The 72,089-nt window shown below is 37.4% G+C and overlaps 2 protein-coding genes across 3 annotated transcripts; one reads left to right on the top strand and one right to left on the bottom strand.

Moving 5' to 3' along the window:
* The first annotated feature begins 38,961 nt into the window (after nt 1-38,961).
* On the top strand, nt 38,962-41,915 carry LOC110917684 (B-box zinc finger protein 20). Of its 2 annotated transcripts, XM_022162154.2 has the most exons (3): nt 38,964-39,274; nt 39,590-39,974; nt 41,636-41,915. In XM_022162154.2, the coding sequence occupies exons 1-3, from the start codon at nt 39,089-39,091 to the stop codon at nt 41,641-41,643; spliced, it is 579 nt and encodes a 192-aa protein (XP_022017846.1). In that variant the 5' UTR covers nt 38,964-39,088; the 3' UTR covers nt 41,644-41,915. The 2 variants fall into 2 exon arrangements, with proteins under 2 accessions (XP_035841995.1, XP_022017846.1); XM_035986102.1 differs by lacking the exon at nt 41,636-41,915 and having other exon boundaries at nt 38,962-39,274; nt 39,590-40,012.
* A 9,238-nt stretch (nt 41,916-51,153) lies between these two features.
* On the bottom strand, nt 51,154-66,491 carry LOC110915872 (kinesin-like protein KIN-7D, mitochondrial). The gene is made up of 25 exons (XM_022160613.2): nt 65,811-66,491; nt 65,335-65,432; nt 65,149-65,238; nt 65,012-65,064; nt 64,161-64,226; nt 63,904-63,957; nt 63,681-63,740; nt 62,848-62,926; nt 62,669-62,736; nt 62,429-62,485; nt 62,237-62,341; nt 61,421-61,525; nt 61,220-61,327; nt 60,983-61,114; nt 59,818-59,997; nt 57,944-58,117; nt 56,636-56,773; nt 56,338-56,457; nt 55,753-55,803; nt 55,560-55,607; nt 55,243-55,389; nt 53,989-54,636; nt 52,642-52,747; nt 52,414-52,528; nt 51,154-51,365 (listed from the first exon to the last, which is right to left on the bottom strand). The coding sequence occupies exons 1-24, from the start codon at nt 66,152-66,154 to the stop codon at nt 52,443-52,445; spliced, it is 3,117 nt and encodes a 1,038-aa protein (XP_022016305.1). The 5' UTR covers nt 66,155-66,491; the 3' UTR covers nt 51,154-51,365; nt 52,414-52,442.
* Nucleotides 66,492-72,089: the final 5,598 nt, after the last annotated feature.

Genomic DNA, 72,089 nt, shown 5'->3' with positions numbered 1-72,089 from the left:
TGGAGTACGTGTCTGCTAGCAGTTGCTGCTCTCAGATCCTGTGGATACAGCAACAGATGCGCGACTACGGTTTGCAGTTTCATAACACACCTCTTTTTCTTGATAATGAGGCCGCAATAAATATAACAAAAAATCCAGTACATCACGCTAAAACTAAACATATAGAAACTCGACATCACTTCATCCGAGATTGCTTCGAGAAGAAGTTGATTCGAATCTAGAAAATCCACACTGACGAACAGAAAGCTGATTTACATACCAAAGCTTTTGATAAAACACGTTTTAAATATCTTTTAAAACTGAATGGTATGAAGCTTCTTTCGGTGTTGGATGGCATTATTGGCGTTGATGAAGGTACTGTTGCGGATGAAAATGAGACACAATCTGCAATGGTTTGTCAATTTTTTACTTGTTTTGGTATTTAGGGGGAGTAGATATAAATTCAAAAATACAAAAACAGTAAAAAATTCAAAAATACAAAAACATGATAAAATTTCAAAATCCAAAAACAATAGAAAATTGAAAAAGAGCTTGTGTAAAAAGGGAAAATGATAGTACATCGGTTTGACAGTTACAGTACGCTAAAGATTTGTAAAGTTTAAAGGAGTTTAAACAGTCTCACTGATGATGTGTCGATAGGTTTTCGCACATTTAGTAGATTTGTTCGGGATATAAACCTAAAATTTCAAAACGAAACTTATTTCGTGGGGAACACTACTTGGATATATAGGTAACCCCTGAAATCTCGTTTGAAAGGTCCCTCATTCTGAGATACTAGGTCTTTATACTCAGTGATATCTGGGGTATTATTCCGAGACTTCTGCTGAATGGAAGTTCTGACCTAGTCCCCGAATAATACTTTCTGCATTGCTTGAAACACCGCATCACCCTCAGCAAATTGATTAAACAATAAAATTGATAATCATTGCTGTTGAAACAAAAGATCCTCTAAAGGGGACACACCGAAAAGTCGAAGCCGTCATCTCTCTGCGTATACGGAAGTATCGACCTGAGCTCTCACAGCCCTCGCATCTAACCCCTTACATATATCATCTGTGGTATACTCACTTGTAAGACTGAATATTGGGATTCTGGATACGGGAGTATATTCAAGAGGTGGGACACATGAATGAGTTAAGTTCCTAAAACATCTAAATCGTATCCTGAGTAAATTGAAATTTGTGTGAGAATTTAAAGTGGATCAGTATATCGACAATCTACGTGAATTGTTTAATTCTGAATATGAAATTAAGCTTAACGGTACTAGTAACTTGTTTGCTAGCTGATATGATTCCCTGACACGCTCACCAAAAATATGTTTGTAAATAGTTTACTTTCTTTACATTCTGCAATTTAAGTTTCTGTATTTCATTTCCTAGTTCAGAAACTTTATTAAAATCCAAAAAGATTTTATTTCTGCTTTATTTTCCGACAAACCAAAGTGGAGAGTTGATTGTTGGATTCTCGAGGATTGAAGCAGATGCAGGAAAAGTTCTGGACTGGAGAATGAGGAGAGCTTATCTTGTTGAAGATTGGGTTGTTGAAAAAGTAAAAACAAGTTCATTAACTTGATGCTTGTTATTTTCAGGAAAATGTTTTGAAAATGTTAAACAACAATCAGTTTGTTTTGTCACAAGATCAACCAAGGTCATTAAGTTGAACTTGGTAGATTAATTGAGTAATCAGGGTCATTAACTTGGACCTGAATACTTGAGTGGATTTCTAAACTAATAAACATTGTGATTTATTGTTGAAAATAAATAGTTTATAATATTATTTGGTTGAGTAACAGGTTGTGGATTTCATTATCCCCATGGCTCATAAAGTCATAGTTTGAACCAGACCAAGACCCTAGATCCCAGCATACCGAGAGGGGGAGTCTGTGAAAGGGGGAGTCTAGAGTTCTGGATCAACTATTAAAGGGGAGATTGAAGACTGAGCCAAATCAAGGTCTTGAACCTGTGTGAAGAGAGAGTTGTTTACAGTGAGAAGACAGAGTTGGAGAAAAGACCAAGACTGAAGACTCGACACCGAAGACCTCGTCAACATCCAAGGGGGAGTCTGTTGGTGCACTAAATGTCTGTTTACTGCGTCTTAATCGAGTCTTAGGTCTAGATAGGTTAGACTAGAGTTTGGAAATGAAAATTGGATCTTAGAGTGTAATTCCGCTCCAAATGACACTTGTGTCATTTGAAGCGAAATCAGGAAATGTTGTAATTCCGCTCCTAGATGTTAAGGTTGTGATTCCGCTCCAAACGGTAACATGTGATTCCGCTCGTAAATGAACTTGTTAATTCCGCTCGAGATGATCACATGGTGATTCCGCTCGAACCATTTGAAGCGGAATCAGCTGCCCTATAAATACTTGATGTGTGATCTCATTCAGAATCGGTTGGAGCGGAATTAGAGTCGAGGTGTTGCCGGATTTTGTTCAGAAATCATTGTAATTGACTCAGAAAGCATTAATAGAGAGGAAATTAAGAGGATATAGCTGTTGTGACTTTGTTTACTTTGATTCTGCCTCTGTATTCAAAGATGAACTGCCTCATACTGACTATTTAGGGTCGCACACGATCCGATAGCTGATATGCGAGACTGTCAAAGTGCCAGTCATTTCCACATAAGCCCTCCAATTCGAAACGAGCTCAGCAAACAACTCTAACCTCGGACACGCGAACGAAAGCGGCTATTACAATCAACCTATCAATCATCAACACAAACTACCAAAACATAGTAATATATATATACAAAATAACATCAGATCATCAGTTCCAACATCAACCAACCCAACCTCCCTAACCAACCTGTTCAAAGTGTATAAATATCAGTACAGACCAAAAGTATGAGGATCAAAAACAGCATAAAAGTAAAATAATCAACAAAAGATATAATAGTCAGCTGCTACTCCTGCATCCTCATGCTATCCCCACACTAATCCTCGTCATGCTCGCTATCAAACTCATGATTGCTCTCCTCTCGACCACCTGCACCTGAACTGCCCTCTCCAAATACACGAATCATGGGAATCGGATCAAACCTCTCAGCAGTACCAGCCGAGCTACCCTGCAGCCATGACTGGAAGAAATCTGGGATCCCCATACTGTGCCTGCTCATAATGTATCGAAGGGCATCCTCCTTCCTATCCTGATCTGTCAAAATAAGGTGCTCCAGCCTGTCGAACCTCTGCTCCACATACACAGAGAACGACTCCAAAGTAAGAGGTGTAGGTGGTGGCTGTCTGCGTGGGTACTGGTGTGCTGGCAACTCGTGTCTCTGAGGTGGCCGCTGCCTATGTGTAGGATCAATCTGAAGCATAACATCCTCAGCTGGATGTCCCTGTGGCGGCTGTACCTGTGGACCCTGCCTGATCGGCTCCCAGCCGTAGGGCTCCATCCAAGACACTATCCCCGCTTGCTGCAACTCCTTCAACCCAAAAGTCACCGTCTGGGGCCCCTCATGTAGAAATTCGGGAAGATAATTGTCAAGCACCCCCAAATTTGTTGCAATCCTAGTAATGTAGGGGCCCATATCCAAACCAGCTCGAGGACTACCTCGACGACTCCTACTAAAAGAATCTGCTAAGACCGTAGCCAGATTCATCTCCCTGTTCTGCACTCTACACATCAAGATAAACAACTCTATCCAGTTCGCTTTGTTCTCTCCCGACTTCCGACCCACAAGTGTAGTAGACAAAATCTTCAGCACATACCTGTAAACCGGATTACAAACCGAAGTGATCAGGTTCGTAGTCGTAAACGGGTGATCAGAAATCGTACTCCAGAACTCTCGCAACTCAGTCGAACCAACCCCAAGATCCCTAGGCTTAGAATAAGCACCCCTCAAGCAAGTAACAAACTCCGTCCTCTTCACTTCTTCTTCAGTATACAACCCCGAAGCTATGGCAAACCTCGCCATATTCATCTCATACACCTACCTACCTAAACTAAACGACACAACTGTGCCCTACTCGAACTTTCCCTCCTTATGCGCCCAAGTGCAATGAAACTCTAGCACCAATTCCTCATACTGCGGCTGTATACACTCCATCGCCTTTGCCAACCTCGGACCCAAAAGGTCTGTCACCTCCTGTTTCGAGCCTATCTCACTCAACCATAACCAGTCTATCACCCTGTGCTGGAGTAGATCAGTGTCTTTCAATTTGTCATATTTGTTCCATTCTGATGTACTCGGCTCAAATTTCAGTATCGGGTGACCAGCTCTATGCATTTTCTGATCCGGAATAAAGTTATAAGACGATTGATATACAATTTTTCTCAGCTTAGGATCATCGGCAGCTATCTGAATGATTGGTGTTTCCTGAGGGACCGGGTCCTGCTGAGGCGGATCCTGTTGCGGTGCCGATTGACCCGCTCTGGTCTTTCTCGCCCTACCTCGGCGGGAACTACTAGCCATGCCTGCAAAACAAATAAAATCAAGACTAAACAGGCAGATAGTCAGTCATAACAACTATTTTTGGTATTTTTAACTTTTATAATTTTTTGAATTTTTTTATATTTTTTTCGGATTTTTATATTTTTTTTCGAAAAAGACAGAATAGTCATGTAGCATTCCATTCGCGGCTAATTCTAAAACAAACGGGTTACTTTTTTACAATTGCTAAGTGATAGTTAAACTCGCCCGAATGGAGATTGAGTACGGGCGAATTTAAACCACTTGTATGTGCAAGTAAACCCAAACACAACTAAAACGACTAAACTATGCTAAAACGACACTAAAACGACGCAAAAACACATACTAGACTCAATGTACACTACCCCCCATCGGCACTTTTAATTGTCCCAATTAAGAGCCAAAGTGCCGAACAATGACATTGAAGTCCAATCCGCGCTTAAAAATCATTTGCTTTTTAGTTGTTTTTAAAACAAATTTAGTGTCGAAAAATTCCGCCTAGTTAAAGGAGGTTTCTTTCGAATGCGAAAATTCAGTTTTAATGCGCAATATCGGAACTTCAAGTGTCAACGTACCATACAAATCAAAATTCAACAAAGCAATTGTATTTTTTCCCAACCCGACACCATCCCCACCCACGCACAAATGCAAGTACTTGTGTATTTCACCATACGCAACAAACAATCAAGATGGCAATGTCCTCATAAGATAATATACTAACACAAACAAGGACTCCCAAACCAAAACCATCCGCACCCCATTGGACTATTCAAACGACAATTAAGCTAAGGTACTGACCACAAGAATTACCCAACTAAACTGACTCAACTCAACCGACCTAACATGCCAAACACAAGACCAATTCGACACATAAGATGTCAACTGGACCAACTAACATGGACTCGACTCAAACCAAGACTCGACAAGACTGACTTGACTGGTCTGATGGACCAACGTGACTACTCGACTAACCCAACAATAGAACACACAAAATTTACTCGAAACCCACTCAACAAAGATGACTCGACTGGGACTGACCATCGACTCGACACCACTGAACTGACCAGCACCGACTTGGCTGCCTAGACTCCGCTAAAACAAAAGAAACAGACTCAACATCAACTCAGCTGACTCGAAACTAACCAACATCAAGACTCACCAACTGACTCGACACCCTAAAACAAGACCGACTCGAACCACGACTCGACCCAGCTGATTTGACATATTTGTGACTCAAATAATGACTCTAATCAGCAAATATAAGAGAATAAGGCGAAGAAAAGTACATGAATCGTTGATTTTGGAAGAAAAACTTAAACTTTTTCGTGAATGGTTCGTCCCGATTCGAAGGTATGTGGCGGATGGATGGTGAATATGTTATGGGGGTTTTGTTCGGTGAGGAAAATCGGTCACAAAGGTGGTGGAATCGTTGAAAACGGTGGTGATTTGGTGTATTTATGGTGGTTTAATGGAGGAATTAGGGTGGGTGGGGGTATAATCGACGATGGGGCTGTGAGAATGGGACTTGGGGGGTTTTGGGGGTATCTGGTGAAAAGAAAGTCATTTATGCGACCCTTTTTATGGTCGCGTCGCGCCAAGCCAAACGGAATAAGCTGTGGCGTAGCGCCATGGCCCGGTTCAGTGAAAAGGGTCATTTTTTAAAGGTTCAAATGGTTTTTGTTGACCTTGGTGGTGGCGTAGCGCCAGCAGATGTTGGTTTTTCTATGGCGTGACGCGACGGTCGATTTTGTACAGAAGGTTTCGTCCATTTTTTAGTTTTGGGACTTAGAAAAAATTCTAACTTTCTCCAAACCTTCCCCAAACCATCACAAAGTTTTTTCTAAGTATGGGACTTACCTGGAATATCGTTTTCCTTGCAAATTCAGCTCTTCAACGGTATGTTTCCTGCAAAATTACTCAAACACACAAAACACAAACACGAAAAACTACGAAAAATACGAAAAATAACGAGATTTACAAACGGTACATACTCTACAAACGAAGCTTTTCACAACTCACTGTTCGGTGAAGGTGGGTGGGTCTTCTAGAGGAATTTCTTCCTCCTCGGTAGTATCAATGGGACCTCCCAAGTAGTGCTTCAAGCGATGACCATTTACCTTCCACACACCTTTATCAATTTCGTCATATAACTCTACGGTACCGTATGGAAACACCTCCTTTTCCACGTACGGTCCAGTCCATCTTGATTTCAACTTCCCCGCTATCAATTTCAATCTTGAATTGAATAAGAGCACTCTATCACCTACCTTAAAATCTTTCAACCCTCGCAACCTCCTATCATGCAACGCCTTAGTCTTTTCCTTGATACTCCAAGATCGTTCATAGGCGGCATCCCTTAAAGCTTCCAATTCATGGATTTGGAAGAACCTCCTTCTTGCGGCTTCGGTAAGGTCAAGGTTAACGGTTTTCAATGCCCACAAAGCTCTATGTTCTAACTCTACCGGAAGATGGCACGCCTTGCCATACACAATCATGTTTTATAGGCGGTGCGGAATGCCCATAATGCGTCGTCGAGCTTTTCCGACCAATCCTTTCTACTTTTTCCTACCGTTTTTCTAAGATTCTCTTCACCCCTCGATTTGCATTCTCTACTTGGCCATTAGTTTGTGGGTGATATGCGGTGGAAAGTCGATGAGTGACACCGTCACGTGCAAGTGCCTTTTCCGTGGTGGAATTGCAAAACTATGTACCACGGTCACTTATAATAGCTTTGGGAACTCCGAAACGTGTGAATAACTTCTTAAGGAATCTCACCACCACTCGGGCATCATTAGTGGGCAAAGCTTGAGCTTCCACCCACTTTGAGACATAGTCAATGGCCACGAGGATGTACCTATTCCCACTCGATGAGGGGAAAGGTCCCATGAAATCAATACCCCAAACGTCAAATACTTCAAGAACTTGGATGGGATTTTGGGGCATTTCATCCTTGGATGAGATGTTGCCGGTACGTTGGCAACGGTCACATGTCCTAACAAACTCTATGGCATCTTTAACTACCGTTGGCCAATAGAAGCCACTATCAAAAAAGGAAACCTTTTGTGCCGTTACATTTGGCCCGTGATGGCCTCCTGTTAAACCCTCGTGCACGTGTCTAAGGATGTCCAACCCATCCTCTTTTGAAACACATCTCCTAAGCACTCGATCACCACCTATCCTAAATAGGTACGGGTCATCCCAAATGTACTTCCTAGCATCCCTAAGAAGCTTTTTCTTTTGTTGGTAGGACATACCCCTCACAAGATCATCGGTCGCTAAATAATTTGCCAAATCCGAAAACTATGGCAAACCCTCTACCTCGGCACTAACAAAGTCTAGGGTTTCATGAGGAAAAGTGTCTCCTATGGAATCCTCACGAACTTCTTCTCTCTTAGGATCCTCTAAGCGTGACAAATGGTCGGCGGCTACGTTTTCTGCTCCCTTTTTATCCTTAATTTCGATATCGAACTCGGAGAGCAAAAGAATCCATCTAATGAGGCGTGGCTTTGCGTCCTTCTTTTGGAAAAGAAAGCGCAAAGCGGCATGGTCGGTGAACACGGTGGTTTTGCAAAGCACAAGATATGAGGCAAAACTTATCAAACGCAAACACTACGGCTAAGAGCTCTTTTTCCGTGGTGGTATAGTTCTCTTGAGCATCATTCAAAGTTTTGCTCGCGTAGTAGATTGGATGAAAGTGTTTATCGACTCTTTGACCAAAAACCGCACCTACGACATAATCACTTGCATCGCACATGAGCTCGAAAGGCAAGCTCCAATCGGGTGAAACAAGGATAGGGGCACTAACGAGTTTCTCCTTCAAGAAATCAAAAGCCTTTATGCACTCTTCGTCGAAGACGAAAGGTACATCTTTCTCTAAAAGTCGGGTCATGGGGCGCGTAATCTTAGAAAAATCCTTAATGAAACGCCTATAAAAACCCGCATGCCCTAGGAAGCTTCGAATGGACTTGACACTAGTAGGTGGAGGCAATCTACTTATGGTATCTATCTTGGCTCTATCCACCTCTATCCCCTCTCTAGACACCTTGTGACCTAGCACTATCCCCTCCGTTACCATAAAGTGACATTTCTCCCAATTCAACATAAGGTTTGTCTCTATACATCTCTTAAGCATCCTATCAAGATTTAAAAGACATTGATCAAAAGTGGTACCATAAACCGAGAAGTCATCCATGAAAACCTCCATAGAAGTCTCAAGCATGTCCTGGAATATAGCAACCATGCATCTTTGGGAAGTAGTCGGAGCGTTGCATAACCCGAAAGGCATGCGGCGATAGGCATAAGTGCCGTAAGGGCATGTGAATGTCATTTTATCTTGATCCTCCAGGGCGATTGGGGTCTGAAAATAACCCGAAAATCCATCGAGAAAACAATAGAATTGTTGACCCGCTAGACGCTCCAACATTTGGTCAATGAATGGCAAGGGGAAATGGTCTTTTTGGGTGGCGTCATTTAACTTTCGGTAGTCTATGCATACACGCCAACCGGTAACGGTACGAGAATGGATTAATTCGTTCTTTTCATTCATGATCACCGTCATCCCACCCTTCTTCGGGACAACTTGGGTCGGGCTAACCCATGGTGAATCGGAGATAGGGTATATTACCCCGGCATCTAACAACTTGAGCACTTCCTTCTTAACAACCTCTTGCATGTTCGGATTTAGGCGCCGTTGAGGTTGCACCGCCGGCTTATAATCATCCTCCATGAGTATCCGGTGGGTACAATAGGCGGGGCTTATGCCCTTGATATCCGAAAGTCGCCATGCAATGGCTTCCCTATTCTCTCTCAACACCTCTAACAACCTACCCTTCTCTCCCACCTCTAACTTAGACGAAATAATGACGGGAAAATCGGACCCCTCACCTAAGAACGCATACTCTAAGTGGGATGGGAGAACTTTGAGTTCTAATGGGGCGGGTTTCTCTAAGGGTGTACTCTCAACTTCACTTTTTACCTCACTCAACTCTAGCACTTCGGGGACCCACTCGGTCTCTTCTACTTCCTCACTCTCACTCACAACCTCCTCTACCTTCTCAACTACCTCATCTAACTTACTCTCAACTAAATCGGCTCCACTAATATAGTCAAAGCAATGGTCGACACATGATAGGAAAGACTCTATGAAATAGACCGAATGACAAGTACTACTAAGCTCATCGGAACCACTAGGTGTCACACCCCCAAAATCCACCTGCGGAGTATCACCGCTTGGGAGCGTGACTGACCAGGATCAAGCCACCAATCATATTGAACATGTAATTAATATTAAGTAAAATAAATGTAAACCATCCATCCAATACGATAGGTGTTCAAAACATAACCATAGTTTCAAAGTGTAGCGGAAGCATAGTAAATAATCCAACAATAGTTAATAGTTTTAAATGTCATAATAGTTCAACGTAGAAACCACGATCCTTGTCCACAACGACCCGCTTCTTCAGTGCAAGCTCCAAGTACCTAACGATCTGCAAGGCATGTAACAGAATGATCAACAAACTAGTTGAGCGAGTTCACAGTAAGTAAGTGCGTAACAGTAAGTAACGGGTGGCTCTACTGGGCCAATAGTAAGTTATACAGGTGGGGGCTTCCCATGTTATGTGACCACTAGACTATTCGTATCAACTACTCGTATCATCCCTGTTCTTCATCCGAGAACAGTAGCGCGTATGGGGTGTACGTAGGTTTTACGTACGTATCCTTCATAACCGAGGATAGGAGACGCGGGGGTGTACGTGGATTTCACGTACGTATCCTTTGTACCGAGGATAGAAGTAATGCGTACACGTAGGTTTTACGTGCGTGCCTGACATCCGAGGCAGTAATTGGCATGTGACCACGTAGGTGTTATCCCAACCTACGGAACCGTCCTGACATCCGAGGACCATGATAGGTGATAGTCTAGGAAAAGCATATATACGTTCTTAGTCAATGATAACCTTTAACCCATTCCCACGACCCGGGAATCCCATGCCTTAGTAGGAGTGTGAACTCACCTTGGTTTGCTCGGTATGCTAGGTTATGCACTCACAAGTAATTAATCACGTCCTATTGTATGCACGTATAACAAATCAGTTCATGTTCGCAATGATACGCATGCAATCTAATGTCACATAGTGCTTGATAGCCAATATCATGCATCAATCATGTATCACATAACAGTCAGTTTGCATATCGGCACAACACGTATCATTTCACATTTAATCATCAGCTAGTGTACACGAATACAAATGTTAACATTCATCACCAAGCATGGCATGCCAAATAAATCAAGCATACATTCCATCATTCAAAGTATGTTTATAACCCCCCCATTATCTTTCGACCCAACTGTTATCTTTCGACACAACAGTTATCTTTCGACATATTAGTTATCACAGTTATCTTTCGGACCAATTGTTATGTTTCGAACCAAATGTCATCTTTCGACCAAATGTCATCTTTCGACCACGCTGTTATCTTTCGGTCAACATAACTATGTTTCGGTCAATGCTATCCTTCGGTCAACACTACTATGGTTCGAAGGACAAGTATCTTTCGGTCACAACAACTATGTTTCGACTAACAAGTATCTTTCGGTCACAACTATGTTTCGAATAACTAATATCTTTCGATAAATATCAGTTACGTTTACTCAAAGTTCCAAGTTTATCCGTGATTATCAATTAACACAAATTCAAGTATTCGGTTACCTCATAATCGATCAAACAGGGAGTTTCATATTAAACCTCATGAACCCTAATTTAACCACATGAACAATAATAACACTTAATCATATTATGTTCCGGTTCCATGAACAATAAAAATTCCGAATTGCATAATATCACAGCCGATCCACAAAACATTATCATTAAACATCATCACAACAGATCCGATTAACATACACATCCGATTAACATCCATATCCGATTAACGTACATATCCGATTAACATCCATATCCGATTAACATACATATCCGGTTAACATCCATATCCGATTAACATACATATCCGGTTAACATACAAACAACATATTGCAAGACAATTGATAAATCATGAAATCATATACACTCAAAGCATCATCTATTAACATAAACAACATCACACACTAACCGGAAAATCTGGATTACGGAACGAGATCTTCGAACAGAGAATGGGTCTGCTATGCCGTCACACACACAATGGAACTAGGGTTTTTGAAATAACTGTCGACTTACATGCATTCACGTATATAAAACGTATCACAGGAATGGGCCAAGCCCATTAGAAAGACTGGGCCGAAAGATGTCGAAGGATCCTATCTTTGTTCGAAGGATAGAGTCCTTGGTCGAAGGATATGTTTCGTGATCCTTCGAACCGAAAGTTGATCCTTCGAATCGAAGGTTATCTTTCGTGATCCTTCGATCTGTAAGTCATGTTTCGTGATCCTTCGAAGGTTGGACCTATCCTTCGAAGGATCTTTGTGTTTCACACTAACAAGTTCACACATATGACAAGTTTCACAAATACAACCAAACAATCAAACCATAAATAACTTCATGGTAATCAATACATGATCGTGCAATAAATACGAAATAGAAATTTTGGAAATTTGAGTTGTCACATTATCCCCAACTTAAAAGAAATTTCGTCCCGAAATTTGGTACGCACTCACTGAGGAAGCTGGGTCGTTCACTGGTTTTCCTGGGGTGTCACATCATCCCCCCGTTGATTTGGAATTTCGTCCCGAAATTCAGTAGTAGTAGCTTCAGCCTCAGAAGTGGATGCATTGGTTTCGAATAGCTGGGGGTACTTTTCTTTCATCTGGTCTTCGCGTTCCCAGGTATACTCTGGGCCACGCTGGGAGTTCCAACGAACTCGAACAAGAGGGATTCTCTTGTGTTTGAGGACCTTAACATCCCGGTCCGTGATTTCAACTGGTTCCTCGACGAACTGCAACCGCTCGTCGATAGTGAGTTCCTTAAAAGGAACTATAAGGGTCTCATCTGATAGGCATTTCTTCAGATTCGACACGTGAAATACATTGTGAACTCCACCGAGTTCAGCTGGTAGGTTTAATTTGTAGGCTACTTTGCCAATCTTTTCTAAGATTTCGAATGGTCCGACGTACCGCGGATTCAGTTTGCCTCGTTTACCAAATCGAACCACACCCTTCCAGGGTGAAACTTTCAATAAAACCCGGTCCCCGACCTCAAATTCCAATGGCTTTCTACGCTTGTCCGCGTAGGCTTTCTGACGGTCGCGTGCTGCCGCCATGCGTTGTCGTATCTGCGCAATCTTTTCTGTGGCGTCCACTACAATCTCTGGACCCGTAATTTGACTATCCCCCACCTCTGCCCAACAGAGAGATGACCGGCATTTACGTCCGTACAATGCCTCAAATGGAGCGGCTTGAATGCTGGTGTGGTAACTGTTATTGTATGAAAACTCCACTAAAGGGAGGTGCTTTTCCCAGCCGTTGCCGAAATCGATAACGCATGCCCTAAGCATGTCTTCAAGTGTTTGAATCGTTCGCTCAGACTGTCCATCCGTCTGAGGATGATATGCTGTGCTCATGTCTAATCGTGAGCCGAAAGATTTATGCATTGCTTGCCATAGCTCTGACGTGAATCGTGCATCGCGATCCGAAATAATAGAGGTGGGCACTCCGTGCCTCGAAACAACTTCTTTAAGATAGACGTATGCGAGAGTGGAGAACTTGTCCGTTTCCTTAATCGGCAGGAAGTGTGCAGACTTGGTGAGTCGATCAACTATGACCCATATTGTATCGTTCCCACGCTGAGATCTAGGTAAGCCTGTAACAAAATCCATGGAAATTTCTCCCCATTTCCATTGAGGTATCTTAGGTTGTTGCAGTAGACCTGCGGGTTTCTGATATTCAACCTTGACTTTCGCACAGGTCAAGCACTTGCCAACATAGGTGGCGATGTGGGCCTTCATACCAGGCCACCAATATGTAGTTTTGAGATCGTGGTACATTTTACCCGACCCTGGATGTACCGAGTAGCGAGACTTGTGTGCTTCATCCATCACAAGTTCTCGTAAATCGCCATGGAGTGGGACCCAAATACGCCCCGTTACATAGTAGGCGCCGTCTTCCTTTTGTTCCATACGTTGCTTTGAGCCGCGTAAAGCTTCAGCCTTGACGTTTTCGGGTTTCAATGCTTCTATCTGAGCAACTCGTATCTGTGCAGGAAGACTGGACTGAATAGTAAGCTGTAGCGCTCGCACGCGCTTAGGTAGGGTGTCCTTTCGACTGAGGGCGTCGGCCACAACATTGACCTTGCCTGGATGATACTTGATAGCGCATTCGTAGTCGTTCAGTAGTTCAACCCATCTCCGTTGACGCATATTCAAATCATTTTGCTTAAGAATATGCTCGAGACTCCTGTGATCGGTGTAAATTGTGCACCTGGTACCGTACAGGTAGTGTCGCCATATCTTAAACGCGAAAACAACAGCTCCCAGCTCTAAATCGTGCGTCGTGTAGTTCCGTTCATGAACCTTGAGTTGACGAGAGGCGTAGGCAATAACTTTATCCCGCTGCATCAATACACAACCAAGCCCCTGTATCGATGCGTCACAATAAACCACGAAGTCATCCGTGCCCTCGGGCAGTGAGAGGATAGGTGCGCTGCATAGTCTGTCCTTCAGGTACTGAAAAGCCGTTTCTTGTGTATTACCCCAACGATAGGTAACACCTTTCTGTGTCAACATAGTAAGCGACTGTGCGATCTTGGAGAAGTCTTCGATGAATCGCCTGTAATACCCCGCCAAACCCATGAATTGGCGTATTTCTGTTGGTGTACGCGGTGCTGGCCAGTTCTTGATCGAATCCACCTTGGATGGATCAACATGAATCCCATCCCTGTTCACCACATGGCCTAAGAAGTGGACTTCACGAAGCCAGAAGTCGCATTTAGAAAACTTGGCGTACAGCTGTTCCTTTCGAAGAAGTTCCAGAATCAATCGTAGGTGTTGCTCGTGTTCCTCCTGACTCTTGGAGTAGATCAGAATGTCGTCGATGAAGACAATGACAAACTTGTCAAGATAAGGTTTGCACACCCTGTTCATAAGATCCATGAAGACTGCAGGCGCGTTCGTAAGCCCGAATGGCATGACCAGAAACTCGTAATGGCCGTAGCGAGTTCTGAATGCTGTCTTGGAGACGTCCTCATCCCGGACTCTCAGCTGATGGTAACCTGACCTTAGATCAATCTTAGAGTAGTAACTCGACCCTTGCAACTGGTCGAATAAGTCGTCAATGAGAGGAAGAGGATAGCGGTTCTTCACCGTGACCTTGTTCAGTTCGCGATAATCAATGCACATTCTGAAAGCGCCATCCTTCTTTTTCACGAATAGTACTGGAGCTCCCCAAGGCGAAAGATAGGTCGGATAAATCCCTTATCCAAGAGTTCTTGTAGCTGCGTCGATCGTTCTTCCAATTCGGATGGAGCTAAGCGATACGGTGCGCGAGGTGTAGGTGCTGTCCAGAACTATAGGAATGAAGTCGATAGGGAACGTCTACCCAGCGAGGATAATATTACAACCCTGAACTATGTGTGGCCTCTAGGCTTGTACCATAAGCTAACACTACGACAGGTTTGGTGTTCAAGGGAGTTGGTGTACGTTTTAACATTCGACTAACTTTCAAAGACATATAATTGGTATTCACACTCGAATCAGACAATATAGTAACATAGAAGTCGACAAGAAGAAACTTACCCATTATTATGATAAGATCGTTCCTTGCGTCACCCTGACCAATCACGTACGCGCGGTTCCGGCGTCATTGTTTCCTCTGTTTTCCGCAACGCTATCACCATTGTCGTCCCTGTTTCCATGGTCGTGGTTCTGAGTCTGGTCCTGGTTCATATGCGGACAATGCCTCTTGTAGTGATCTTTAGCATCACACTGAAAACATCCTTTAAAACTTTGTTGTTGCTGTTGATTCTGTGAAGATTGAGGCGGTCGTTGTTGTTCTTGAGTTACAGGACGTGAGTTTCGACAATCCTTAGCTTCATGACCAATCTTGAGACACCGCTGGCAACGACCCCTGTTGCACTGGCCACCGTGGTGTCTGTTACATTTGTTGCACCATGGGTGAGTTCCTCGATATCTTTTCTGCCCATGACTACTAGAAAACTGCTGTTTGGGGCTCTGGTAGTCATCTATCTCTTGCTGCTGCGTCAGAGGCTGGACCAAAATTAATCCCGTGCTCAGGTTTTCATCCCACTTGCGTTTGTTATCTCTAGAAGCACATGCAGTATCAGTCTTAGCTCGTTTCGGTAGTTTGTTCTGTTCTACAGCCTGGTCTGTGAGACGATGAGCCAATCGAGTGGCTTGCTGGATAGTGCCAAGGTTAGCTGTGGTCATATGATTCTGAATTTCGGGCACCAGACCCTTGAGATACAGTTCGATGCGTTTGGTGGGAGGGTCTACCATAGTAGGACAAAATGTGGCTAACTCGTTTGATCTCCTCGTATAAACTTCAATTTCAGACCCCACCATCTGTAGGTTGAGGAACTCTTCCTCAAGTTTGTGGATGTCCTCTCGACTGCAAAACTCTTCCTTAATTAAGTCCTTGAACTCGTTCCAGGGGGTGGCATTAGCAGCTGCCAGCCCTAACATCTGAACCTGTGCTTTCCACCAGGTTAATGCAGCACCTTCGAGTGTTCTAGTAGCAAACTTTACCCTACGTGACTCAGGGCAATCATGCACCTCGAAGTCAGTTTCGAGTCTCTCGAACCAATGAAGGAGACCTTCAACCCCCTCAGTTCCACTGAAGGTACTAGGTTGACAATCCTTGAGATTTTTGAAGGTGCAAGCAGGTGACTGAACGTGTTGACCTCCTGCTTGTATGGCTGCCAGTGCCGCAGCAATTCGTTCGTTAATGAGAGCCGTCAACTGGGCTTGTGTCATGTTGATATGTCCGGCCATTGATCTTCACATCAAAGGCAACATAAGTGAGAAAGGTTCGCGAATAGTGCAATGACAGGAGAGTGTAAGCACGTAAGTGTTCTCAAGCAATAACAAGTTGTGAGCAAAGTAATGTAAGCATACTACGAGCAAAGTTCTATGCAAATTCTAGCATGTAGGCAATAAACATAAACCTTATTACCTAGGATGTCGAGTCTTGCACGTGGAGCGAAGCGTCGTTGTGGATCGTTGAGAGCACTGTTCTGGTTATAGTCTGGTTTTAATAAAAACGTTTTCCCCATATTAAAACCAAGTTCTCTATAACCAATGGCTCTGATACCAATCTGTCACACCCCCAAAATCCACCTGCGGAGTATCACCGCTTGGGAGCGTGACTGACCAGGATCAAGCCACCAATCATATTGAACATGTAATTAATATTAAGTAAAATAAATGTAAACCATCCATCCAATACGATAGGTGTTCAAAACATAACCATAGTTTCAAAGTGTAGCGGAAGCATAGTAAATAATCCAACAATAGTTAATAGTTTTAAATGTCATAATAGTTCAACGTAGAAACCACGATCCTTGTCCACAACGACCCGCTTCTTCAGTGCAAGCTCCAAGTACCTAACGATCTGCAAGGCATGTAACAGAATGATCAACAAACTAGTTGAGCGAGTTCACAGTAAGTAAGTGCGTAACAGTAAGTAACGGGTGGCTCTACTGGGCCAATAGTAAGTTATACAGGTGGGGGCTTCCCATGTTATGTGACCACTAGACTATTCGTATCAACTACTCGTATCATCCCTGTTCTTCATCCGAGAACAGTAGCGCGTATGGGGTGTACGTAGGTTTTACGTACGTATCCTTCATAACCGAGGATAGGAGACGCGGGGGTGTACGTGGATTTCACGTACGTATCCTTTGTACCGAGGATAGAAGTAATGCGTACACGTAGGTTTTACGTGCGTGCCTGACATCCGAGGCAGTAATTGGCATGTGACCACGTAGGTGTTATCCCAACCTACGGAACCGTCCTGACATCCGAGGACCATGATAGGTGATAGTCTAGGAAAAGCATATATACGTTCTTAGTCAATGATAACCTTTAACCCATTCCCACGACCCGGGAATCCCATGCCTTAGTAGGAGTGTGAACTCACCTTGGTTTGCTCGGTATGCTAGGTTATGCACTCACAAGTAATTAATCACGTCCTATTGTATGCACGTATAACAAATCAGTTCATGTTCGCAATGATACGCATGCAATCTAATGTCACATAGTGCTTGATAGCCAATATCATGCATCAATCATGTATCACATAACAGTCAGTTTGCATATCGGCACAACACGTATCATTTCACATTTAATCATCAGCTAGTGTACACGAATACAAATGTTAACATTCATCACCAAGCATGGCATGCCAAATAAATCAAGCATACATTCCATCATTCAAAGTATGTTTATAACCCCCCCATTATCTTTCGACCCAACTGTTATCTTTCGACACAACAGTTATCTTTCGACATATTAGTTATCACAGTTATCTTTCGGACCAATTGTTATGTTTCGAACCAAATGTCATCTTTCGACCAAATGTCATCTTTCGACCACGCTGTTATCTTTCGGTCAACATAACTATGTTTCGGTCAATGCTATCCTTCGGTCAACACTACTATGGTTCGAAGGACAAGTATCTTTCGGTCACAACAACTATGTTTCGACTAACAAGTATCTTTCGGTCACAACTATGTTTCGAATAACTAATATCTTTCGATAAATATCAGTTACGTTTACTCAAAGTTTCCAAGTTTATCCGTGATTATCAATTAACACAAATTCAAGTATTCGGTTACCTCAGAATCGATCAAACAGGGAGTTTCATATTAAACCTCATGAACCCTAATTTAACCACATGAACAATAATAACACTTAATCATATTATGTTCCGGTTCCATGAACAATAAAAATTCCGAATTGCATAATATCACAGCCGATCCACAAAACATTATCATTAAACATCATCACAACAGATCCGATTAACATACACATCCGATTAACATCCATATCCGATTAACATACATATCCGATTAACATCCATATCCGATTAACATACATATCCGGTTAACATCCATATCCGATTAACATACATATCCGGTTAACATACAAACAACATATTGCAAGACAATTGATAAATCATGAAATCATATACACTCAAAGCATCATCTATTAACATAAACAACATCACACACTAACCGGAAAATCTGGATTACGGAACGAGATCTTCGAACAGAGAATGGGTCTGCTATGCCGTCACACACACAATGGAACTAGGGTTTTTGAAATAACTGTCGACTTACATGCATTCACGTATATAAAACGTATCACAGGAATGGGCCAAGCCCATTAGAAAGACTGGGCCGAAAGATGTCGAAGGATCCTATCTTTGTTCGAAGGATAGAGTCCTTGGTCGAAGGATATGTTTCGTGATCCTTTGAACCGAAAGTTGATCCTTCGAATCGAAGGTTATCTTTCGTGATCCTTCGATCTGTAAGTCATGTTTCGTGATCCTTCGAAGGTTGGACCTATCCTTCGAAGGATCTTTGTGTTTCACACTAACAAGTTCACACATATGACAAGTTTCACAAATACAACCAAACAATCAAACCATAAATAACTTCATGGTAATCAATACATGATCGTGCAATAAATACGAAATAGAAATTTTGGAAATTTGAGTTGTCACACTAGGGTGTTCCATGGAGCGTGCTATCTCGAAAGTAACTCTCTCCTCACCGACTTGGAGTGTGATTTTACCATCGAAGACATCGATGATAGCCTTGGCGGTACACAAGAATGGGCGTCCTAGAATGATAGGAACCTTTTCATCGGCTTCCATATCAAGAACGACAAAGTCTACGGGAAAGACGAATTTATCCACTTTAACTAGAAGGTTTTCGATTATGCCACGTGGATACTTCACTGATCTATCGGCTAGAGACAAAGACATACGTGTAGGGGATAACTCTCCTAGACCTAACCTCTCATACATGGAATATGGCATTAGGTTTATACTTGCTCCTAAATCGGCTAGGGCCCTACACTTGGTATCACTCCCAAACAAACAAGGAATGGTAAAAAGGCCAGGATCCGTCAATTTTTCTGGGACCTTGTTCAAGACTACGGCGGAACACCCTCCACTAAGAGGAATGTTAGAAACCTCTCCTAACCTATCCTTACGTTTTAGAAGGTCCTTTAAAATTTTTGCAAATTTAGGCATCGATTGAAGGGCTTCTATGAAAGGAAGCTTGATTCTAAGCTGCTTAAAGATTTCTAAAAATTTCCTGTACTCTTTGGAATAAGTTTGATTTTTACGACGGGAAGGAAATGGAGCACGGGAAAGATCAACAGTGGGTGATGGAACAACGTGTATGGGCCTTTTTCCTATACTTTTCTCACTTGAAGCCCCCCGGTGTATGTGGTACTTGCTGGGATGAACCTAGGTTGCACTTTACCGGGCGCCTCCATTTGAACCTCTTCATCTACGGGCTCCTCATCTTCTATTTCAACACTCTCGGGTCTCACTACCTCTCCTAAAGTCCTACCACTACGGGTCAAAATTGCCTTCAAAGTACCAGATGGGTTGGGCTTTGTATTTCCCGAAAATTGACCTGGAGGTCGTTCTTGCAACTGGCGTGCAATATCCCCTACTTGCCTTTGAAGGTCTAAGAAATTTGAATGGTTATTCTTTAGGAATGTAGCGTGTTCTTCTAAGGTATGTTGGGTAGCCTGATCCTTAACCACTAGCTGGGTAAGAAGGTCCTCTATCCTAGATAGACTACTATTTGACCCCTCATTCCTAGGTTGAACCTCTTGGTTTAACCCCTCACCTCTGAACTGTGCACCTGAACCTGAACTAGCAAATTGACCTGTTTGACCCGAACCCCTGCAAGAATAGAAACCTGGCCCCCTGCTTTGATATTGACCTGATGGAAAACCAGGGGGTTACCTGAAGAGCGATAATTATTAGAACGCCAATTAGAGTTACTATTGTTGAACAGATTAGTTGGACCCCTATTTTGACCTACTATATACTCTACCTGTTCTAGGGTGAGTGTTGGGCAATCTTCGGTGTCATGTCCACCTCTACAAACTTCACACCTATCGACTTTCTTCTTAATTTCTAACTACTCTTTGGTGATATAGTCAAGCTGAGATGCTACCTTTGAGTCTGAGATGACTTGGTTCACTCCTCGAGAAGATGAGGAAGCATTCACAGGATTGGAATTCCTGCTGGTAGCACTATGATCTATATCAGCATGAGCGAAGCTCTCAAAGAGATCATTGCAGTCAGCCATAGTTTTCTTTCCCATTAGATGGCCTCCTGCAGATGTGTCGAATCGGGCCTTACACTCAGGGGTGAGACCATTGTAAAATTTTTCTACTACAGCCTAATCCGAAAGCCCATGTTGGGAACAACGCGAGAGTAAAGTTTGAAACCACTCCCAAGCTAAGTGATATGGTTCATCAGGCTCCATTCTGAATGAATGGATCTGATCTCAAAGGCGAGAGGCCTTCGCAGGTGGGAAATACTTAGCAAGGAAGGCATCTCAAAGTCCAGCCCAAGTGGTATAAGTACCTGCTGGCTGCGAATCGAGCCATGTGGCTGCGCGGCCAGCAAGCGAAAAAGGGAAGACTTGGAGATACCAGGCATCAAGATTAACACCTTCGATGCCAAAGGTGCTACACAGACGGGTGAGACGGTTGATATGTGCAGGCGCATCCTCATCATCACGACTGTGGAACTGACAAGAATTGTTAATGGCGGCCATGATGTATGAGGGAATCTGCCAGGACTTGTCATTGCTGATTTCAGGGATGGTGATGGGTGAATTTGCGATAAAACCCACGGTGGAGCATTGATGGACAGTTTGGTTTTCGGCCATTTGGTGAACTAGTGGTGGACTAGGTGGACGGGAAGGTGGTGGGGAGTTGTGGGGTGACGATTTCGGGGTGAAGTCAAAGTTCGGTGGTTTAGATTGTAGTGTAGAGTCAGAAGGGGCTGTAGATGAAGTTGAAGATTTTCTAACCTGAAAACTGGGTGTGGAGAAGGAAGACTTGTCGATCGGCGGCTTCACAGGTCCCTGAGAACGCATGTGGGGCATGAACTGCAAAACGAGAAAAAACAAGTAAGACGACTCCAACAAAAGACTCTAACAATAAAAAGACACTAAAATTACTTGGACTTCAACGACTCAAAAACACACAAAAAGTACGTATAGATATCAGTTGAAATCCAAACAAAGTATTAACGCAATTGCCAAGAATCCCCGGCAACGGCGCCAAAAACTTAAACTGGAATAAGTAGTTCAAATAAATAAACTAAAATAAACCTAAATTTAGACTCAAGTAATAATAATCTAGACTCTCTAACTTGACTAAACTACTCACCGGCAAGTGAACCGGTCGACTCTAGCAAAGAAAAGCAAGTCCAGATGTCGAACCCACAAGGACTCTAATTAATCACGTTAAAGACTTTATTTAGACTTGGCACTGACACGACTTAACTATTGTTGTGTTTTAAGGGGGGGGGGTTACTAAAATCCTAAAATTGAATTTGAAATAAAACTAGACTATGAAACGAACAAGAACTAGGGTTTAATTCAAATGAGATTAACGACTACCTAGGCTTGAATCCAGATTAACTAGGAATGGATTTCTAACGGTACAGTTGTGGTATGGAACCAGGATCGTAAAGTACTAAACCCTAAGGTATTTCAAGCTAAGACTTCCCGACCCTTCTCAGGAAGAAACCTAGGAAACCCTACAAGGCTGTTATGAACACCGATTGTTAGACTTCCTCTCAGTCCTCTAACGACTCTAAAAGTGCCCTAATATGACTATCTACCTCTCAGCGTGACAGTCTAAGGCAATCCTAGATTCTAATTTGGTTTAATAGACACAAATGCAATTAGGGAACTAAGACTGACTTCTCTCAAAACCTATCTTAGCTATATATTGCACTGAGACCTAATAACTAACTCGAGCCTCTCAGCGACAAGTTAAGCAGAACACTTAATTCTAATTGAATTTCAGTTACTGTTTCTAAGGCTATCGCCCGATTTACCCAAAGATCACCCGAACCCGCAAAGATATGAAATAATCAACACAAATTCGTTATGTGAAAGACATCCACCAAAATTCATGTGAAACAACAAATAATCAACAATCAAAATTAAATACGCATATGCACCAAATCAGATATTCTAGAATTATTTACTTTCAAAGATCAATCCATAGCAAAACAATAGAAACCGTTAAAAGATCCAAACTTCATTAAACTATCATCTAACCTAGGTAGTAACGAAGATTTAGCCTGAAAACATGATGTCTAGAATAAACAAAACAAGTTCAAAACAAGAATTCATCGTAAAAGTATTGAAAAAAGAAAATAATGAAAACCTGGAGATAAGACCCGAACAATCTTCTTTCCTATGCTCTGTGCTTCAACCGAATGATTCCCGCAAGCCAAAGCACTACGAAAACCGTAAAATATGCTCTGAAAATCGCCTAGGGTTTCTTGAATTCGTAAGTTTTGATTAATGATGATTACTCTTGATTATATACGAAACCCTAAAACAAAACGAATTAAACTCGCCAGATAGCCCCGTCGCGTCGCGCGACGGGTTAGAAGTATTCTGGTGGCGCGACGCCACGTGTAGAAATCCAGATTTCTTTTGTTTAATCTTGGCGCTGCGCGACTGACAACCAATTTAGCCGTGGCGCAACAACACGGCTGTTTTTTCACAGAATGTTGCGCGTAAATTCCAGCTCTAACTCCCAAAATCTTCAAAATAATTCTAACTCTTTTTCCAAATAGTTCCGGGACTTGGTGCTTCAGCATTGTAGCTCGTTTTCACTCCATTTTCAGCAACTTTATGTACCAAGACCTGGAAAACGCAATTTGATCAATAGCACGCAATTCTAACTAAAACTAAACTAGAAATAACGGAAAATTGTACAAACTATACACGAATAAAGGATGTATTTTGCAATACATCAGTGGCTATTGCTTCGACCCACTTTAACACGTAGTAAACGATCACCAAGATATACAAATTGCCATAAGAATTGGGGAGTGGGCCCATAAAATCAATACCCCACACATCGAAAATGTCGACTATGAGGATTGGTTGCATGGGCATCTCATCCCTTTTTGAAATACCCCCTAATTTCTGGCACTCTACACAATTCTTGGAAAACTCAAATGCATATTTTAAAATAGTTGGCCAATAAGGACCATTGTTCAACACTTTATGACCCATTTTGTGGCCACTAAAATGGCCACCACATGCAAACGAATGTAGATGCTTCAACACGCTTGGAATTTCCTCATCGTCTATGCATCTTCTGATCACTTGGTCCGCACACTCTTTCCACAAGTGCGGTTCCTCCAACCTGTAATACTTAATTTGAGACATGAAATGTTGCCTCCTCCGTCTATCCCAATGTGGCGGTAAGTCGCCTGTAACAAGATAATTCACATTGTTAGCATACCAAGGTAACTTATCTAATTTCATGATGTGCTCATCGGGAAACGACTCATTGATCTCTAAAGCTTTAGGATCTTCCTCAACCATCAACCGGGACAAATGGTCCGCTACCACATTCTCGGTACCCTTTTTGTCCCGTATCTCCAAATCAAACTCTTGGAGCAACAACACCCATCGGATCAATCTCGGTTTGGCATCTTTTTTCTCCATTAGGTACCTAACAGCAGTGTGATCAGAATAAATAATCACTTTACTACCCCATATATATGACCGAAATTTATCTAATGCATATACCACCGCGAGTAGCTCTTTTTCGGTGGTGGTGTAATTCAATTGTGAATCCGAAAGAGTCTTACTTGCGTAGCATATGGCAACGGGTTCCTTGTCAACCCGTTGTCCTAACACGGCCCCCACCGCATAATCACTTGCATCGCACATAATTTCAAATGGTAAAGACCAATTTGGCGATTGCAAGATTGAGGCCTCAACTAATTTTTCTTTTAACTTGTTAAACGCGTTTTGACAATTTTCATTAAAATCAAACGGTTGATCTTTTAACAACAAGTTACACAAAGGCTTGGTTATGTCACTAAAACCCTTAATAAATCGTCGATAAAAACCTGCATGACCTAAGAATGACCTAACACCTTTAACACTCGTGGGATACGGCAAAGTGGATATAACTTGTACCTTTGCACAGTCGACCTCTATCCCACGACTCGACACCACGTGTCCCAACACGATTCCCTCTTGAACCATAAAATGGCTCTTTCCCAACTCAAGACCAAACTAGTTTCTACACACCTTTTTAGCACTTTGTCTAATTGGTCCAAACAAGCCTAGAATGACGACTCAAAAATTGAGAAATCATCCATGAAGATTTCCAAAGACTTCCCCACCATATCTGAGAAGATACTCATCATGCACCTTTGAAAGGTGGCGGGGTGTTACATAGTCCAAACGGCATTCGCCTAAATGTGAATGTGCCGTAGGGACAAGTAAACGTTGTCTTTGCTTGATCTTCTGGATGGATGGCAATTTGATTATAACCAGAATAGCCATCTAAGAAGCAATAAAATTGTTGCCCCGATAATTTCTCAACAATTTGATCAATAAACGGTAAAGGAAAATGATCTTTGGAAGTTGCGGTATTCAACTTCCTATAATCAATACAAATTCGCCACCCGGTTACCGGCCGAGTGGCTACCTCTTCACCTGCGTCATTTTTTACGACTTGTATACCCGCTTTCTTTGGAACCGTCTGCGTCGGGCTCACCCATTGGCTATCCAGGATCGGATAAATGATACCCGCATCAAGCCATTTCAACACTTCTTTCTTCACCACCTCCCGCATATTCGGATTCAATCTCCATTGTGCATCTCGAACGGGAGTCACACTTTCTTCCGTGATGATTTTATGCATCACCACCGAGGGACTAATTCCCTTTAAATCAGCAATGGTCCATCCAATCGCCGCCCGATTGGTGACCAAAACACCCATCAACTTCTTCTCTTGCTCCTCGGTTAAGTTTGATGTAATGATAACCGGGAGTGTATTGCCTTCACCAACATAAGCATACTTGAGATGCTTCAGCAATGCCTTCAATTCAATCTCCGGAGGCTCTACTAATGACGACTTCAATTTGGTGTCAATGCTCTCCGGTAAACTCTCAACTTGGTGCGTCCATGTCGGTTTTCCTTCTTTAACCGCAAGCACCTCCAAACTCTTCGCCTCCTTGTCTATGCTCTTATTCATCTCCACCTGTGACCTGTCAAACATATAACAATCTTCCATTGTGTTTTCCTCATCCACGACTGTGTCGCAAAGAGGTATACACGTGTCAACAATGTCCGCCATATAGCATTCATCATCAACTGGAGGGTTCATAAGTCTGGAAAAAACATGCAACTTCAACCTTCGGTTTCCAAATGTCATGTCAACCGTTCCTGTTTTGCAATCAATTTGAGAATTTGCGGTTGCTAAGAACGATCGACCCAAAATCACCGTAGGTTGCTTGGTTGGGTCCTTGGCCACATAATCAAGCACTAAAAAGTCCACCAGATAGTAAAAATCCTCGATTTTTACTATCACATCCGAGACAATTCCACGGGGTAGTTTGGGTATCAAATCGGCTAACACCACGGTAGTGTTCGACGATTGAAGTGGACCAAACTCGTATTGATCATACAAACTACCCGGTAGAATGCTCACGCTAGCACCAAGATCTAGAAGTGCCCGGTTGATTTTAAAATCGCCTACTTGAATTGAAATGATAGGCGCACCCGGATCTTGGAGCTTAGGTGGAAGTGCACCCGAAAGAATCGAACTCACATTTTCGGTTAAATCTATTTTTTTAGGAAATTATGAGTTCGTTTCTGGGTACACAATTCTTTCAAGTACTTAGCATATGACGGTACTTGTTTGATTGCATCCAAAAGAGGTAAATTAATTTTTACTTGTTTGAAAATTTCCAACAACTCTTCTTGTTGTGGACCTTTTTTGTTTACAATCTTCTTCACGGGTCCCTTCAATGCTTCGGGATAAGGGGCGGTATTAGCCTCCACACCCTTTTCCTTAGCTTTAGGGACAGGGATGGTCACAACGAGAGTGTCATTTTTAATTTTTAAATTATTTTTGTTTTGACCCGTTTGACCATCCTCACATTCATCATCACTAGCATCTTCCACCACCCCTTCAACAAACTGGGGTGATGGTGTTTTGACACCATTATCTACGACTCGACCACTACGTAAAGTTATTTTATTAATTGGTACCTCACGTGTGTTCTTCGAGCTTGACCCTTGATGCTTAGGGTTCACCGTAGTGTCACTTGGAAGCTTTCCCATGCTTCCCCTCATTTGAGCCATTTCCTCCGCGAGTTGGCCCACTTGCTTTGCCAGTGCCTCATGTGCTTTGTCCCGAATCTCATGTGTCTTCTTCATCTCCTTAATGTCACTGTTAGATTCCTTAACCACATTGAAGAAAGCGTCCATTTTGGCACTCAAATCATCACCACCGGTTTGATTATTCGACCCGCTTCCATTACCGCCTTGATTATTGTAATTCCTTTGGTACCCACCTTGGTAATTATTGTCCTGACCTTGGTACCCTTGATTGTAATTACGTTGGTAACCCCCTTGTTTACCGCCTTGGCGATTTTGATATGATGACCCGCTTTGGTTACCCGGTTGAAAGTTCGGGTTCATTTAATTCGCCGCATTCCCATATCGGAAGTTGGGATGGTTTCTCAATCCGGGATGATAAGTATTCGAATTCATATCATTGTTCTTTCTATCACCGAACACTTGGTTACCTCTTCGGTGTAGTCACCCAATCCTGTTTGACATTGATCGGTCAATCTCCCCACAATCTTCACACACCGCAAATTGAACCGCATTCACCTCCTTCTTCTTCATACGATCCAACTCCCGTTCTAGAGTAGAAATCCGATCCATAGAATTGGAGTCAACATCGGGAAGTGATCGGGAAACGGGATGTTTTTTAGCTCTATCGGCCGACTCCTTTGCCTTCGACCGCTTACTCATCCTCTCGAGAAATTCCCAATCATCATCTTCATGATTGCTCAATAGGGTTCCGTTGCTCGTTGACTCAAGGCGATTCCATATCTCATCGTCTAAGCCTCTTACAAAACATTTAACCAACTCCAACTTTTCAATTTGATGGTGTGGGCACTTTCGAATCAATTCCTTGTACCTTGTGAATGCTTCATGCAACGGTTCACTCGATAGTTGGCGAAAAGACCTAATTTCATCTCTAGCGTCATCGGTCTTCGCCATCGAATAGTATTCATCAAGAAAAACTTGTTGCACCTCACCCCATGTCCGAATACTATTCGCCGGAAGTGTAAGAAACCATTGTTTCGCCTTATCTTTTAGCGAAAACTGAAATAATCAAAGCTTGACCTCCTCCAACGTAAAATTATGCCCCCCGATGGTGCTACATATAGACGAAAACTCCGCCAAATGGGTGTATGGTTCGTCATTAGATCTCCCATTGAAATGGGGAAGTATGTTGATGTAGTGGGGCTTGCAATCGAACATCCTTCTTTCGCAAACTATTGGAGAGTCATTATCTGTAACCACCGGTCGAAAACGGTCATTCACTCCCCACGGAGGTTGTTGACGACGTTGTGGACCGTGAACTTCTTGATCCACCGGCCTTCGATTATCCCTTCTATCACCTCTTCGGTTTCCACCTTGATTACCTCTTTGATTACCTCCTTGATTACCTCCTCCCACGAAACGAGGAATCCGGTTAGGGTTAGCATTGTTGTTGTTATTGTTGTTGTAAAACCCATCATTCCGGTTCCTTTGGATGTTGTTTCGTGGTTGGCGGTTGTTTTCGCAACTGTCATTTCTCATATTCCTGTACCCATAGTTATCATTCCCCCACACAATTGGCATTTTGATAACCAAACTCTTCATCATCAAACCCTCTTGCATTGTAAATTTTATCCCGATTCACATACCCCCAATCTTCATCATCAACCCGATCATCATAGTTACCCCCATCATCCGAATATTCCGTGTGAACACTCACATGTTCCGGCGATTGGTAACAGGGAACACTAAACGGCTCATCATCAGGGATAGCGTTTCTCAAATCATCTATATTAAAGAATAGGTCTTCGTTCGCGGGATTGCCACGATCTCGATTGCCTCTACGGTCGGAATTAACATTCCGGTCATCAAGGTGAATGGGTAAGGAATTTTGTCGGTGAAGGTTTTGTTGTTGGGGTGTTCTTTGGGTGTTGTTGGGATTTTGGTTTCGGAAAGGTGGTGTGGGTGGTCTAGAGTTGTTATTACCACCTGGTTGCTCTTGAGGTATAGGTTGAACGTTTTGGGCGGGATTGAGTTTTGATTTGCCATTGAATCGGTTTCAATGGATGGTGTGAGTTGTGGTGTTTGGGTGACTTGGTTAGAAGCAAGTGTTGCCTCCAACCGGCTTGCAAAATTCCTTCTTGCAACTTTTTCGATTTCTGGTTCGTAGACTAACGGTGAAGTCCTCCCGGAGTTCCGCGTATGCATGCACTACTTGTAACCTGAACAAGTAACACACACCGCGTAACAAAGAAAAAGACAAAGTACAAGAAAAGAAATTATGCAAATTAAACAGATAATCACGCAATTCAAACAATATCCAAACACAAAGCGCACGCCCTCCCCGGCAATGGCGCTAAAATTTGATCGGAGTGTCGCGCTCCGGTCAAAGATAATATTTATAAGCCCTATTTACCCTTAACAATAGCTAGTGGTAGCAAGGGGTCGAACCACGAAGAGTATGTGGTTTGTGAGTGGATTCGATTGAATTATTAAAAAGTGTCACAAATTATGAAGCTTGCTAGAATCTTTTTGTATTTTTATTTAATTGAAAAGATGTGAATTTAAACTAATGAAATTGGTTAAATTGATTAACAACTAATAATTAACGATTGCAAGAAAACTTGATTACTAAACAATAATTAGAAGAAGGGTTCACACTCGGTTTTGGTAATTGCCAACCTAGGATTTCTACAAGTTTTAGATCCAACTCAATTGTATATGATTAACAGATTTAGTGTACCGTGACTTAGGTGCCAATAACTATCAACGTTTCGAAAAATGGACAAGAATGCACTTTGTAATCAACACAAGTAAAACCTAACCATGACAACGCATAACTACACATAACCATTTCGCAAAGTCATAACTTTATAATCGTCGGCAATTTACGAATACGAAACAAATGTAAACTATTGTCAATGGTTTCAAAAATCAACACAATTTGTCATAAAGTTGAATCAAGAAACAATTCAAAACCCTAGATTAAACAACTACCTACACCGGGGTGAAACCAAGGTGATTAGCCGCTCATAGTTGATGAAACTTGATCACCGGATGCTTGCAACTTGATTGAGATCATCTTGAAGCTTGAAGGATGATGAAATGAAGAGGATTAGGGTTTATAATGGTGAGAGGTTCAATGGATATGGATGAATGGGTGATTAGGGTTTAATGGAATGATTGATGAATGATGATGATCCTTCTCGATGATTCAGTTCAAGCTTAGTGTTAGAGATGGAATGGAAGTGAAGTGGTAGGTGAGAATGGCTCCAAGGATGAAGATTCAAACTCATATGAAGTGTAACTTATGAGTTAATGGCCCCCAAGAACCAATTGAAATCGTTCCCAACACCCAAATCAACGAAATTCGCATTTCAGAAATCTAAGGCCCGTCGCCGACGGCCCTGACCCCGTCGGCGACGGCCTCTCAAAATCTGAAAACCAGCTGACGGCCTAAACCGTTGTATACACGCAAATGGTGACGACGGGTCTTTCTAGAGCCCGTCCAGGACGGCCTCACACCCGTTGGCGACGGCCTCTCCAGCACCACTTATTCGTTTTTCCGTCTTACACTCCCGTTTGATCCGTAACATGTCCGGGTTGTCCAGTTTTCATCCCGGTGACTCGTAAAGCTCCCAAAAAGCTCCTTAAACTCCATCAAACCTGCAAAACACATTTTTAATTAAGAGTAGGCTATTCGGAATTAAAACTTATGTAAAAACATCAAGTTACACGATTACGAACACCGGTTTTCATAAATACAATTAACTGACTCTTTTGAAAACGTTTATAAAAATTGATTTGAATGCACAAGGCACAAAAATTATTTTATAACTTGGGACAATTATATAAAATAATCTTGTATGTAGATTTACATGTTTGTGGTCCGTTCAAGGCCTAGTTAGAAGAGCCGGGACAAGATTAATAGACACACCACTAGTATAGGCCCACAAGAAGTTTCCTCACGAGTGAGATACCGTTTTACATACGCAACTGTCAGGTGTATGCCTACACCCCGTGCTTAAGTCGTGGCCATTTCTAATGAATGAGCCGAGGATATCCAGGACACGGTCATTAACCCCCCAAAGGCTTTGTATCAAACAAAACAGATTAAAACGGGTTATCTTAATGATTTAACCACCAATCGATTAAATATTCAATACCCGACCAAGCGGTAATAATTTACCGTACCCCAAGCTCGTATAAGGGAAAATAAGTTAAAAGTATTTACCTGAGCTTAGAAATGTAATTTTAGTCTCAGCCGTATATTCTATTCAGCAAGTGTAGGTAGCTTTTACTGGGCTCCTAATCTGGAACGAATGTTTTATTATCCTTTTAGATTTCCTGACGGGTCTTATTTAAGTTGTAACTTAGGCTGGTTAGTTTTAAAGAAAAGTTTACGGCACGAGACGCTAGATTAAGCGATGACCGGAATGGAACGTAATTTAGACACAACAAGTATGAAGACTTGTATATTATGGGTAAACTAAATGCATTCTGGATTTTGAAGTAAAAATGATAAGGTTTGACCCGTTTCGGCTAATTTATGCAAACTTGTTACATAAACCGTACTGAATGCGTATAAGCATAACGGGTAACCGGATGAGTCATGTACAAGTTCCATAAGTTATTATGCTTAAAATATGTTGTGATATCAGTAGGATATCTTCAATTATGCCCAAAACGAATTTAAAACCAATTTAAGCCCCGAAAGGGTATTTTGGTCATTTTAAAGTTTATAAAAGAGGTTTAATAGAAAACTGAGGTTCTGGACTAAAATATTCAGTAAAAATATTTATTTTATCAAGTTACGTCAGTAAGATATCATACATATGTGAGGTTTATCATTTATGGCCAAACTATGCACGTAGGGGGCATTTTGGTCATTTCACATCTGCTTTTAAGGTCAAATTTGGAAATCTGAGTTCAAGACTTATACTTACTGTTAAAGTATAAAAATTTATTTTTAAAATCAGTAGGTAACAAGTCTTAGGCACTAAATATGGTTTTAAATCATATTATGCGCCTAATTAGCGTAAAAGTCGGTAATTTGACGATATTCAAGATGTTTATAAAATTCTAAAGTTTTGATCACTCTCTAATGCTTAAAATATTTTATTTAACATATGATATCAGTAGGAAAAGGTTTGGTATTCAAATCATATGTTAAACTCATTTTATTAACGAAAAGGGCATTATCGTCAATTACCGAATTCATGCTAGAACTCTACGTTATGGTCAGTATAAAATTTGACAAAAATTTCCAAAAATCCCTAAATATTATATCATAATAGTGGGTAGCAAGTTTGGTGCCAAAAATTGGGTTTAAATATGATTTATGCTGAAAATGCTATTTAATTAACAAAATGTTTTGTTTTACGATATCTTGCATAACTTTTGTTTGAGATCAGAAAATGATGTCAAATTTTTGTGGCATGTTTAAATGTCAGTATTAAACTTTTTATCCTCTCACATTTTCAAAAATCTCGTTTTTATAACATGAGGGCATAATAGTCAATTTTTAAGCATTTAACGGAAACATGCAAATGAACTATGATTTCTAAGGGACCATGTAGTATGACCTCACAGGGTTATACTAACATATAATATGGTCACAAAGGAACCCTAAGACATAACTAAACTAAGCTAAATCAGGTCAGAACTGAAAGTCAAAGCAAAAGTCTACTTTTGCGACTTTCGGTTGCAAACCGAGCCTAAACTCAGAATTGTCGGGTTGAACATGCCTAGACATGTTCAATTAATATTTACCAAGTTATTTAAGTGACAAAACTGATTTTATAGCTTCTAAATTATCAGTTATGAATTTTATTTAAAAACTGACCTGTTTGACTTTTATTTTAATTACTTTGACCCGACAATTAACTAAGTAAACGTGATAATTAGGAGGTGCCCTTTTGAGGGTTTAATACCTACCTAATTACGATCACGTAGCCATGTTCGTTGCGAACAATGGCTTGACCATTTATGGTCTAGCTAAAAGTCAAAGCATTTATCGTAAACGCTTGACTTTTCGGCTTTTTAAGCTAAATAAAATAAATTTGTCACGAAAGGACACTTACATATGGTCCTTAGGACTGAAGGGAGGTTCCCAAAAGTTCAGGATCCTCTTCGATTGAGAGATATAGTAGATTTGAATTGAAAGTGTGAGTTTGAATGTGAGAAAATTTCACCTATTTATAGTTTTCAATAATCCCTAAGATCTTGCCATGTGTATGAGGGAGCTATGAGATCATCACAGGTGTAATCTGGTTTTCTAAATCAGTTAACATGCTCATGGTAATAGTTTAATGGTTTTATATATGTGAAGAACAAACCAACAACCCAAAACAGCAGCTTCAAAACTATTGTTGCTGCTGATCTATTAGCTCGCGGCCCGCGACCTATACCGGCCCAGCTCTGAAAGTTTGCTGCATGTGCAGTTTTGGTCCCTGAGTTTAATTTCGCACATAAAAACAACTTTAACAGCTGAAAACGCTGTTTTAGATGGCCCGAGAAGTGCAACCCAACGGGTTCTCGGCTCATGACCCACGCCGGGTCCAGAATAAAGTTTGAGGTATGGCAGGAACGGTCCTCATAAGTTTATGCACAACAACTTTCCAAAGTTGACGTCTTTGGTACATTATGTTAAAATTCTTATGAAATGTTATAATATGGTAGAAAATTTCTAATGGCCAACCTTACGCGCATTCGGTAGTACGACCAAGCATAGCGGAGTTTCCGGTTTAATCAAAAGGCCTCTCAAAGGCGTAGTTTCGCAAGTCGTCGCTTTTAGTCCCTTAATCGCACAAAGTAGCGCGTAATATCGTTTAACGATATCTAAGCTTTTCGTGGTCCATAATGAGTATTCCTGAGCATAAGCTTAAATATTACGATGCTCCCGTTAGCTTAAATGGTCACCAAAAGATGCAGTTTTAAAAGTTGACGCTTTTGGTCCCTCTAACGCGCAAACTTGCGCGTATCATTGTTTAATTAGCATCAAAGCCCTATCTAATCCATATTAGGTATTCTCGAGAGTATTATTAAACATCACGATGCTTCGGGTTTGTTAAAAGGTCATTCAGAGGTATAATTAAACATATTGACGCTTTTAACCCCTTTAACTTGCAAAGTTGCGCGTAACGTCACTTATAGGCATAAAAGCCTTATATGGCCAATATTGGATATTCACCAGAGTATAAACACACATCATGAAGTTCTCGGTTTGTTGAAAGGTCACTCAGAGGTAAGAATTAACATGTTGACGCTTTTAACCCTTCGTCGTGCAAACTTTCAAATAATTATGCAAACGACTCCTCTCGATCAACAAGTGGCTCATTTGTGAATATGAATATCGTGTAACGTCATTCAGAGGTAGGGCTGGCATAACGGGTCAACCTTATCTGTTAAGACACAAACACGATAAGACACGAACCCGAAACACGTAAACACGAACACGACACGAAATCTTATTGTGTCAGATTTTCGAAACACGAACACGAACCTGTTAATAAACAGGTTACACGAAACGACCTGTTAAGACACGAAAAAATTACCAACGTATCATACGACCTGTTTAAGACACGAACACGGCCTATTTAAGACACGAACATGGTCGAATTGGGGAAGCTATGAACCGAATTGGGAATGGTGGTGTCTGTGAGAGAGATTTAAAAATTAGGGTTTGGATTGTGAAAAAAGAACCGCATGTGTTTGTGTATAATTCATCCTAGGTCCCACGACTGATGACCCCATTTCCACACCCATATATAATTTTTTTTTATTTTTAATTATTAACATGTACTTAACGGGTCTTAACAGGTTAACTGGTTTTTACCTGTTTAGACACGAAACCTGTTAAGGTCTTATCATGTCGACCTGTTTTAGAGACGAAACATGCTAAGGTCAAACACGAAACATGATAACTTCGTGTAGGTTCGTGTCGTGTTATTGTGTTCGTGTCAGAATTGCCAGCCTTATTTAGAGGCTTAGTCTAAGCATATTAACACTTCCAGTCCTTCCATAATCAAAGTTTTTTTTATTTTTCGCAAAAATAGTCCTTCAAATTCAACGTTTGACTTTATTAGGGTTTAGTACCCGTGTCAACATATCATTGGTCGTGATTTTACGAGGTGTTACAATTATTTCCCTCCAATGGCAGTGGCACTCAACAACTGATGATCTTAAGTCTGATTGTTTTATAAAAAATGTTATGCAAAACTCTGTTGGATGCAAAGACTGTTGAAGACCAATCATCTGCTGAAGTCAAAGTACTACTGAAGTCAAAGGCCTAATCAACCTTAATGGAAAGCACTGCTCAGCCTCATCAGTGGTTGAGCATCATCAGCGGATAGTCTCATCAGAGTTTGCTGGTCTATAAACACTGTTATACACAAAGATCTGCTGATTTCTAAAGTCTGCTGATCTATAAAGACTGTTATACACAAAGATCTGCTGAAGTCTAAAGTCTGTTGAAGACCTATCATCTGTTGAAGTAAAAGAATTGTTGGAAGCCAAAGGCCTGATCAACCTTGATTGAGCTTTGGTGAAAGTTGTTGAGGCATGTGATCGTGTGTTCGTAGTTAATGTTTGTTGAAACTTAAGTTGTATTCAAATTCTTTTAAGTTGTTAGACATCTTTTATATGTACTTATGTCTATAAGCAGTTTACATTGTCAATAGGTGGGTACTCCCTTTTTTGGATACGTGAATGGAAATAGTCGTATGTAATTGATATATTAATCGATGATCTATTTTTATGGTTGTCTATTAGCTATAGTAGATAACACGTTTTGGTACAATATCTATATACCTATACTTTCTATTAAAATGTGTTATGCATGGTTTTCTAAAAACTTCCCGTATTTGCACACGGGTCTTACTACTAGTAGAATATAAAAATAAGAAGTGTAAGAAGGCACTATAGAGTGACAAGTGTCCCAAAAGAAATCAAGTGGGAAGGGTGATTTTGTCAAAAAGAATAAAAGATTATGCACATGCAAGTCACATGCTATTCCCCCCTATTTTTTAAACGTCCATATCTTTTTTATACGGCATTTGTTTTTTAAAAGAAATTATACCATAAAATCAAGCGTCTTTTCATCTTTAATATGAGTACCATATTTTTATATTTAGGAAAAAACGAAAACCCAGTTGCGTATTACACAATGGACATAACATAAAACACAATGAGAAAACCCAGCTACGTATTACACAATGTACATAACATAAAACACAATGAGTATTAAACTAAAAACACAATGGAAAGTAGACCAAAAACACAATCGATGACAACAGATAAAAGACACAATGGATATCAGACTAAACACAATGAGTATCAAACTAAAAACACAATTGATGACAGCAGATAAAAGACACAATGGACAGCAGACTACAACACAATCAAACTTAAAACACAATGGAAAGTAGACCAAAAACACAATCGATGACAACAGATAGAAGACACAATGGATAGCAGACTAAACACAATGAGTATTAAATTAACTAAAAACACAATTGATGACAGCAGATAAAAGATACAATGGACAGCAGACTAAAACACAATGGACAACACAATAAAACACAATGAACAACGGATTAAAACACAATGCGTAACAAAACAAAAAACACAATGGACAAAGATTAAAACACAATCGATAGCATAATACACACAATGACTAGAACCTATAACACAATGTATAGAAAACTCAAATATAACACTATCTTCATTGTGTCATACATGGTGTCATAGGTTGTAATAAGAACGCAATTGACATAAGCCAAATTAACGTTGCATTATAAGTTTTAATAATAACACAATGTATAGAAACCTTAGTAAAAATGTAAAGACTAAAACCCAGTTGAAATACACAATGACCAGAACCTTTAACACAATACAAAGAAAACCCGGTAAAAATGAAATTTTTTTTTATTTTTATATAACAATATCATACTCATATTAAAGATAAAAAACAATGTGTTTTTATGGTGATTTTTTTTTTAAAAAACAAATGTTGTATGAAAAAAGTTATGGACGTTTACTTGCATGTGCAGAGAGAAAGTCAATAAATATTAAATTCCTTTTATGCCCTTCCATTCTTTTCTTTTCTCTGAAATTAATCTCAACCCTTCAAATCTAAGATCAGTGGATTAGAATCCTTCTTACCCTTCTTATTTATGTTGTTCTTTGTATTTGATCCTAATCCATAATGTAAAATATGGCACTTTTGGCAACACCCTGTCTAAATGTAACAATTTGCCTATAATGAGACATGCTTTAGTTATGGGTGTCAATCGTGTCGGGTTGATGGGTTGACGGGTTGCGGGTTGGTGAGTTGGTGGGTTGAAATGTTCAACCCGAACCCGACCCATATTATTATTCGGGTCAAAGATTTCAACCCTAACCGACCCATATAAATTCGAGTCAACCCGAACCCGACCCGTTTAACCCATATTTTGAAATGAGTCATATAAGTTGATGATTTATAAATGAGTTATTGGGTTTTAGGCGTGTTATCAATAACATGTTTAATGATGAGTATGAGTGTGACAAATAAATAATAAAATGTATCAAAATTAACATTATTATAACTAACCATGTAAAATAAAAACGGAAAAACAAAAAAATATATATAAAAGATTTTTTTCTAAATAGTTAAAAGGGTTAATGGGTCAACCCGTTTTTTATACGGGTCAACCTGAACCCGTCAACCCGACCCGTTTTTAATACGGGTCAACTCAAACCCAACACGTTTTTTTAAACGGGTTGTGTTAGTCGATTCAAACCTGTTTTTTGTGTCAGGTTTGGGTCGGGTTAACGGGTCGTGTCAAGAATTGTCGTCCCTAACTTTAGTATTATAAGGCTGAAGAAATAGAAAGTTAGCTCTAAACGTACTACAAAAACCGAAAGGCTTTTTGTGTCTACGATGTGTGAGAGCATTAAACGTTAATAACTGGTTAATTTATTATAACTAACTGCTTTAACTTCTAAAATACCACCAAATCAACACACAGTTGCATGGATTTGAACCCGCACCACATTTGTGGAGGGCAAACTCTAATGTCGCTAAACCACAAGGTCATTGGACTAATGCCCTATCACCTAGGCCTGTCAATTTAACGTACCCGATCAACCTGACCCGACCCCATTTGTACACGATGTAAAACCCCTATCCGAACAAACTTGAAACTTGATTAACCTGATTGTTATTAGGGTTGGGCTTCGGTTAGACTTTAAAACATAAACAAAAACCATGAATAACCCGAAACTTAAACCCATATACCAAACCTAATCTACACCTACGGAGTGTAACTTGTTTTTGTTGTTCAGGTATTTAGTTATGTACACATGATAGAATATCGGTGATATTTTGATTTTTCTAGTTTGATTTTATGTTGTTTGTCTTTATAGAATTTGTAAATATGATTGACTTGGTAATCGAACACCCAAAACCCGATTAAACCGGTTGTTATTAGGGTTGGGTTTCAATTAAACTTTTCAAGGACAAAAACCGAATAACAACCCACAGCCTAAAACCCAAAAAACATATCCAATCAACACCCCTACAATCACCGGTTTAGGATTGGGCTTCGGTTAGGGGTTGTTTGACAACTTCTTAATGGTTAAGTGTTGAACGAGTAAGAGGTCTGAACCATTTAGTGCTGAAACAATAAGAGGTCTGAACCATTAAGAACTGGTATAATGCTTAACCGTTCAGAGGCAAATGTCTGACCAATTCAGATTAGAGGTCTTAACCATTCAGACTCAGTATAATGCTTAACCATTCAGAGGCAAATGTCTGACCAATTCAGATTAGATGTCTTAATCATTCAGAGGCAAATATCTAAACCATTAAGATATTTGCTTGTAAAACAAACAGTCTGAACCATTAAATGTTGAACCAGTAAAAGGTCTGAACCATTAAAAGCATCAAAGGTAAACAAACAGCCTCTTAGACTTTAAAACATAAAGGTGCTAGGTGCTCGTTTGTCAAATCTAGCGAGCGACTACTAGAAAGTTCATATAAAATAGATAAAGTTCATATAAATCTAGTCTAGATATAGTTATATATTCTATCATATCATTATTCCAATAAAAGTGCACTTTTTTTATAAAATTAAAGCTCTCATCTCCCCCACCACTTGATCCAAGTTGCCACTTTATTTTTGTCACTAGTACCCCCTACACCTCATACACATTCAAAACTATATCAACAATAATCCTGATAAAGTCATAAAACAGCTTAGCTGTGACCCCCACCCCTATCTTTCTCACTCCATATATACTCACTTGTTCATATCGTAGGTGCCATCACATCTTATAATTCCTCAAACCCCACTTCACCACACTTGACACTAGTCATGAAGATCCAATGCGACGTTTGTCACAAATCCGAGGCCGTTGTGTATTGCACCGCGGATGAAGCCTCCCTTTGCTCCGCCTGCGACCACTGCGTCCACCATGCCAACAAGCTCGCTAACAAACATCTTCGTTTCTCGCTCATTCATCCGTCTTTCAAAGACTCCCCTCGCTGCGATATTTGTCAGGTATTGTAACACTTTTATTTATAAAGAATCTGATTTTTTTTTAACGGCAAAATTTTATTAAAAAAAGAAACCCAGCTGGCAAGAAACCAGACAGGACGAGACAATTTCATCAAACAGAATTCAGAATTCAGAATTCTGCATCTATAGTAAATAACTTTAAATAATAAAATTTGTTGAAACCGATGCATAATTCTGTATTTTTCAATGACTGCAGCTTGTTACCCGTTTAACTGTTATTCTTCTGTAATTTGCCTAATATTCTATATATCTATTTATATTAAATTAGAATTACATTTGTTTTTGAACAACAATCAGGAGAGGAGAGCCTTTCTATTTTGCAAAGAAGACCGAGCGATTTTATGCAGAGAATGCGACATTCCAATTCACAAAGCGAGCGAACACACGAAGAAACACACGCGGTTTCTACTAACGGGAGTTAAGTTGTCGGCTTCGTTATCCTGCTACGATAATTCATTTCAGCAGACTCCGTCTTCATCGAATTCAAACGGGTCTGTTGAAAGCACAAAAGCTTTTGGCAGCTCAGCAGATCAAAGAAGCGCTTCGGTTAACGATAACTATCCGTATTCGAATTATAGTTTGAGTCAAGGAGAAATGGATCAGACAGGGAGTATTTCAGAGTATTTGACGGAAACGTTGCCGGGATGGCATGTTGATCAGTTTCTTGATTGTTATGAGTTCGGTAAGTTTTCAAAAACTTTTTAAATTTGAGTCTTTTTGTTTGAAAAATGTATAGTTTGGACACTTTATGGTTATATATTTGGATGAGTTAAAATGAGAATCACCTTGAGTTGTGAGAACCATGAGAACTAGACTATCCAAAAGGTTTTTCCGATTTTTTTTCTCAAAAGTCATAAAAAATCACTTGTTTCAGCAAAAAAAAAAAATTAAATGCCGTATAACCACATTTACATGAGGCGTAAAAAATATTTATATTCGTACAAAATTTACACTAACGCGTAAAAAAAACTTGCATCAGTCAAAACTACCGACTCGATAATTTTTTCTTTACTTTTTTTTTTTACAGATGTGCTTATAAATATGTATAAGAGGATGATTATGAATTCTAATAAAAGCATGATATATAAATGCATTTTTGATTTAGATGGAAGGGTTTACGTTGCTAATAACTTTGTTATGAATGAGATTTTACTAGGAATATATATGTGTTATATAAATATATTTTCGAATTAGTTGTGTAAATAACATAAATTAAAAGTTCGAAGCAAGATATAATCACATATATGTCTTTTTTTGTATATTTATATAAAAGATAATCAGGTCAAACCGTACTTTGCATCTATATTAAAGAAAAATAACGTACGTATCCATGAATTGTCACAAGTGTCTTGAAATATACAAAGTTGACTTATGTTAAATTTCTGAAAAAAATAGATACTTAGAAATAATTTCACATACTCGGTAAAAAAATTATATACTAAAAAAATAAAATAAAAGATGAATAAGATATTATACTTTTTAAAAGGTTTAATTATGAATATATTTATGATGATATCTATCAACTCAACAACTTCATTTTTTCTTGGCCGTTCAAAAAAAAAAAAAAAACCAACAAAATAAATGCGTATGCATATCTACACATTATTTTAAGATTTTTTAGCTTTTATGTTCTAGTTTTAATTTTAATTTTAATATATTGGGTTTTATTCACTTGTTAGACCATGTGTAGTGGTAAGTTTGTATAATGCCCCTATCATGGGGCATTATCCGACACGTGGCATCCTAGTCGGTGTTTGGGCATTATAGCAAAAGTGGCGTAGTGGGGCATTATACCAATAACCCACATTCAATCATTTGAAGAAAAAAAAATAATAATAATAATAAAGCAAAGAGGCTAGTCAAACAATGGAGACATCCCATTGGCCACATGCCCCTTCAAGTCAAACATGGCAGGAAACATGGCAGGTTCTTGGGCGTTTTCATTATAACGCGAGCAACATTTTTTTCAAAAAATAACGCCTAATAACGCCCCATGTAATGGGGTGGGAGCGTTTTAGGGCGTTTTTTTTCAAATTTTTTTTAAAAATCACGCCCCACTACGGGCGGTCTTAAAGATTGAGTTTAAGGTGTCGATTACTTTTACCAACTTAAATAAATATCTATAAATAAAAGTTCATCTTATAATATTTGGACCAACTTTTGAAACTTTTGATATATTTATAAAAAAAAGAAATTTATAGTGTGTAGATTGCATATTTATCCAAACATTTGCTAGAGATATGCATATATTGCAAATTGAATCATATTGTTATAAATTCTAAATAAAATACTAGTGTTTATTGTATGTTTTTATAAAAAATCTTGTTTCCTATGAATAAACAGGCTTATGACAAGCATCTTGCTACTTATGGCATATGATCCTGACAGCCATTGCCACTTTGGGATTGTTTATGGTCACTACTCACTAATGGGCATTTGTATATATTCATCATCAAGAAATTGTTTGTCAAAGGAACTCATCAATGAGGTCAACTATTTGATGTTTAATGAGATAGATACACAAAAACCACATGCCATCATGTTAATTCTAGAATCCCACTTTTGCACTTTTGGTTCTGTTTATGGGGTAGGGGAGAGGGGTATGCCCTTTTATCCCTCTTAATTGCCTTTTGATTATATTTTTTTGTTGGTTTTTTTTTCCATCAAGGAATAAATGAAATATTGCTAAATACTAATAGATTATTGAATACATTTTATAGAATTACAAATTTACAGACATCATATGATTTATACATTTGTCTTAAGAGGTACTTGAACGCGTAAATAATACTCAAGATACAATCATACAACTTGTTGCCGTTTAAGCTAAAAACCAAATTATTAATTATTCGAAACAACTTCGGATATATGAGTAAGTTTTGATTGTTTGTCTATGTAATAACTATATTCATATCAATGATACAAACATCATTTTCGTATAAAATAATTCTTGAATTGCAAAACACATCAAATTATTATATGTAACAAGTAGTTAAAAAAACTCGATACAAACTATGAACCGCAACAAACGACCATTGAACAAGATGAGACTTGAAAGTTAGTACCTCAAAACGAGCTTGGATACACATTTTCCTCACTTGCATTACACAAAAAAAATGTGGTAAGTGTTATATAATACAACCTTACAATACATATGTGACCAAGATGAGACTTATAATATTGAATAATAAATAGTTAAATACAATTAAAAGAAAACAAACAAACATTAGTTCTATTCTAGTACTTCTCTCCGAACTTATCAAAGATGTTTAATTTTAACTAAGCTTTTAACCAAGGCTTTGTGGTCTAGCAGTACCAAGTAGCAAGGTGTGATGGATAGGTGTCCTTTTCCATAAATTTGAGGGTTCTAGTCCCATGGTGAACATAAATGTGTATATTTAGAAGTAGAATTAGTAAGTGTGCGAGTTAGTGGTTTTTCAGAAAATATATATGCTTTCTATGATTATTAAATGTAATTTTTAAAGTAGAATTAGTGAGTGTGTGAGTTAGTGGTTTTTCGAAAAGTATATATGCTTTCTATGAATATTAAATGTAATTACATAATTATGTTTGAAACTCATACATAAAATAAGAAATAGAGTTTACCTGAATATAGTTAACTAAAAGGGATTATACATTACTTATAGACAACTGCAATTGATATTTATGAAAATTACATCAAAAGTTAAAGCATGTACTTATACAAAGAGAAATGTGACACATGTAATTTAACGTAGACATATATCACGAAAGTAGCCTAAGACTACATGGTATAGTGACTTAGTGAGATCTATTGCATATAACACCCATGGTAATGAAGCCTCTTCGATATCTTTTCTCGTCGACTCATGTTTTTTCTTGTAGTTCAATTGTTTTTCATCATCATGGCAAGAAAGACTTTTCGTTAAGATGACCCACTCCAGATATATACCGTCGACAAGATAATACATGTATTTGTAGTGCACATCATTTGCATAAGATGATAATAAGGTGCAACCCCGTCTATGACATCATCGAGAAGGTTTGATGATGGTAAAAGTACGCATGCAAAGTCCGAGCATAGTACGAAAACACAAGTCACACAAAACAAAACAAAACAAAATCGTATGCTATTAAATTTTATTCACAAGCTAATAAATTTTTATTTTTAATCTTTTAAAGATAACCTTAAAGTAATATTCCCAACATGTCACATAACATTCTCTTCTTAAATTTATCTTAATGTCATGTATCATTCTCTCATTTATTATTATCATCATTATTATTATTATTATTATTATTATTATTATTATTATTATTATTATTATTATTATTATTATTATTATTATTATTATTATTATTATTATTATTATTATTATCATTACATATGTTAAATGATAAATATCATACAAAAATTGCTTAAATTAAATAAGTAAAAAGGCAAAAATACCCCTAATTTAACTGATTTTTTTTTGATGAAGTTAATGAGCTGGATGAAAATGGCAAAAAAATGCAAAACTCGGGGACAAATGAGAAAATTGTTATTGCTACTGTTATTATATTTATCTGTAATTATTAAATTATTATAATTATGAATTATTATTATTATCTAAGTCACTAGGTTATAGTCTCGTGTGTTACACGGGCTTACGTAAGATATTGTCTTTATTTTTATTTTATTTGCAAACTATTAACTTTTTTTATTTTTTAGTCTTTTAAGGATAACTTTAAAGTAGTACTCCCAACAGTATTTATATAATAATAATAATAATAATAATAATAATAATAATAATAATAATAATAAGGAAAAATTACAAGTTTTGTCCTTTATCTTTATACTACTTTTCAGGCGGTGTTCTTTTTAACGAATGTTGACAGGCGGTGTCCTTTAGTAGGTATTTTGTTGCAAGTTTAGTCCTTTATTCCCAACTCAGTTAAAAAACCCTGTTAAGTGTTGGGTGTAAAGGACTAAACTTGTAACAAAATACCTAGGTAAAGGACTAAACTTGCAACAAAATACCTAGTAAAGGACACTCCCTGTCAACGATTAACAAGGTTTTTTAACTGGGTTGGGTGTAAAGGACTAAACTTGCAACAAAATACCTACTAAAGGACACCGCCTGTCAACATTCGTTAAAAAGGACACCGCCTGAAAAGTGGTATAAAGATAAAGGACAAAACTTGTAAATTTTCCTAATAATAATAATAATAATAATAATAATAATAATAATAATAATAATAATAATAATAATAAATGAAAAGTCAAAGGAAGGCAAATCAAAAGATACTATAAAATCTAATGGTTAATGACTCTAGATATCCAATGAGAGGAGATAGATATAAAGTTTATCGTTTTCATGGTTTTGGTGTGAATGGTCCCCCAAATTAAAAACAAGGATATTGTGAAGTATGGGTTCTAACTTCTTAGAACTTTGAAGAAGGAAGATATTTGAATTTTAAAGGTACCCATGGTTAACACTTTATCTTCTTTATGTTATTTTTAAATTTAAGATATTTTTGTTGATTTTTAAGATTCAAAATCTTGAAAATGATACATGGCTATTAGACTACAAGGTATGGTGATGGTTCATCCTTGGAGGATGATCCGTCACGTAGGCGACACGTCATAGTCCTCCCAAGGATGGATCATCCTCCAAAATTAGAGGGCATGGGAGGATGGTCCTAGTCATAGTCCTCCACCACTTTTATGTTTTTTTATTATTTTTAATCTTCAACTTTTATTTAACATTTACCAAATAAAGTAACAAAATATTTTCATTAATATTAAAAAACATTACATAAACTTAAAGAAATAAATTTAAAAAAAAACATAAACTTGAAAAAAATAAAGTAAAAAAAATAAACTTAAAAATATCCTAACATATTAAAATAAGCTACTAGTCTTCGTCTTCCATGTCGTGGCCGGGTTCGTTTTGAGCGTTGTTCCAAATGTACACCAAGTCCGCTTGTAGGTTATGATGTGTGTACTCGTTACGTAGAGCGAAGGCGTTCAAATCTTGTTGTTCCCCACTAACTGGAACAGAATTTCCAGTAGACGTGTTTTCGTCGTACTCGCATATCGCTCTCCCTTCGTCTTTAATGATCATGTTATGAAAGATGATACAAGCGTACATAATGTGTCGTAACCTCTTTGGTGTTTGCGAACGTGCTGGATGTGAAATGATGTGCCATTTTTTTTTGTAGAACACCAAAAGCCCGTTCAATATCTTTTCTCGCACCCTCTTGAAACTTCGCAAACTTTTTTCTTTTGTCGTCTGTCGGGTGCGGGATAGTTTTAACGATTGTCGAGTACGTTGGGTATATCCCATCGGCTAGGTAGTAACCTCGCCTGTATTCCACCCCTGAAACCGTAAAGCTTGTGTCTGGACCTGTACCCGCCACTACATCCTCAAATATCTGTGACTGGTATATGATGTTAAGGTCATTGAGCGAACCAGGTAGACCAAAAAAAGCATGCCATATCCAGAGATCCTGTGACGCAACAGCCTCTAGAATAATAGTCGGATGTCCATGATCTCCCCTAGTATACTGACCTTGCCATGCAACTGGGCAGTTCTGCCACTGCCAGTGCATGCAATCAATGCTCCCGAGCATTCCTGGGAAACCATGTCTCTGTTCGTGTGCTTGATATAATTTTTGAACGTCGTTTGCGTTCGGTTTCCGCAGGTATCGCTTGCTATACAATTTGACAACCCATTGGCAAAACTTGTGCAAACATCGACGTGCGGTTCTTTCAGACATCCTAATATACTCGTCTAATGCATCGGGTGCGTAACCGTACGCAAGTTGGCGAATGGCCGACGTACATTTTTGTAAATTACTGAAACCCCTTTGCCCCCTAGCGTCGTTTCGCAATGTAAAAAACGGATCAGACTGGGCCATGTCGCCTGCAATACGTAAAAACAGTGGACGACTCATGCGGAACCGATGTCGAAAAATCTCGGCTGGGTACACGGGTTCATCGGCAAAATAATCGGCTACTAGTTTATCGTGGCCGGCTATAAATTTAAAACGAAACATAAATGAAATTAATTATAAAATACATTTTCAAATCTATATAAAACATAAGGGAAAAAAAGTAAAATACCTTCTTGGTCTCGGTTATATTTTGCTCGTCTAGTTAGCCGTTGGGACGACCCTTCATCAGCCGCCATGAACACCTGAGCCGCGTTCATAATCATGTTGTGCATAATACCATCCTCTTCCGAAGATGATGAATACCACGCAGACGAAGACGATGAAGACATAGAAGAAATTGAAGAAATGGAAGAAATGGGTGAAGCCATGATAATTTTTTAGCGAGAGATGGGGTGGTAGCGGGTAAAAAATGGTACAAAATATGATGACTTTTTATAAAAAGGGAAGAGTGGTAATAAAATGTGAGAGAGAATGGGTTGGTAGAGGGTGAAAAGTTATGAAAAAAATGGTTAAAGAGGTGAGTATTTATAAAAATGGAAGTGAATTGGGGTGTTTTTTGAATTATGACCGTTTAGTTAATTAATAAAAATTCTGAAATTAATTTTTTTTTCAAACGGTCAAATGCAGCCATGGTCCCCACAAATTTTTGTCCTTTTGTGCGCGTCTTGAACGTCGGCTTACAACCGTTGACGATGGGACCGGGGGGGGGGGGGGGGGGGGGCGGCACGATGTGCATACCACCACCGATGCAGGACGATGTGGGGACGAACTCCATACCGAGTAGCCTTATTTCTTTCAAACTTGAATGCAAGTAAATATATACATCATATATAATCTATGTCATGTTTAATGTTTATTGTTTAAGCACAAACTTTATTCTACATGATCTTATTGGTTAGTTGGGTCAATTCCAATAATTAATTCTCATGGTTACAAAAAAAAGATTATACACACATTTACACATGCATAAGTGTGAGATATATATGTAGAAAACATTGGTGAAAATTGTAATATGATTATATAGTATATACATGCATGAATTTAACAAAATGCCAACCTACAAAAGACTATACACGTAGGTAAGTTTAGCCATTCAAAAAAAAGACTATACACACATACGTATTTGTAGCGTTAGATCCATACGTTTTATTGAGTGTACAAGGCACCAGAGGAAGTTACACACGGTCAAATAAATATTAAGAAAAATAAATATTAAGAAGTAATCTGTAATTTCCCTAATATAACATTTAAAAGTCATTCATAATGCATAGCAAAATTCATTACCTAGACGAAGAAAGCAGTGGCGGTTCTAGGATTCCGACCAAGCGGGAACGTTTTATAAATAGGCGGTAACGAAATCGAAAAAACGTCAAATTTTTCCAAAATTTACACTAAAAATGTCAAAAATTTTCCGACCAAGCGGTATCCGAGGCTCCCCCTTGATCAATGGTAGATCCGCCCCTGGAAGAAAGTATAATTCTTTTGCTACATAAACGAAGAAAAACAACAATTTTGTCAGTTTGAAAGTAGGTCAGACTTACTTTTAAATGAGAATTTTTTTAACTAAAAATTAATAATGTTAACGTCTATGGTACCCATACATGTGTGTATATGTGTTTATACATGAATACACAGGGTAGGATGGGCTTCTGCAAAGACCAAAGATGTTTAAAAGTACCTTCATACTACACCTTTTCAACTTATTTATATATCTATCTTGTTTCCATATCTTATTCCATATATATCTTCTATTATGGTTTGTCATTGTTACATTTCCATATCTTATTCCATATATATCTTCTATTATGGTTTGTCATTGTTACATTGTGTTACCCATACATATATGTTTCGTAAGGACAACTTGGACTAGTGTCGTTGCTATTGCTAGAAAGACATTTCGACTGTCGTGTCAAAGCCTAAATCTAATCTTGAATGAGATGGCAAACAAATCTGAATTTGACGGGCAAATCCGAAACATCTAGGACGGGTAAAGGGATGATTCTACATGTATGAGACTAGTTTAAAAAAAATATTCACGAGTTTGAGACAGATGGGTATTATGTGATGCTCAACTTGATTACCCGACAGGCCGAAATCTACATGTTTACTTGAACCATACTCGTATACATATTTTTTTCTTTTTCTTTTTATTTATTTTTATTTTTTTGTTCTTGTTTAAGAGAGTGATCTACTAATTCACCCACCTTTTACTTATTATATTTCAAAATTTACTTGGGTAACAAAATTATATAAACATTATTATACTAAGAAATGTATTTAGAAATCCCAACGACTAATTTCTAACATAATAACGGGTATACCCAATGGGTAATGAGAAATCGGATATCTACATCAAGATTTAAGATCACAACGATTGGTAAAGGATTGGTATGCAATTTGTAATTGCTTGCTTGTAATAATCATCATTTTAAAACACTTATATCTTCAAGCTTGATAATATATGACAAGCTTAAGTATACTTGTAACTTATAATACCTGATAAGTTACAACCGTTCAAAATTAAAAGATGTGACAACCCACGACCGTTAAAAAAATACATGACAACTTACAGCTTAAAACATAATTTAAACATATTAAACTCAAGACGTTATACGTCGTGTCTATTTTTGTTCAAAACGAGTTTAGGAATATCATATAGGTTGATGGATCAAGAAATGAAAGAAAGGTCGGAAGTAGAGAGAAAAGTAGATGCCGCCAGTGGTCTTCTTACTCCTTTCTTAATATGTGTGGTTGTTGGAAATCAAGCCCTTGATCGAACATAAAAAAACACGAGACTGAACGAACTGTTCGACTCTTTTTTATTATTTAACAATGAGAGCACACCAATTACAATGCCCCTAATCATTTATTTATACTAAACTTGTTCTAGTCCTAACCCGACTCAAACTCAATTTTAAATAACAATTTTTTTACTAGATAAACCTATCCAATAAAACCAACAATTATCTCTAATTTATTACATATACAAGACAAAATAAATAATTCACCATATTTTTCTATAATTCGCCTTGATATTTATCTCCTAAATTCAAGATTAATCTCTTCATTCTCCTGCATAATTTTGAATTGGATCCGTTTCTTTATATTTGCACCGTTATCGAAAATTCCAATACCTTAACCAAGTTTGACATCCCTCTTCCCAGGTCACCAGAACAGCCCCCTTCTTGACTACCTATCAAAGAAAAAAACAAGTCTCCCCACTTTGACGAATCTTCTTACGTCCATTTACCCGCAAATTCCGATCGGATACTTCTGCCAATAAGAACAACCTACACCGGTTTTTCCGTTCTTATCCTTGGTTGGAAGGACAGGATCTTGATATTACCTGGATTAAAAATTGCTAATGCTATGAAGTTCACCACCACCGAAATGAAATGGACTGATCACCTGGCACTACCACCGTCCCAATGGTACTTCCACGTGACACCCGTTGATCCAAACAACCGTTCTTTTTACTTTATGTAAAATAGATTGAACTCTTCTTTGATCGTAGTTTTACCACTATGTCATACTCCTCCTTGATATGCCTCCCGTATATATCAACCACCAACAAATGGCACAAAAAAATTGAATAAATTACATAAATGCCATAGAAAAGGAAAGTTAAATATACGAGTGTTAATGGCATTATTGTAACTAAAAGTAAAATAAATTAAAAATACATAAATAATAAATTATATTCGTATAAATGTGTGTGTGTCCATATGTACTAGGTTAGAACCCCGTGTATTACACGGTTAAATAAATGTAATTTTATATATTAAATAACAAAAAAGTTATATCTTTGAGACCCTCGTGTATTGTACAAGTTGAGTAAATTTAATTTTATATATTAAATAATGAAAAAAGTTACACTTTTAAGAACCACATGTGTCATACGGGTTGTGCACATGCAATTTTATATACCAAACAATAAAAAGTTATATCTTGATAAACCCTATTTATTATATGGATTGAATAAATCTAATTTTATATACTACATAATAAAAAGTCATATTTTTAAAAACTCCGTGTATTACACGAGTTCCATAAATGTAATTTTGTATAGTAATATCTTTAAAAAAAGTAACTGATATACTCGATATACGATGGATGGGGTGATTGCGGTGATAGTTCTTATAAATGTCACGTAAACATAGTGATTACCGTATTTGAGTTGAGAGTTGAACACGGAAATAAAAGTATAGAACCAATAAACATGATTAATATTTTTGTTTACCCTTTATAAACATTTTTTAAATAGGTTCTATCTTTAACTACTTTAGTTTAATAAAATAAATAAAGCGTTTACATTATATTAATTTATATTGAAGGGATTAGTTCAAGCATTATGTGATATGTTAACCATATGAAAACGCACGTTTTGACGTATCCGATTGAACTTAATATATCCTATAGTTGCATTGTGATTGGATTAAAACGTAACGTAAATCGAATTTATATCGTACAATCATAACGTATTATACGCGACCCGACTAACTCGAATTTATATCGTCAAGGCAAAAACTCTTGAGGGGGTCAAAGTGGCATTTACAAAGTTCATAAAAAGTTAAGTGGTTAAAAATTGCATTTCTTGAACTTAAGGGCTAAAAAAGGGTAAAGATAAAATTTGATAAAGTTTTGGGGTAAGAAAAAAACTATAACAAAGTTATAAATATTATAAAATATTATATTATATCCTAAACAAATTGTTTAAATTTATATTAAATTTAATTTTATAATTATTTTTAGTTGATATTAATTATTTATAAATATAGATAGCTTCAATGAATGACACGTGTCCAAAACTTGGTTTATTTTATTATATACTATAGATAGACTATAGATATAGATATAGATGTGTGCGTGCACAATTTTTATGACATAAATAGTTTTTAAACCAGTAAGATGGGATTCTATGACCAGTTTGGTTACGAAAACACTTCAAAACAGTTTGTATTATGCTAAGACTTCATTATCAGTTTTCTTTTTTACAGTTTATAATAAAAAGCTGAAAGTAGAATCGTACTATACATTTTCAATAATAGTTTACATACACAGCATGACTAATCAAAGAATGACACATTGACACCTACTAATATGGGACACAAAATATAAACCAGCAGGTGGATGATAATGAAACATGAAATATCTCCTGCAAACCATACAAAACAAATCATTAACACATTATCTTAATAGAAAAATCATTTTTTTAAAGGAAAGGTCAAAATTACAGAAACAATTGTGTGAGATATATTATATTAATATTTTGTTGAAATATATGATGGGTATTAGGAAAATGGGTAAGCTGGTGGTGAGTATAACAAATGGGTGTAGTTAACCAAAACAGATATAAAAAATACATGGTGGCTAACAAAGTAGTTTCGCCTGATTAATTTTAATCAGGTATGACTTCTTTTGTACAATTGTGGACAAGTCAATTACGAAAATAACCTTCAATTTTTTTTTCAAAATAAACAAAATTAGCCAATAAAATATCAACACCTCATCAAAGGTATTTTTGTTTACTTAAATTTTCAAGGGTATTTCCGACATTTGACAAATTGGTGTATATGGAAGCAAATATAGAGGTGTAAGTGAGGCAAGTCACTCATGGGCGACTTAAGATCAACTCACTAAACGCTTGAGCTTGTAATCTTGTATTGGGGCTCGTTTAATAAACAAGCTCGAGCCTGAGCTTTCACATATCGAGCTTGACTAGGCTCTTCAGTAAAACGAGACTATTGTATATACAATTTTTATTTAATATACCATATATATTTTTTACATAAAAATTATTTTTTAAAAACTTTATTAAATAATATATATGATGTTATATAAAAAAATATAACTACAAACGTATAAAAACATAGTTAGAAATGTAGATAAATATAATAATCAGATAACTAATAAATAACAATCAAGTTGAACCCAACCCGAGCTAGAACTTTGGAAATAGAGCTCTAAACGAGCCAAGCTCGGAGTGGCTTAACGAAAAAAGTCAAATACTTTGAATCGCCTCAAAATCCCAAAATTTTGTCAGCGTTTCTTTTCTAATTTTGTCCTAAGTAAAAAAATTATAAAGCTTCCCATTTTACCCTTGAAAATTTAATATCTTAAACACGGTAAGGCCTTAAGGGCAAAATTACAACAAAGGACACAAACAATGATCAAATTATATCAAAAAAAGAACTTTGATATACCTTTATTTATAAGAGGTTATTTGCACACGTCAAGCGGTGAAAGCGAAAATTCTATCAGCAGTCTTTGTCCGACAAATTGGACACTCGGAACACGCAACTGAACACGATTTACACACTACAAAAAAACAAATAAAAAAAAGATGTTATAATGTAAGAAAGGTATATTCAACTTTAAGAGATGGTAAAAGAAAATGTTTAAATAAAACGGGAACATTTAAAGCAACTTACAACTAAAATGACGGCAAGGAAGAAGCATGGTTGTAGTTGGTGATTCAAAACATACTTTACAAACATGAGAATTTGCATCTTTCTCCTTCATTTCTTGCATTCGAGCCTGGATACCAACCAAATCGATTAATTATGAATAATAAAAAAAAGCATCATTTGAAAATATTATTAAGTTTATACATCTATAGAAAAAGTTCAGGAAATGCACTATATAAACTTTGATTTTAGTTGTTTACATCATTAAATCTCTAAAATTATAAAAATTCAAAGAAAACTTTTATTTTAATAGTTCTGTCGTTTGTATGATGGAGTCCCTAAACTCACAGAAAACTTTTAATTCTAACTTTTATCAGAGGACCTTTTGTTGAGCTTTTAGAAGTTGAGGAACTTAACCACAAAAACAGTACAATTTATGAATTTAATGAATGTCCGTATACAGTATACTTATCACTGGTAACCATTTAATGCAAACATATCACATGCTTGGGATAATTGATAAGTATGTTTGCTATTAATAGTTAAAAAACAAAGTGCATCGCGTGTTTCTAAGGTTTGCCCTAAATCTAAAAGGATAAAAGTAGAGGTGACAATTTCGACCGCTTAATTCATATTTGGTATATTCAGGTTTTGATTTATCTTGAACAGGTCAAATGTCAAAAAAAAAAAAAAACAATAGTAAAAGGCATACAGGTCAAATGGGCCCAATAAGTCAAACGGGTAAAAGTTGCCTAAAGCCTAAGAAGACCTGTTTCAACTACAGTAAGCATGTAAATGAACACGAATAGAGGAATGTTCATGTTTGTTCAATTAACTTTAACTGAACAAAAACACGAACATATAATCCAACACATTTTTCTGTTCATGTTCGTGTATTAAGAAAATGGTCATGTTTGTGTTCGTTTAGGTCCGTTCGTTTAAAACCTAACCGAACAGTTCATGAACATAAATGAACATAATTCAACAAACAATAAACCACATCAATAAACATAATATATTTGAGTAAACATAAACGAAAAATAAAGTAACTATTTATTTAAATTAATTACGATAAATTCCTTTGGAAAACCCCTTTTGATTACTAGAAAGCCCGATTACCTATTAGTTATATTTATATAAGTTGTAGAAAGTTCCTTTTATGTTTAATATTATATAACTACTTATGTTATTAACTTGAAACGAACGCACATAAACAAACATAAACGGATGTTCACGAACATAAATGAACGAACAACACGTGTGTTCATGTTCGTTCATTTATTAAATAAAGAACATAACGAACTACCCGCCGAACAAGTTCACGAACGTTCGGTTCGCTTACAGGCCTATCAACTAGTGACCAAAACGTACCTTCAACCGAGCAACAAGGGGCTCTTCCTTTGGCACGTCATGAACTACCTTTTGAACATCCACAACCCACCTTTCTTTAACTGAATCATCAAGATCACCATGATCATCTAATCTCAATTCATTCACAACATCATTTCTTTCAACATGTCCATTATTAACATTTGATCCATTAACCTCTTTCTTCAACTCTGCAACAAGAACCCACATGTTTGCCAAATCGTTCTCCAAAATCGCTTCTTTTTTCTTAGATTCCTCAGCTTTTTTCACGTACTCGTTTTCTATAACTTCTTTTTCAGCCAAAGCAGCCTCAAGCTTTGCTTCTCTTTGCTTCGTTGTGTGCAACTCTCTTCTTAAATCTTCTATGTCTAAGTCAAACTCATCGTTGACCCGACCTGATATCCGACCATTCCGTTCTGGTTTTGGGCGGTTAGTTTCACGAGCAGTCGCCAAATCTTTTTCAAGCTTTGCATTTTGTAGTGAAAGTTTGGTGACTTCACCAGCTAAATTCTTTAATTCAACAGCTGCATCAGATGCTAGTTCTTTTGCATAAGATGCTTCCTCGGAAAGTTTCTGATTTTGTACTGATAATCCACTGTTTTGTTCTAGAATTTGAACATGCTCCCGCTTTAGTTTCTCATTTTTAACCTCCTGTTCGAAAGGAAAAAAAAAACGTAAATTAACTGAATTACAATTTACAACACCATATTATCTCTTTTGACTCACAGGTAAAATTGTACAGTTTAACCTCAATAAATGAATAACCTCGCCAAATGGATACAATTCTCATGTCCAAATTGTTATTATTACGCCACGCTTATCATTATTGATAGATATATAGCGTCATTAAAGTAAAATATTTCTTTTGCCATGAGGGTATTCACATATCCAGGCTTGCTTTCCTGTAACTATAAATCTAGAAAGCAATTTGTATCATTGTTTGATTAAGCGTGACAGGTCAAACAGAACGAAAGGCCCCTAAAGTGACTTCTAACGCAAAAACGTTAGATTATTGTTGAAATAAAATTAATAAATCATTTTTTGACATGAATTATTATAAAAAAGTTGGACAAAATGGGTTTCGCATCAATCTGAGTTTTACAAACATTTTGACCGGTTATCCAATCCACCCGAATCATTTTATACAAAAGAATTAAATCATATTGAAAAAATAAATTAATGCCATTGTATATGACACCAACTATTTTCAAAAATAGGCACAAAGAGTTTCAGATCAAACCGGTCTGAAAGTATCACCTGAATTTTAATTTTCTTTCTTAGTTCATCAATGTATTCTTCAGATCCACGATGTCTAGATGATTGCAGGGCTTTCTCATTCTGCGCTGCAGCCAACTGCTGTTCGAGCAATGTAATTCTCTCTTGCAGCTCCTTATTTTCAGAACACTGTAAATTAAACAATGAGTCATAATAATGAAAGATGGTTCAAAGTGTAAGGTTGGTGTATAATAAAAAATTAAAATAAAAAGTATATTTTTTATGATGTGTAACATGTTTTTTGAACCAAATGTAATGAAATGAAATAGTTATAAGTGGCATTAACCATTCATGCATACCTTGTTCTGTAATTGTTCCTGGAGAATTCGATTGTCTGCTGTCTTGATCTGTGGATATAAAAATTGGATTTAATTTTAAACATCACATAATACAGTTAGAACATAGTAATATAAGTTTTTAGTTGCAAACAAAGACTGTTGTGTATGCAATACAGGAAAAGAACACTATGGCAAACTTTGGAAGCATGCATACCTCAAGCTCAAAGCCCTTTTCATCACATTGTGTCATCAATCTCATCATTGTCTATTTAAAAAAAGACATGTTAATAAACTTGCATCTGGATAGAGAAAAAATAATAGTGCAAGTCTTGCAAATAATAAAGGCAGCAAAAATGATTAAAACAAGTAAAATGTCATTTTCGTCCCTCCACTTTTGCAACTTTTGTCCGAAGGTTTGTTTTTCCGCATTTGGATCCAAAAGGTTTGAAATCTTGCCCTTTTCATCCAACTCGTTAACTCCGTCCATTTTTCTCCGTTATATGAGGGGCATTTCTGTCTTTTAAGACATTTTTTATTAAAAAAGAAACACTATAAGAAACAAGGATCCCTTTAACCATCACAAAAAAATGTCTAGAAAGACGAAAATACCCCCGGCTTAACGTTAAAAATAGATGGAGTTAACGAGTTGGATGAAAATGGCAAGATTTCAAACTTTTTGGATCCAGATGCGGAAAAACAAACCTTTGGACAAAAGTCGCAAAAGTAGCCAAACCTCATGGACGAAATGGCATTTTACTCGAAAAGAAAAATTGCATAAAAATTGAAAAAAATAGGCTACCTGTTGCATATCAGCCAACGATGTATTAGAAATTGAAGCTTCATTGCTTTCAATAATCTGTTTCTCTAAGACCCTCATTTGCCTTCTTTTTTCTTCAATTTCCCGTTCCAGGTTTTCTATCTGTTAAAAAGTTATATTTATAATTAGCGTACAATTCTTAAATTTGTCCCATCATCATAAAGTAAATAAGTTCTTTCAAAAGCCATATTTCTTCAATTTGAAGGCTCAAATATTAACGACGTGTTTTTATAACTTGAATGTAAAAGCATTCAAAATTTAAAGTAAATGTAAGAAATACTTGTGTTTTTGAGCTCTCAGGATCATTTGCAGACTGCTCTACTAAACGTTTCATTGTACTTGAACTGAATGCTATCTCTCCCGCAAGCATTTTAACTTGCTCCACTAGAAGGTCCATCTGATCTATTGAGATCACACCCTGTAGTCAAAGAAAATACTATAACAAAGTTGGGTATTAACATTTATAGATGCTATACGCTGCAACATCTGCAGTAAATTTGTATATATGAAACTGATGATCCCGGATAAAATATATTTGAAGAAAACTTGAACATAGTGTCCAAACCATAACAACATGCATGGTTAGAGTTGTTAGACCATCTCAAATTTCTTCTCCAGTCTCCACCAAGAAACCAAATTTGGTGTAGTTTTCCAGTGTGACACTATTCATTTTTCCATTTTACACCAATTTTTAGAGTAACACTATTCATCACACCAAATTTCTTTAAGTTTAAATCTAACCCTTTTATATTATACTTTTTTTTATTTTGCACTCTTGTTGTATACGCGTAAATTATATAACAGTGAGGGAAAATGAGTCGTATGGCTAAAATTATGACTAACAAGGATATCAAGACATACCCTTTAGGCATGTGTATCATTACTCATAGTTAAATATTCAACACAAAAACAGTACTTTATACTAGATATTAAAAAACAGTACTTTATACTAAATATATTATTAAAACATTCTCTCTGAGATTTTTAAATGAGTCTAGTGTTGAGTATGAAATTAAATTTCTTTTGCAATTTATATTTCTACTGGTAACTTTATAATTAATTACTTTGTTGAATTATTTAGTAGGTATAAATTATAAAGGTACGTAAATGTATTACACTTTTTTTGCAATTAAGAACAGCTCATTCTATATATAACAAAACTACTTTCTTATAACATTATGCATTTAATTTATCAAAAAATATTTAAGTCAAATGAATTACAGTGTATACACAAAATTATTAGTGTATAAAAGAATTTGGTGTAAATATTTGAGGCATACGCTGGAGTGAATCAAATTTGGTGTAAAACCGTTGCTATTAACGATGCTTTTCTACAATGTTTCTTACAGTGTTGAGGCCCTTATAGGGGTATATACAAAACGGCTTAATGTTTAAAGGCAATTCCCATTGTATCACATCAAAAATCTCTTTTTCTATCAACAAAAATAAAGATCTATTTGAGGTGTTATTCAGAATTAAAACTAAAGCTCGGCCAAATCCAACATAGCCATTTCACAATTGCGTAAAAGCTAGGTAATAAGTTAATAACTACTGTTGACCATGCATAAAGAAAGGTACTGAAACATACCGTTGGCAATTTTGCACCATCACCAGAACCATTAATTATATCACCCGCTTGAGTTGATTCTCCGATAGTGCTACCTGCTGCTGATAAATTGCTGGAACTTCTGTGTTTGAGTTCATAAGATATTTCTAATGGAGTGCCACTTGGGTTCTCACTTTGCAACAGCATAGGACCATTCTGAAATGCAAAGGAAAACAGATCAAATGCAATCAAACAGCAGATTATAAAACCCAGAGCCGAAGCATAAATCAGGTGGCAATTTCGGGTTATACTTTGCCTCCAATAGATCAGAAGGTTAAATTTCAAAAGCCGATAAAAAATGAAACGAATGAAAAGTGACCCAAAAATATTGAATACAACCTCTTAAGCTGCTATACGGAAAAATATACTAGTATTAAGCCCCCGTGTTGTGGCAGAGGCGTAAAACTGTGAAAAAAGTAACATTGAAACGCTTCATCGAACCCGTGTGTTGAATTTGTGGCAGCACTGTTAAACCGAACGAAAAATAGACGTAAAAAAGTTCAACCACGCACAGCCGTTGCGGCGTGTTAACGCGCAAAAGTTAGACCAAAATGCAAAACATAGAAAAGAATAACTAAGTCGACATATGACTTGCGCGTTGCAATGGGGAATATACGCGTAAAAACGTTGAACCACACACGCACGTTAAAGTGTGTTAACTCGCAAAATTTAGATCTAAACGTTAAATGAAAAATAAGTAAAATACGAAAAAAGTATAGGGGACCAAAGCTGAAAGTCGAAAAGTGTTGTGGTTAACAATGAAAAAAACTTTGTGACAAATTTGTAAAAGATGGAAAGTATAGGGATTAAAAGGATAAACATTGAAAAAAAATCATCAGAACACTTTGTACAAGCTCTAATGCATAACAAAGTTCATATTTAATATATATAGAATAGTTTAAAAATATCATATCATATATAATACATTAAGTACTTATTGAGTTCAAGAAAAAGAGGACAAAATATGTCTGCAGGTACCACAAATGCAAAAAAGCTCAGAAAGTTGCATTCAACCAGCAAAAAAAAATTAAGTGATTCATCCAACATACCAAGGAACCAATCTCACAACCACCTTGAAAATGTGCTCAATTATTATTTATATAATACTTTTGTAACCATATTTATTACGTTAATTATTTATAGAACTCGAAGAAAAAAGGGACAACATGTTTGAATGCCAGCGAGGCGCGTGCTGACCGACGAACCTGTTAACCAACCCTTACAATCTGACAATATCTAACCGCTACATAAATTTATGTAAACACAGACGGAACAGAGTTCAGCTATGAGGTTAATGTGGTAAAATCAGATATCAAGGACCGATATGGCCATAATTGAGATATAGGTTATCGCGGTGGGATATCGGTAATTTTAATATCATGCAGAATTTATATATATAGCAATTTAACACTAACAATTATGTATACTCTCCTACCATTAACAAATTAACCTTTTGCAACTTGCACAACACTAACAATTGTAGCAAGTAGGAACTGATTAAGACTTAAAACACTAATAGCAGCAATAAGAAGAAAGATGAATGGTAGAAGTGTAGAACTAAGAAGAAAGGTACTAATATCGGGAAAACCGGTGATATGTCCGCCAAATATCAGTCAAAGTGTCAAACATCAGTCGATATCGCCGATAATATCGGTACCGATATATGACACCGATATTTTGCATGGGGACTGATAACCGAACCGCTTAGGAGTTCAGAAACTTGCATCAAAGTAGTATCACCATGGGATGTTACACCAGCAAGCCAAGTATGCTGATATTAAAGTTATACACACCATAAAATCTAATAAATAAATAAAGGAGTATCTGATAGAATTTAGTGAAAACATGTAACTTACGTCATCACCGTTGGCAGAGAAACTCCTTTGATGAGCAGACACATCTGTTAATCCAGGAATTGTATTTTTTGAGGAAACAAGTATTAGCTTTGTGAGCCTTTGAATTCTACTCATTAGAGCTGCCTTGGCTTCTTCCTCTTCCTCCAAGCGGGATTGCATCTTTACTTGTCCTTCTTCTAACTATTAAATGTGTAGCAGTTAAATATATAAAAGTATATGTTGTCGACTGAAAGTTTGAAACTAGCCTGCTACTATTTCCCCATAAACTACAGAACCCGCAATTGAGTAAAAAATTAGGGGAGGGCAAAAAACCGAAAAAAACGACCCATAACCGAATTAACCAACAAAACCGAACCTAAAAAATCGAACCAATTCAAAAACAGGTGGGTCAGTTAATTATTTTTTGAAAACCAAAAATAGCGGGCCGGTTATGGTTATCAATGTTTCCATGTCCGCCTTAACCGAAATGATATAAAATTAAATGGGTCAGTTAATTAATATTTAATGTTTTTTGTTGAAAGTGTGTTTAATTTTATAGTTATCTCATAACCAACCCGCTATAACCATCAAAAACTGAATAACCGAAACCGCCATAACCGATCAATTATGGTTATGGTTATCCATTAACCGACATCCTGGTAATGGTTTTGGTCCAAAACCGTCTCAAACCGACCCATGCACACCCCTAATAAAAATAATCAGACCAAAAACATGCCAGAATATTGTAAAAGGAAACAAACATCCTAGTTTTTCACATCTAATTGATGCCTTCTAATAGGTTGATACAAGGGGTATTTTTGTCTTTTTGAAATTTGTAAAGGTGTTTCTGTCATCCGTCATTTTTTTGGCCATAATTGGTATAAATAAAAACTGGACACTTTTGGGTGGCCTATAAAGTAATTTCAATATATGGGTGTCTTTAAGGGAAAGTTTTGAATACTTTTTGCTAGTATTTTGTACATCCAAATATCTAATAGTGCTTTTTGATCCAAACAATACAAGAATAAATTGTGTATTTTAGAAGTTCATAAGGGCATTTTTCCCAGTCGTCATGTTTTTGGCCAGAATATGATGAATAAAACTGCACACATACTTGTATGTAGTGCTTGCAATATATGTGTCGGCTTAATTAAAAACTGAATACATTTGTTGAATAAATTTGTACCTTTAGTTTTAAGCTCATTATCTCCTCGGGATTAACGCCTACAAGCATCCCGCTTCTTAGCTGGTCAAGCTCTTGTTTGAGAACTGATATTTCTCTTTGGTACTTCTTAATCAGAGACTTCTCGTCAATAATCTGGACAATGAATTTTCAATGAGCATATAACAAGCGACCAAGTATTTTTGTTTTAATAATTTCCGCAAACGATAGAAATTAGAAAATACTAGTTTCATAGCAGACCTTGTTCCGAGAAGCATATATTTCAACACGCTTTGCCCTACTTGCAAATTTTAATGTATTATGTGTCTCCTCCATATTGCTAGAAGCTGGAGTTATGGTGCAGATGAGCTAAATCAGAAAAGCAAGTGATTTATCAGATAACCTGTTTATTCAACTACATTTGTCACTAATAGCATTGCAATTTATATAGTTTATACTCACTGAAACATGTCCATGACCACTCAATGAAGACTGTAGTAGGCGTGTAAGCTTGGAATCTCGATATGGAACATGAGATGCCTTCCCCTCACTAAGCTTCCCGATTACCTGCAAGTCCCATTGAAACAAATTTCCCAAAAAAATCACTACTGGATACAACTGTCAGAATTAGGATAATACTATGTTGATAACTGAGGTCAGAAAATCAAATGGTCAACATAAGTCAACGTACAGAGAGGTAATGTCAACATTTGTTGAAGGTTACAAAGTTTTGGCTAGAAAGTGACAAGTTCCAGAAAGTTAATAAGTCTTGTCTAAAAACAGAAGAAAGATAGAAGCTCAGGGACTGTTCTTGTCAAGATGAAACTGTGGTTGTTACAGGTCGTTATTAGCTGGTTTTAGGGCTATAATTAGGCATCTTTTCTGTAGATGATGATAGTTCAATTCATGTAAACTCTTTGTAATACGTTTCAATTCGTTCATGTTTCTGTATTCACTTTCTTCAATAAAGCGTTGGTGATTGTTAATGTTTCTTGATCAGTTTTCTTTCGTTTGTTCAATCTTTTATTCGTTTGATCTAAATTCCGCTTTAAAGTTAACATACTATAACATTTTAGAAGCTGTCATTGTCTCTAAAAAATGGGGAGTGTTGAACATGGAAAAAACTACATATTGACACAGGGGTGAAACATATAAATTGAAAGTACCCATACACCAAATGATGCTCATTTCCTATTAAATAAGCAGGTAATACCATATACGAGTTAATATTTATGCATATCAACTTTCTAGCAGCATCAGAAATCTAAAGTGACTTACAGTTCCAAGAGTTAGAAGACTTTTGTTTATGTAAGATCCTTCTTTCCTCCTAAGTCCAGTTGTTTCAGTTTTCGAGCTCTCTGATCCCGCAAGATCAATTAGATTCTAGAAAATGTAAGTACAAATTATAAAAGTAGATGACAAACCGGCAATAAACTCATGTTAAGTATACTAAGATTCAAATGTACATACAAGTTGGGAAAAGATCACTCCATCATACTCATCACCATGAGCACTGCTTTCAATCATCTGTCCATTCAAATATATTTTAATTCAAGTGTACTACTTGTCAATACTGGAACTAAAGAAAATATCATCAGGCCTTTGAAACGAGCATGAAAGATAACATATAAGCGTCTGATTAAAACAAAAAAGGCAGAATAATAACAAGTCTACACAAAGTTAACAATAAGCAATAAACTAAAGACATACCAGAGTAAATATTGTATGACTACGGCTACTAAGAAGATTAAAATTATTTGAACCTACGTGGCGGTGCTCTGCAACAGAAAGTAGTAAACAGAAGATGAAGATTACAAAGGGTCAAAGAGTGATAACACATTTATGCAGCAACTGTAATTGTCTAGTCAGAATGTCAGATTCAGCAGTACCTTCGCCAGCAGCAATAAAAGAAAGGGCATGCCCAGGGGATAAGACAACTTCTTCCTTTATACCCTCAACATATGTACCCTATGAAGAGAATAAGTAGCATGATCAGAAATACAGTCACGTAAATGCTTAAATATACAATGCTAGCACTACAGAATAAGATGGGATAATGTTTAGAAAAATTCAAACTTCAAATATATTGTGTTACTGCTATCTACAAAGATACGGGTCCCAACAGTTATGTAAAATTGGAAGTCTTTAGTCTCAACCTCACATTTTATGTACTGACGAGCAACGTTATAAAAAGCATTAAAACAAGTGACCTTTAGAGCTCAAATCACCTAAACAAGTAAAAATGATTAAGCACATGCTTAAACACAACTACTTTTAGGTTACCTCAACATACGATAATAAAACTTTGACACTGGTACTTATTCAAATTATTAGTTTCAATGTTACTTGGACGGACACTAAAACATGCTACGATTCCTCAAAGCTGAGAAAACTCGACCACCGAAAACAAGTTGAAAAGTTATTTAATATTCGCTTATTTTTCGAAAACACCTTGCTCAACTACTAGTTCCTAAACCCTGTAGCGGGACTCACTGGGGGAATCTAATCTATGCAGCCCTAACAAGTTGCAGCACTTAGTGAGTGATTAATGCCTAGGGCTTGAGCGTCCCAAAGATATATTTTTTTATAGATTAAAGTTGAGTGAGTGACTAAATTCTATAAAGAAACAAGGGCTTCAAAACAGATAACAAACACTAGATGTGAAGAGACACAGAACACAAGATTTTGTCAGAACACGCAGATTTATCATGAGTGCACAAACCTGTGCATCTTCTCGAACACGCAGATTTTGTCCAGTTGGATCAAGCAAATCATTGATCACCTGGCACAAGAAGCACAGGATGCTAAGTCCATTTTGATAAACTTCACAAAAAGCCAGTACAAGACAAGGAAAATGATGACAATACTGGCAAACAGAAGTGAAATATTGTGTGCATTTGCATTTTGATTAGTTTACAAGCAGTCGTATAAACTGTATAACCAACCTCATTGTAGATCTCAAGGTACGACACACGCAACAAGAACTCCCTTCCTGGAGTCTGCAATGTGAATACAAGATCAAATACTCATAAACTGTGCTCCTTAAATGTCAGTAATAAACCAAGTGTGGCACAACTACATATAGATATTAGATACATAAGTGTATGTATACATACTGAACCAAAGGTATGGTACATAAATGCATGCAATTTTCATGCCTTTAAATGTCAAAGTCAAACATGAGGTTTTGAGAAACACTTACATCCTGAATAATACTGAAAACATCCTTTATAGCCAACGGAATTATTCCAGGAGAATGGTGATCACCCTGAGAAAATAATTGAGAAAAAGTTCTGAACAAAATACATAATGTATATATATAGAAGCATAGCTAACTTATATGTAGAATAAAGTGCATGAATCATAAGTAATCCTTATGTAGCCAGAATGGCGGCAATATATTTCATCTTCTCAAATCAAATGTCCCCCGTTATATCACAAAATTACCAGTTATATCATAAAATTACAATGGTGCCGATAACTCCTCTAATAAGTTGCATACTAGTGCTTCTTTACTGATATAAGCAGCAGAAGCCATCAACACAATTTTATGAGCACCAATAATAGTTTAAGGTCGCCTTTACTACCCCAGATCGCCTATACGACATACTATTCACATCAAGAATAAAGTCTTTCAAAGAACTATGTTCTAGCTTACCTGCCCTCTTCAGATGAAATTATTCAATATGTAACATCAGAAATCATTCTATAAGGGGAGTGGGGGTGGTATCACTTGCAAAAATTCTATCACTCACAAACATCCAATCAAGTTCCGCCATGTCATCAACCATTTTTCCATCACTCACAACCTTTTTTAGTGGCAATGGTCATCACTCACAACACCCACAATAAACCCTCACACCCCCTCACATGTTCCATCACTCAATACCCATAACGGGTGAAGTTTATCACGCAAGAATATCATCACTCGTTGAAAAAGTTGGTGGCGGTGGGTTGTTGAAAACTATCACGCGTGGAAGAGGCTCTATCACGGACAAAAGGCAACCGCCCCCACTCCCCTAATAACTTCACAGGAGTAGCAACTACTCTTACATGCATTGTATGTGTCTTCCCACTGCTCGTAACACCATAAGCAAAGACAGTGCCTGCAATAGCAGTCTTACATTAGCTAAACAACTTGTTTTCAATGCGCAATTGAATTATTTAAATCTAATCTACTTTTACAGCACCGTTTACTCCTTCCATAGCAGTCTTTACAACAGGTCGAGCAGCTACTTCATACACTTCCTGAGTTACAGCAGACGATCCAAAAACTCTATCTGTAGTATCATCACATACACATTTACAGCATCACATGTCGCATATATCACTTTAACAAATAGGTAACAACTTGTACATAAAGCCAAATAGTGTACCAAATGCATAGGAAGTCACAGGATTGTACTCGTTGCGTACGAGTTTGTCACCATCTGCATACCAAGCAATCTCATCTCCTCTCTGGCACTCTCGTTCACTAAAATGTCAACAAATCAGACAAACTATCACCGACATTTTCTCAAAACCCTAACTAGCCCAAAATCAACATTATGCATGAATCTAAACATTCAAATTCATCAACGAATCAGACAAATGTCACCTACAATTTTAGAAAACCCAAACCAGCCCAAAATCAAGGTTATGCATGAATCTAAAACCAATTCAATTCAAATTCATCAATAAATCAGTTTACCTTAACGGCTTAAACCTAACGGTCACGGAAACGTTCACTAAAATGTCAACAAATCAGACAAAATATCACCTACATTTTCTCAAAACCCTAACCAGCCTAAAATCAACGTTACGCATGAATCTAAAACCAACTCAATTCAAATTCATCAATAAATCAGCTTACCTCAACGGCCTAAACCTAACCGTCACGGAAATACTATCTCCTCCTCCCGATTTCAACACACTACCATCCGGCTCTCCGATAAGCTCGTCGGACGACGAAAAACCGACCGACGAACGGCCTCCATAACCGGCGTACATCGAATCAGCCCTGACCGCACCTGAAGTAGTTGATCTGGAACCGTAACCGTTACCGGATGAAGCGTAATATGAGGATGATGAAGATGAAGAGGATCGATGAATGAGTTGCTTGAGAGAAGATGATGAAGAAGATGAAGAAAAAGGACTTGAAGGCTTCCGGTTGTGGAATGGTGAAGTGATTTTTCTTCTTGATGAAGAAGCTGCCATTAAAGTAGCGAATAGGTGTTGGCCAAAATATGAAGTTATGTAGAAAAGGTGTGTGTGATAGTGAGAGATGGGTAGAGATATTTGTCAGGGTTCACATGGTGATTGAGCATAAAGTGAATGACATTGTTTGCGGAGTAAGTGAGTGAGTGAGAAGGTTGTAGAGAGAGAGAGAGAAACAATGTGAGTGAGTATACGTATAGAGGGAGAGAGTGAGAGTGTGTGTGAGAGAGAGAGAGTGAGAGATGATATGAGTGCGTGTTTCTTGTTGGTGAAGACAAAGGAGAGTTGCAGAGAGTGGAGAGAGAGCAATAAAACGTCACAGAGGAAGGTGGGAAGGAGAACGATGGAAGGATTTCTTTTTATTATTATTTTAATTTAATATTTAATATATATTAATATTTGATATTTTGAATTCATTGTATTTTTTTTTTTTTTTCACTAACGGCTTATATTCGTTGTAGAGCAAGAGGATTCTAAACAATGATATTTTGAATTCATTGTATTTTTTTTTTTTTTAATTTTAATTCACTTTCATTGTAGATCAAGAGGATTATAAACAATAGCATTCATGATTATAAACATAAATTATGATTTTTTTTATTAGTCAACTTTATTTTAGTTTTAGATTTCAAAAAGGGGAAATAGCAAGAATAACCATTGACCAGTCCACTTTTCAAAAATAGTCAAATGAAACGGTTTTACGTGTTGTTACAAACCACTTAAACGGATTAACAAAATCCTTTCAAGTCCCATCAACTAGGGCTGTAAACGAACCGAACGTTCAGCGAACAGTTCGTGAACCGTTTGGCGGGAAGTTGTTTGATAAGCTTAACGAACGAACACGAACAAAAAATTCCGTTCGATAAGCTTAACGAACGAACACTAACAAAGGTCTCGTTCGTCCGATTGCGTTCGTGAACGTTCGGTAATATGATCGTTTATGTTCGTTCGTGTTCGTTCGTTTATGTCCGTTCGTGTTCGGTTTTTATGTTTATTTTTCTAAAAGTTTTTAATCTTTTATTAATTTTTTACTTTCCCCCATAAGTATTATTTCCCTCTCTTTTTGTTTACCTTTCCCACCTTTTTTTACTTCCCCGCCTAATTCCTACACTTCAGTACGCTAATTATATCAAAAAATTAGTAAAACCTAATAACCCATGTGGCTTTAGCGGTGCCTTTTTTTAATTTTCAAAATTAATGTTCATCTGTGTCCTTTTGTGTTCGTTTGCGTTCGTGGTTAGTGTTCGCGAACAACCAAAATTCCTTAACGAACGAACACGAACACAAACTTTTGTTCGTCATGTGTTCGCGAACAGTTCACGAACATCCAAATTTCCTTAACGAACGAACATGAACATAGCCTTGTTCGTGTTCGTTCGATTCGTTTACAGCCCTACCACCAACCACCGATTGCCACGTGTCCGATAAAACCTGAAACGACTCTAAGCCGTTTCAAACGTTGTCATTTATTGGAACGTTCTCAGCCAAGAACTTTCCACACGGCTTGTCCCTTGAGCCGGTAAGTGGATGGTTTGTTCTCTGGAGCTGGTTGAAAGATATCAGCCGAGAACTTTCCACGCCACTCAAGTCGTTTCATTTGGTTCAAACCCCAAGTCGTTTCAACATAACTTCACTCGGTTCCGTACAAAGCTAAGTCGTTTCCGTACAAAGCTAAGCCGTTTCAACATAACTTGTGCCGGTTGAACTAAACCTGAGCCGTTTCGATGACCCTTTAATTTTCTTTACAATTTTCTTCTGTGCCCACTTAGTAAGTAAGTGTTTCTCCTGATACCCTGCAATCGGCGTTCATAAAACCATTTTTGTGCAGATTGCCGAAAGAATTCTATAAGTTGCGTTATTGGCATTTTACGTGGGTGTCTGGATAAAGAGTTAATAGACTCTGCACTGCTAGATGTCATATAATGATATCCATTGTCGGGACAATGTGCTCTTACCCATCTACCAAACCCAATACTTGTTAGAGTTTGACGTATTCTAGGAATGGCAAAACATAGCGCGTTGAACGACTCATTAAAATCAGACATCCGGTAAGATTTACATGTCTTCCACCATAGCGTCTCGTATTCTTTTTTTATTTGACGGTAAACGTAGGTTCATCATTAAATGACGACAACACAGCCCGTGATAAACACGTGGAAACACGTTTCTAACACCTACGTGTATAGAATTCGCCTTATCCAATATGATCGCCATATCTTGTATTTCACCAACACACTCTCTGAGCTTTAAGAGAAACCATGTCCAAGATTCACCATCCACTGATTCTCCTATTCCATAAGCAATTGGTAAAATCTGGTTATTTCCATCCATGCCAACTGCTAAAAACAATGTTCCTTTAAATTCACCCATTAAGTGTGCGCCCTTGATGATAACCATCGGTCTTAGATTATACATAAAACTATGAATCTGAAAATGAAAAATTACAAAATAAGGTCAACCTCGATTTAGTTTAACAAAAAAAATTAACAAGTAAACCGTATAACTTACCGCAACAGCTATCGCGACAAAAACCATTTCAAAGCAACTATCATCATCAGTCAAGATGTGAGTAATGGTTCCCGAATTTGCACGCTCCAAATTGTAATAGTAAATTGGTAGTTACGCAAAGGAATCTCGGCTTGTTCCTTGTAGAAGTTCTAGTGCATGGCGTTTTCCACGCCAAGCTTGAAGGTTACTTATCTCAACCTGGAATCTTTGTCCAAAATCTTTGATTATCTCTTTGCAACGATATATTCTACCGTTGTCTTTTAATGGTTCCTTTAAATAGTGACCCAAAACCTTTGGGTTTGCCTGGTGAAGATGTGGGTATGTTAACGTCTTCGAACAGGTGTGTTTATCGTTCATATGTTTAACAAAAAATAAACTACCACCAGGGACATTGTATGCCCTAAATCGCCACTCACAACCATCACCCAGACATGACACTTCATATCGTGTTTTAGACGATCTATCTACTTTAAATTCAAAATGTTCTAACAAACATTTTTTCCCAACTCAAGCTTCATCTCTTATTTTTTTATTGAATACATGGCCAGGCTCAAACACAATTGATGAAGAACCTGATTGTATCTTGCTTGGTAAGTTAGAGGGGATATATTTTTCAAAGAAATTTTCAAAATTTGGTCCATCCTCGTTTAAAACATCAGCAATTTCATTAACATAAATATTTAAATCAGGAACTTTGAAATGGTTTAAAGATGCAAAACTAGATGAACCAATACCAGACTCTTCAATAACGTATAATTTATATAATTCAAAAGGATTCTGCATCACCAAATTAAATAAAAAAAGTAAGATCACGATCTTTAATTATTCGATCGGATCAGTAAACATGGACATCCGGTAGGACAACCATGTAATGTTTGGAATATCACACATCTTAGAAACATAACTTAAAAAACTTATATATGAATGATTGGTTTCAATTTCTAAACCACGTCTACTTACACCAACATCAACAACATACTCGATGTTCCCGTTAACGACCTGCCACTTTCCACCGCTATATACAACAAACTTAACCCTCATATTTTAAATTAACTACTAGAAAACGTGATTTTACTATGAGGTAGAGGATGGTTCATGGTGGTCATGTAAATAAAGTGAAGAAAATCAGTTCATAATTTGTATGATGTAGATAAAGTGAAGAAAAGCCTGGTTCCTGGTGATTTAATTCCAAATTATTCTGTTAAAGTTATTTATGTAACACATGACAATTTTGAATGATTTAATATTTTTTTCTTTGGTTCACGATCTGGATGAAGATGGTGGTGGTTTGGTTGTGATGGAGGTTAAAGAGTGAAATATATGTTATTCTATTTTTGGTTTAAAAAATTAAGTTATTACATAAATAGTCCCTAAGATAGTAAAATTATCAATCAACCCTCAAGTGTAAGACACATGTCATACTTAACTGGGAATTTTAACCAGGTTAAGGTCAAAGGACGTAGAATGTAATGAGTTTTCACAAATAAATGATCGTGACTGTAATTATTGAAGTTAAAGGGCGTCCGTTGCAATCCAATACAAAATAAACATAAAGGACGGGAAATGTAATTTACCCTAACTTATAATTCCAAAGTTTGAGATATATTTACAGGTAGAGTATCCTGTACATTAATCTAAAAGTGTGGGAAGGGTGAGAAATATTGTGGTGATGACATGCGTCCTCAATCTAAATTAATTCAAAAGGGTAAACAAGTAATTTTCTTATTGATTGAATTAATTGATAACATTCCATAACCGTCACCCTTAATTATAGGAATACGAATTAGGAATTAATCTACGAATTTGTGTCATCTCGTTCAGAACTGTATAGTGTTATATTTTTCTATATAGTGTTATATAGTGTTACATAGTGTTATATGGTGTTATATAGTGTTTTTTTGATGTTATATAGTGTTATAGGTGTTATATGGTATTATATGGTGTTTTATAGTGTTATTTAGAGTTATATGGTGTTTTATAGTGTTATTTAGAGTTATATAGTGTTTTGTTTGTCTGGTAGCATGTCTATGACAGATGTATAGTGTTATATATTGTTATATTGTTATATAGTGTTACATAGTGTTATATGGTTTTACATAGTGTTATATGGTGTTATAGTGTTATATAATGGATGTATAGTGTTATATATTTCTTGTAGCAGTTACATATTTCTGGATTTTTTAGAATGTCTGAATTTTAAAATAAGTTTAAAATTGAATCGCTAGATTTTAGGAGTGAATCACTAGAATTTAGGAGAGGTTACCTAATGAATGAAGACATCAGATGACACATCATCTATTGTAATGACAACAGTGGTTGAAACACCAGTTGTTTCAACAGCTGTTAGTCAATCACCTATCTCTTCACAAGCCATTACTTGGTAAGTTAGAGGGGATATATTTTTCAAAGAAATTTTCAAAATTTGGTCCATCCTCGTTTAAAACATCAGCAATTTCATTAACATAAATATTTAAATCAGGAACTTTGAAATGGTTTAAAGATGCAAAACTAGATGAACCAATACCAGACTCTTCAATAACGTATAATTTATATAATTCAAAAGGATTCTGCATCACTAAATTAAATAAAAAAAGTAAGATCACGATCTTTAATTATATCGATCGGATCAGTAAACATGGACATCCGGTAGGACAACCGTGTAATGTTTGGAATATCACACATCTTAGAAACATAACTTAAAAAACTTATATATGAATGATTGGTTTCAATTTCTAAACCACGTCTACTTACACCAACATCAACAACATACTCGATGTTCCCGTTAACGACCTGCCACTTTCCACCGCTATATAAAACAAACTTAACCCTCATATTTTAAATTAACTACTAGAAAACGTGATTTTACTATGAGGTAGAGGATGGTTCATGGTGGTCATGTAAATAAAGTGAAGAAAATTAGTTCATAATTTGTATGATGTAGATAAAGTGAAGAAAAGCCTGGTTCGTGGTGATTTAATTCCAAATTATTCTGTTAAAGTTATTTATGTAACACATGACAATTTTGAATGATTTAATATTTTTTTTCTTTGGTTCACGATCTGGATGAAGATGGTGGTGGTTTAGTTGTGATGGAGGTTAAAGAGTGAAATATATGTTATTCTATTTTTGGTTTAAAAAATTAAGTTATTACATAAATAGTCCCTAAGATAGTAAAATTATCAATCAACCCTCAAGTGTAAGACACATGTCATACTTAACTAGGAATTTTAACCAGGTTAAGGTCAAAGGACGTAGAATGTAATGAGTTTTTACATTCCCTAATCGTCACCCTTAATTATAGGAATACGAATTAAGAATTAATCTACGAATTTGTGTCATCTCGTTCAGAAGTGTATAGTGTTATATCTTTCTATATAGTGTTATATAGTGTTACATAGTGTTATATGGTGTTATATAGTGTTTTTTT

The sequence above is a fragment of the Helianthus annuus genome, chromosome 16 (genome assembly GCF_002127325.2).
Source record: "Helianthus annuus cultivar XRQ/B chromosome 16, HanXRQr2.0-SUNRISE, whole genome shotgun sequence".
Classification (NCBI taxonomy): Eukaryota; Viridiplantae; Streptophyta; class Magnoliopsida; order Asterales; family Asteraceae; genus Helianthus; species Helianthus annuus.
The sequence above is the reverse complement of the archived record's forward strand: the minus strand, read 5'-3'. Positions and strand labels throughout refer to the sequence as shown.

Coding starts and splice junctions, on each gene's coding strand:
- LOC110917684 (XM_035986102.1), top strand. CDS start 39,089: ATGAAGATCCAATGCGACGTTTGTCACAAATCCGAGGCCGTTGTGTAT. Junction 39,275..39,589: donor CTCGCTGCGATATTTGTCAG/GTATTGTAACAC, acceptor AACAACAATCAG/GAGAGGAGAGCCTTTCTATT.
- LOC110915872 (XM_022160613.2), bottom strand. CDS start 66,154: ATGGCAGCTTCTTCATCAAGAAGAAAAATCACTTCACCATTCCACAAC. Junction 61,328..61,420: donor GTGGTCATGGACATGTTTCA/GTGAGTATAAAC, acceptor TTTCTGATTTAG/CTCATCTGCACCATAACTCC. Junction 56,774..57,943: donor ATGGTGCAAAATTGCCAACG/GTATGTTTCAGT, acceptor CTTTGACTACAG/GGTGTGATCTCAATAGATCA.